The sequence below is a fragment of the Protopterus annectens genome, chromosome 13.part0, assembly GCF_019279795.1.
Source record: "Protopterus annectens isolate FY-2018-M chromosome 13.part0, PAN1.0, whole genome shotgun sequence".
Classification (NCBI taxonomy): Eukaryota; Metazoa; Chordata; order Ceratodontiformes; family Protopteridae; genus Protopterus; species Protopterus annectens.
In genome coordinates, this window is record NC_056747.1 from 1,276,715,902 (window position 1) to 1,276,785,016 (window position 69,115).

The window sequence follows — 69,115 nt, forward strand, 5'->3', positions numbered from 1 at the left end:
CACAAAAAAACAATGTATGCTACATATCCTGAAATTTGTTGTGTACCAAATAAGGGATTATTCCACAGACCTAAGAGCATATAATAGCTATTCTAATAATAAAAAATATGTTTGCATCACACTAGATTCAGTAATGCTGTGGCTCCTGATCATATATTAAAAATAGACCCTTGTATAACAGGAGTCCAATAACAGCCCTTACTGATGTGTGTGCCCACACAAAATGACCTATGAATGCTACGTAGCCCTTGGTCTGTATAAATGTACATATGACAATGATCTGAAGCCCAAAAAATATATCCTCATTCTATTGTTCAGATACCTGATCAAAATATATTAATGTTCCAATCAACATCCAACCAACTAAACATAGATCCACATTCAGTGCTTTGGTTCAACATTATTCAAGAAAAGCTGTTTATGAATACCCTCGGATCCACAGTGATCGCTGGTGAACATATAACATTCAAACAAAAAAGCAAAACTTTTGACCCAAAATGATCCCAATTATGATACAATAGCAGAATGTACATCCAGAATGTAAACCTGTGTCGCTGTAAATCCTGACCATTAAAAAATAATCATGAACTCCTAAAAGCAGAGTTAAACTATTTATTTATTTATTTTACATTTGTTGACAGGGAATGTCTGACTGAGCCAAAGCCCTTTTTCAGCAGAGACCCGGGGAGAAAAGCTCCAGTAAATAGATATAACAGTTTGTCATTATTAACAGGTATTATACAGATGGAATGAGGCAAATCAGTTAGCAGGCTACAGGAGAATTTTGAGAATATACAGATTACATTTTGTCATTAATACTCATATAATACATAGAATTATGTAATGGAGAAAACAGGTAGATAAAAGTCCGAGCACTTTTTGTAAGTAGTAGTTAGAATAGAAGAGCAACATAAGAGTTCAATGTTAAATTTTAGAATTAAACAAATCAGGAAGGAATAAAAGTTACAGAGAAAGGGGAAAAAGCTATTCATTAGTGGAGAGAGATAGAGAGTTTTCAGGGTGGATTTGAGCATTGGCAGATCCATTTCCTGTTAAAATATTTTTTTAGAGTTAGTTTAAACTGTTTGGGATGTGTGAGTGCTCGAATTTAGAAGGGAAGTTTGTTCCATTTGATAGAGGTATAATAGCTGTATAGGCTACACCCCGCTTCAGATTTTGGCTTATAGATTTTTAGGAGGTCTTGGGAGGAGCTTCGGAGGCTTCTTGTGGGAGTATAGTGAGAGATGATGGTGTGTAAGGCTGGACAGAAAGATGGTTGGTAGATAATTGCATGTATGGTTTGGAGCATGGAGAGAAGGAGCAGGTGAGGTAACTCAAGCCAGTTTAAATATCTTAGAGAGAGAGAGAGTGGTGAGATCTATAGTAAAGTCGAGTTGCAAATCTAGCTACTTTGTGGTATGTGGTCTCAAGTCTAGTGAGGAGAGAGGAGTTTAGGTTAGTAAGGATTTGTGAACAATATGTTAGGCAGGGAAGAAGGTAGGAATGAGTGAGGGTTATTCTAGCTTCCTGGGTGAGAAATTTTTTATTTCTATAAAGTAGGCCTAATTTAAAGTGAGTATTCCTTATAAAGTTGTTTATGTGACCAACTAATACAAAACACCAGGAATATTAATTGTCACAAATAACATCAAATAATGTTATCAAACTGTTGGGCCTTAACGACCAAAATATGAATGTAGATACACAAAAATTGTTAGGCCCCAAAAATCACCATTAGAATCCAGTCTAATATGCAAAGCATGTTTATAATTGAGTTCTGATGTAATTCCAAGATGTTATTTAGGAGTGTAATGTCCAAGTACAAAAATCAATGAAGGCAGACCATGCCCCAATTATCTGCAGCTGAGACGACATGCTGTATGTCTCTAAAGACTGAAAACACTCAAATGGTTGTGCCATCCATGTATAATCAAAGTTCAAATGAATCATTACATACATGAAAATACTGTCAAGCCCCCACATAACACCAGGTCAATCCACTCTATTCGAAATTTCAATAATAAGTGAAAAAACTCTTAATATAATCAAAATGTCATACTGTAGTAAGAAAAGCCAAAATCATAAAGTTATAAACAGCAAACCATGTCCAAATTGTCTGTAGCCTGACACGACATGCTGTATGTCTCTGAATGTTGGAAACACATACCAGTTGTAACACCAACCACATGTAGTCAAAAAAATGCCATGTATCCAAACGTTTTGTAGAGCCCCCCTCACAAAGTACACTAGGTCAAACCACTCTGTTCGCAATTTCAAAATTAGTAAAGAATCCAAGAGAGGAAATCAAGGGCACCCAACTGAGCGCAATTCCTGCAAACAATAACGTATTCCAGCCAGGGTCTGACGTAGTCCGCACGATAAATCCCTCACAACATGTATAAGAAAGAAAGTCTAAAATAGGGTCAGCACACCCAAGCAATGAATAAAGATTCCAAATCCCCCCAAAAAATAGTACAAGTGGTTTAAACAAAAACAAATTGGTGACAGAAAATCCAGTTCTTGCTTCAGTGCTAGAAACAGCACACACACATCATCTCACTCCTCAGCCAACAGCAGGAAACAGAAACCAGAACATACCAAATGGCAGAACCTGCAGGTACGGCAGTGCAAGGCAAAACCATGGAACATTTAAAAAATTGTAACCAGCACACCAGGGTGAGATAAACCAACGTACTTTTTAATAAAGTAAAAGCAAGACAAACCGGTTTCAGCTGCTGAACCAAAGCCTTCTTCAGTGTCAAATAAATTAATCACCAATACCACAATAAATATTAACCACAATTAGCAACCAGGCATCCCATAGGTTGATCATAATAGTCCATTGAGTCCAGGTGGGAATAATCCCCCCAGTCTAACTATCCACTTCTTCTCTTTATTTTCCAATATAGTGTGCAAACCAATAGGGTTATTCCTATTGCCTGAGATAATGTCTATAACAGTGAATCTATAAGCAGAGGAGAGGAATACCATGTGGGCTTTACATGACTTTACCTATTTCTGTGAGATTTTGAGAGTCATATATTTCAACTTCTTGCTATCAAGGCACTGACTGTTTCAATGGGCTTGTAATACATCAAGGACTACCAGGTGCTCTGTAATGAGAAAGAGCATTATTTATAATATGTCTATACCTCACCAAGGCAGTGCACATAATTCACACATTTGGCAGTCATCTGACTTACATCAAAGGATCCTGCAAGGATACTTTCTAGATGGTTATTTGGTTGCTAGGTGCAGATGTATTCCAGGTATGCAGATCTGCAAGCAGGGAGCATGCCACATACAGCATGTAGTGTGTTGTGTGTTGCACGCAATCTCAGATATGCCACAGAGATTTAGTTGAAAGAGCACATTATGCACATTATAACTCTCAGACTGTGCAGGAAATTGTCACTAGCATACCCCATGCAGAAGGCTGAAACATAGTGGATAATGTATTCAGACTAATAATGAAAGCCTCCAATGTTGAAGAACCTCAGAAGAAACATTGCAGTACAGTCTACAAATATTCAGCAAGATATTTATTGTGTATACCATGTTGCACAACATTATACAAAATATGTATGCCATGTTACACAACATTGTACAAACAGCTGCATCAGCAGGTGAACATTGTGGCATATCCTTCCATACTAGCCATAACAGCAGTAGAAAGGCAGGGTGAAGAGTCAGGGGAGAAACATGCAGAAACAGATGCAGCATATTGTGACAGTGACAGAGAAACAATGTCTGGCACAAGACTATGGGCCATGACACTGACAACACAGAATAAAATTATGCATGTTTTGTTACACCCAGGCTATGCAGGCCAATGCATGGACTGGCCATTCCATGCATTGGACATCATTGTACCAACAGAGGTTAGAGGTGGGCAAGACACAGCCATCATCATTTGCACAGGTGAAGGACCACAATGATAGGTGAGTGCAACACTATAATATGGAGTATGGTCATGGGTGGTGAACACAGTAGCCACACATGCTGGGAGGTTGAGGGAGTCAGAGATATATCATCTAGTGGTGGAAACAAGCTGCCACAACATGACTGCTTCTAGTGTCAACTGTGTTGGCTTGTGGTGGTGTGGCTCACTGTGGTCCATAGCAGGCACAGTGTATGTGCACCTTGATGGGGTATCCCATGTACTGACCCTGATAAGCTCATGTCCTGGACAACACATATGACTCAGGTAGCAGGCTGCGTGACAATAGCCGAAGTGAAAGAGAGCAAGCTATGTGACTCTGCATGTGGAGCTTGATAAGGCATCCCAGGTGCTAAGCCACAAAGCTGCTGTTGCTCATGACCTGGTTGATGCCCACAACTTGGGTGACAGGCTGTATGCCAACAGGTGACAATAATACTGTCTCAGTACTAATCTGTGTAGTCTGACTTTTAATGGTCTGTGACCTATCTTCTCTCATGTGGACCCTTCAGATGCCATATGCTTGCATAGCCTGTGGAGACAGACTGCTTGGTGCTTGCAATGTATCTCGTGAATTTACCTGTGGAGACATTTGTCACTAGTAACCTCCACAGCATTGTGTGCTCTGTGTCTCTGTACTCCATGTCATTGTGCAGTTGGTATACATCCACCTGCAAGCCACAGAGTACAGTCACCATATTCACAATGTTATGGGTAACAGATGAGTGCTGTAGCCATATCAGGGAGAGTCTTGAGTCATGGTGGTACTGCCTCTCCCTTGCATTTCTACCCCATGGTGCACCTCAGAGATGGTGTGAATTTGAGATGTATGAGCTGGGGACACAGATGGGATCCTTAAGGGACATGATTTCTGTCTTGCAGTGGTGAGGCTGTGTGGTCAGCCTGTACCTCTACAAGGGTCTTATAATGGTGGATGTGGGTGACTCTTCCCACTCTGGTGTTGCAAACAGTGAAACTGTGTCATCAGACCATGTCACTTACATGTTGTCATTATTGCCAGCCACAGATGCCCTGCAGATGTCAGCGTTAAAGTGTCCTGTTGTACTGGACCCTCCACCACTGAAACCTGTGAAAGCACGGACACACCTGAGACCACTGTCAGCCCACACACATATTTGGCTCTATGTCCCCCTATGACGTGCATATTAATACACATGAATACATCACTACAAAATACATTGACAGACATACTTTATTGTGAAGATTGCTATATCTGCAGATCAGAAGTGCCTGGATGGACAGATATGCAGGTGGGTCTTGGTCAAGCCTTCCTGTCAAACATACAGTAGAGTGTAATATACTATATTGTAATGGACATTGCTTCCCCAGCTGAAGCATGGATGATTGGTGTTAGACCAGCTTCCACATCCAAGTCACCCGCAGATATGAGGAGCCACCCCCCTTGGCCAGTATGTGACATTAATAATCCTCAGCCTCACTGAATATTTTCAGAGCTGCAGTTCACTCCCTGTAGTGGACCTGTGTGTTACAATATCTTGTGTCTTTTTATTTTCATGGGGTATCATATCAGTAACTCTTTGTTGCACCTTTTGTAGTGTCTAGTTAAAATGACCCTAAATATTTATATCCTGCACTAGTACCTGCCATATCTGGTCCCAGGAATGACTGTCTCTGGCACCTTTGCCCAAGAGATGCATTCCATATGTGTGTGCTACTGTAGCCTAGTAATCGTTTCAAGGTGCTGCCTTCCTCAGTGAACCATGCTAGTACCAGCACAAACATGTCAGTCAGTAGGTGTGTACGGTGTACTGTGGGATGCACATAACTATTGTATGGTGTACTGTGGGATGCACATAACTATTGTATGGTGTACTGTGGCATGCACATAACTATTGTATGGTGTACTGTGGCATGCACATAACTATTGTATGGTGTACTGTGGGATGCACATAACTATTGTATGGTGTACTGTGGCATGCACATAACTATTGTATGGTGTACTGTGGGATGTACATAACTATTGTATGGTGTACTGTGGGATGTACATAACTATGCATGGTGTACTGTAGGATGTACATAACTATTGTATGGTGTACTGTGGCATGTACATAACTATGTATGGTGTACTGTGAGATGTACACAACTATTGTATGGTGTACTGTGGGATGTACATAACTATGCATGGTGTACTGTGGGATGTACATAACTATTGTATGGTGTACTGTGGCATGCACATAACTATTGTATGGTGTACTGTGGGATGCACATAACTATTGTATGGTGTACTGTGGCATGCACATAACTATTGTATGGTGTACTGTGAGATGCACATAACTATTGTATGGTGTACTTTGGGATGCACATAACTATTGTATGGTGTACTGTGGCATGCACATAACTATTCTATGGTGTGCTATGGGATTTACATAACTATGGCCACCCTTGTTGTCAGTCAGTAGGTGTGTATGGTATACTGTGGGATGCACAAAACTATGGCCACCCTTGGCAGTCAGTAGGTGTGTATGGTATACTGCGGGATGCATATAACTATGGCCACCCTTGTTGTCAGTCAGTAGGTGTGTATGGTGTACTGTGGGATGCACATAACTATTGTATGGTGTACTGTGGAATGCACATAAATGTATGGAGTACTGTGGGATGTACACAACTATTGTATGGTGTACTGTGGATGCACATAACTATTGTATGGTGTACTGTGGAATGTACATAACTATATTTGGTGCACTGTGGAATATACATAACTATGTATGGTGTACTGTGAGATGTACACAACTATTGTATGGTGTACTATGGGATGCACATAACTATGTATGTTGTACTGTGGGATGTACATAACTATTGTATGGTGTACTGTGGGATGCACATAACTATGTCTGGTGTACTGTGGGATGTACATAACTATGTATGATGTACTGTGGGATGTACATAACTATTGTATGGTGTACTGTGGGATGTACATAACTATGCATGGTGTACTGTGGGATGTACATAACTATTGTATGGTGTACTGTGGCATGTACATAACTATGTATGGTGTACTGTGAGATGTACACAACTATTTATGGTGTACTGTGGGATGCACATAACTATGGTCACCCTTGTTTAGGTGTGCATGGTATACTGTGGGATGCACAAAACTATGACCACCCTTGTTGTCAGTCAGTAGGTGTGTATGGTATACTGTAAGATGCATATAACTATGGCCATCCTTGTTATCAGCTACAGTTAGTGTTATATACAACTTCTCCCATTTACTTACTGTAGCCATGGGTATCCATCTATGGTTAACACTAAGTACAGACCCACCCCAATTCATATATTATAGTTATACTTCCACACATGGTATTGGACCTCCCCACTCCTTGTAGCATGTTCTTTCCATGATTTCTTTTGATCATGGTTTGAAATTCTTCAGCCACAAACAGAAGATACATTGCCATGCCAATTCTATGGGTTCCCAGTTACACATACCCTATGACATCTGCCTCACTCTCACTGACATCCACCATAGTTTTTTTTGTAGCTGAGGTATTTTACCAGGTAATAAATTCTAGAAAGCTCCATATCAGACATGCTTGACTGAAATTCCTCTACTTCCAGAATGCAAAATTGTATGCAGTGCTATGCAAAATGGCACAGACACTTTATGTTGCACTAACAGCAGTCAGTGTGGTGGTTATGCCAGTAAAACAACTGTTAACACCACTGTCTGTGAATCACTGCCGAGGCATAATGCACTATCCATGCAGGCAGGATCCAGTGATTCACATCATGGTGTGCATAAAACATATGACCTGCATGCTTATGCACATGACGTGTGCACCATCATGGGTATACTGATATGAGATATTTGATTAACAAACATGCACCGATGTGCACAGGAATCCTGATTTCCTCCTCAAGTGGACCTGATTGCAATGGCTACCTCAAGCAGTGAGGAATATAGGTTTCCGGCTTGGAGTCCCAGGGAGAGCAGGATTTTCCCATGCTTCCTGCATAAGAATTTCAAGGAGAACCTGTTAGGCCATTATTATGATGGCCCATTGCCTAAAGAGAATCCCTGACATGAGTTGGCTGGAATGCTAATTGATACCACTGACATTGCCCATTCTGGTGAGCAGTTGTGGCATAGTCACAGTGACCTGCAATGGTGCTAACTTCAACTGCTTCATCTGTAGGAGGCAGAGATTCAGGTGATGGAACCTGGAATGTACTACAAGCATTTTTTTCAGTAAAATTGTCTTCTACTGTCCTTACCTTTTGTATCTGCACACGTAGTGATGCATACTTTGTTTCCCAGCAACAAAGAAGTGGCAGCTGAACATGGTTTTATGCCACAGAAGGTAGAAGCACTTTTCCTGGCAGTAGGCATGCATGACATCTGTGCCAGCCAACAGTAGAACTGCAATTATGTTTGTAGTGTGTGGTGTGTGTGTGTGTGTGTGTGTGTGTGTGTGTGTGTGTGTGTGTGTGTGTGTGTGTGTGTGTGTGTGTGTGTGTGTGTGTCTGTGTGTGTGTGTGTGTGTGTGTGTATGAGATCAGTTTTTCCTATTCTGTCATTCTTCTGCAGGCCCAGTTTTGGAAGACAAAGATGAGAGGCTATGATCACCTCAGTCTCCACCAGCTAATGCCTGTGGTGTTTGGTCGCTGGTGTCCATCAGGCCTTCCTCTCTGGACCTGGAAGGGTCACTGGTGTTCTCTATATGTGCTTCTCAAGAGGGGTAAAAGCTTCTCTCCTGAAAGTGGACCAGAGGAGTCTCCAGTGGTCTCCTGGCATCAGTTGCTAAGGCTGGTGGCTGAGAAGGTATGCTTGCAACTGGATGCTCACCTTAGCAGAATGCAGCACTTTCTGACTTAATTCATGGAGTCATGTGATGAGCTCTCCCAGACCATCAGGCTGTCATGGGAATAACTGGCCCATAATATCCACCAGTCAGATGAGTGGTGCCTGTGTGTGTTGCCTTCTTGACTGCCATAGCATCCAGCCATGGTGGGTCTCCACCCTAGCCTCATCATCGTACTTTTGTTGCCTGATGTGTCATTCCCCAAGCCTCCCCATCATAATTTTTTCTGCCCTCTGTATGCATCCATACACTGTCTGCCTACCTTCTATCAGAAGCATAGCTATGGTGAGACAAAGGGGGCAGCCTCTGTGGGTACAAGGTGTCAGTGGGAGAGGCATGATCAGCAGAACCATTTTTTTTTAATTTTTGCTCCCAGCATAAATGCAAGGACAGACAGTAGAGTGGGAGGCCATTTGGACCTGGCACTACTTCTCAGGAGGGAAGGGGCATCAGATTGGAGAATGGACCTTTTTTTTTTTTTTAATTTTCTCTCACATAGAAAGTGAGGGCATTAGGACCTGATGCTCCTTCTTTGGAGAGAAGGAAGGAGCATCTAATTGGAGAACAGACTTTTTTTATTTGCTCACATGCAGAGCATAAAGTCATATGGCATTAGGGCCTGGCAGAGTAGCTCTGGGTCCTAGAACACTAACTGTTTTTTTGGCTCCTCAATGTGGCAGTTAGGGGTGCTAGATCCGGGAATGATCCAGCTGCAGCTCTGCCTTTTATGTGTATACCAGTCCTCTGTGTCTGTATTATGGGTTCGGCAGTTAGGGGTGCTAGATCCGGGAATGATCCAGCTGCAGCTCTGCCTTTTATGTGTATACCAGTCCTCTGTGTCTGTATTATGGGTTCGCCTGTCTTTCCTTACTGTCTGCCCTTCTTTTTCTGTCCCATCCACATCCATCCCAGACTAGTTTTCTCCTCTACCTTTATTCACTTACGAAAAGAGCTCTTAACATCCCCCAAAATCTACCCTTTCTTCCTTCTATCACCCATACTTTATGGTTACTCTTCTTGGTTTCCTTCTGCTTGCTATCTTCTCAGAATCTGCTTTCCTGTCTCCCCAATTCTCTCTCCATTTATATGTTGAATAGAGATACCACTTTGATGTGCACACCCATGCTGATGCCTCAGATGTTATGCTGCCCTTCTTGTGATAAATGGCAAAGTATGGCATTACCTTGCATGCACAAATGTACACTACTCAGTATATTTCTCTTGCCTTGTCTGTGCTGTCCGTCACTACTGTAGCTACATCAACCTAGAGTTGTTTATCTTGTTACCTCTATACCTGTCTTTACTTTTGAGGTCCTTTGTTCATAATGCTTCTACTATTCAGTGCCTAAAACATGTCTGATTAGCATTGTGACCTCTTTGTAAATTAGTAGTGTACATCCACAGTGATTATTTATGAATACTTATATTAAAAAAAGACAGTGATAAATAAGTAAAATGTCAATTGACAGTTTAATTACACACTGCACTGCAAATTGCTAGCTAGCATGCCTCTCAACTTTCCCGGTTTTTGCAGAATGTCCAGATTTTTGCCTCATATTTTTGCTCTGTTCCTCATAAAAGTTGCGGTTTTCTGGTGAATCACTGAGGCTTGAAGACACTAAATAATGACATACATTTAAGTTTCAGACTTCATACCCTTCAGAAAATGCATGCTAACCATACCTCTCAACCTCTTAGAACAAGAAATCTGGATGAGACCATAAAAAATGGGGGACAAAGACCTAAAAATAGGGACAATTTTAAATACTGCTCTTACAAACAGAAAGTTGATAGAAAGGTTTTGCATTAGCATGAATTTTCTAATAGGTTTGAAGTCTGAAACTCAAATGTATGTCATTTTCTTGAGTCAATCCTCAATAATTAGCCAGTGATTTGCCAGAAAACCAAAATTTTATAAGGGACAGACAAAAAATATAAGTAAAAATCTGGATATTCTGTGAACATCTGGATGGTTGAGAACTATGACTAACACAAATCTTATTATTTGAGTAACTTTCTAAGTTTATAAGAGCAATATTTAAAATTTGTCCCTGTTTTTGTGCCTTTGTCCCCCAATTCTTTTAGGCTTTATCCAGATTTCTGGCTTTAACAAGTTGAAAGGTAGCCTAGGTAATATTTTAATTTATTTTTCGGTTTATGAGAAATTTTTGTAGTCATCATTTTTATGTCAAACAGCATTTTTCATAAAATTTTCAATTCTTTCAAATTGAATTAAGTATGAGCTGATAATTAATCTTTCACCACTAGGTGGCAGTGTTACATTTACAGAAAAATCATTCAATATCTAATACCAGCATCTCATACTGTTAAATTTAGATTCATTTAAGTCAAATGCATGTGAAGTAAATAATAATTACATTATTAAATATAAAAACTAGTAGCTGGGAACATTTTTCAATAAGCTGCCACTTTACAGTTCTTCAGTGCAAATAAATTATTCAAACTAAAAAAAAAAAATCTGAAAGCAATTATGATCTATTATACAATGAGTCCCTATTACTATTTGAAAATGTGCATGCTGATTGGCCTAGCCCAACCAGCGTACTCGATTTAAATCCCACAATATAGCAACGGAAAAAGGTCTGGTCGCCTGGACTTTTTTCCGTTGGTATAAAGTGCCCCAAAACCTTTTTTTTTTTACAATTAAAAAAAAGAGAGAGAAAACGGAGCAACTGAGACATTCTTTTCTCCGTTGCTTCCGTTTCAAAGCCTTGATGTACTGGGTATGTCTGGGAACTCAAGTCCCATACGCATGCACAGTACATCAAAAGGAACAAGCAGTATACCACAACCGGCGGAAGAACAGTAATCCGACGTTATGCAAAGACATTATTTAAGAAAAGTAAGTATTTTTTCTTAAATAATGTCATTGTATAAAAGCAATAACCAACTCCGTGGTTGTGGTATATTGAAAATTTATCCACGGTTGCCTTTGTTTAATCACTCGGGCTTCACACTCATGATTAAACCACACCAACCATGGGTAAATCTTCAATATACCACACCACGTCGTCGGTTATTGCTTTAATAATGCAGATAAAACTATCAAACCTTTATTAGAACAAATCAGTGAACAGAGAAAAAAGTCTACTTAAGTATTCAGAAACATAACCTGCTGGGATTCATGAATGCCTACATGTCATGCTAAGCCTGTTTGCTTGACAAGCAAGCTGTTTGGTATTTATTAAACAGTTCTGCACATTACCCTGAGCTGCAAATCAAGGGTAAGATGAATTACATGCTGATGAAGCAAACCATCATGGTGGAGCAATTCAAGAACATATTAAATGCATGTCTTCACTCCATGCTCCCTTTAGGCCTGAATTCCAAGACTTCTTGAAATAAAACCACAAAGACAGTAGAGGTTGCTACTCCTGATGTTATGATTAATCTGTTTCTACAACAGGCTTTAATACAAGGGGCTACTCCTGCTACCAAACCTCGTCCTAGAAGGCATAGTGTGTTTAGACCATGTTTGATCTACCATGGACTTCATGAGATAGAAATAGTAGACCACTACAGAGTCAACAAGGATACCACAGAACAAATAGTCAGCATCTGCAACCCTTACCTGACATCCTGTGGGAATCATGGACAACCAACTCCCAGTGGATACCAAGGTATGGGGTAGCATTACTTATAATTGCTACAAGCACGTTTCAGAGACCCACATGGGTCACAGTGGGGTATCACAGGCCTCAGCCTGAAGAATACTCCATCAATTTCTTAATGTAATGCTGCAACATGTGGGAGAGCATATTAAGTTTCCATGTACCCCAGGGGAGAGGGCTAGCATCATGCAAAATTGCTATGCCGTAGCACTTTTCCTAGAAGCTCTGAGGTCTATAGGCTGCAAATACATTGAAATAAAAGCCTTAGCTGGTGAACATAACTTCACGGCACCCATGCCAAAAGAAAATAGCTGCATGACTGCCGAACACCAATGCACTATACGAACATGTACATAAATGCATGGAACTAGCCATACCCAACAGAACCAAGACGCTCTCCTCCAAAAAAAGGAAGCCAATCTGGTGGTCATCTGCCATTAATAAACTCTAAAACAGTAGGAAGAAACTGTTGCAGAAAAAGGTGAAGTCCCAAGACTGGAAAAACTCCCTTATTAACCTCAACAAAAAGTTGAGATCCCTCATCAAATCCTCCAAAGCCAGCTATGAAGGCAGAATTGCAGCAGACACTAAAAACAATCACAAAGCCTTCTATAGTTATATCAAGAACCTCAACGGCAATACCAAGATTTGCTCTGAGTTACTGCACAATGGTACCTCCTATACTGAACCAACAAGATATTGCCAACATACTGGCCGACAGATTCAGTGCCAACTTTACCCCCCCTCCAAGGACCAATCACAATGCCAGAAGAATGCCAGGCACCCAGCATTACTGCAGCACAGGTTAAAGCTGCATTGTCTAAGGCCAAGAATACAGCTTCCATGGAACCTGATAATATCCCTGGCTGTGTTCTACATCAACTACAAAGTGAACTGGCATCACATCTATTTGCCCTGCTCAAACACAGCCTCACCTCAGGCTTTGTCCCTACCAAATGGCGCACTGCTACAGTCATCTCTCTCCATAAAGGGGAAGCGACTACAGACCCTGGGAATTATCGACTCATTAGCCTGATGAGTCTGATATGTAAAGCTATGGAGTGCATCATCATGGACCTCCAAACTCTAGACCCCACGCATTTGTGAAAGGGAGATCATGCCTGCTTAACCTGGTTGACTTCTTTGAGTCAGTCACCAGGGCTGTGGATGAAGGTAAGGCAGCGCATACAGCCTACCTCGATCTGGCCAAGGCCTTTGATACCATTCCTGACTCGGGAATTATTGATAAACTCACCAAACTAGGCATCAACCCCTATAACTATACTGCAGGGACTCTTCCCAATGACCTTAGTGACCACCTTATTACCTTTATCTTAAAACACAAATGTACAACATCAAACCATCACCAAACCAGGCTGGTCAGGAACAGTAAGAATTTTGTCCCACAACATTTTCTTGCTGATCTCAAAGCATGCAACTGGTCCTCCCTAAAAACGCTCTCCTTAGAGGACAGTGTCTCTTATTTTAATGACACTTTCCTTAAGATACTTGATGCTCACGCTCCTAAAAGACTGACCAGGACCAAGGAACGTATTGCTCCTTGGCTAACAAAAGACACCAAATCCAAAACTAAACTCCGGGATCAGGCCTGGAATAAATGGAGAGCTACCAAAAGCCCCCTGGACCGGATCAAGTTTCTTCAGCTTAGAAACTCAACCAAATTAGCCGTCTTGATGGACAAAAAACAATATTTTTGCCACCTCCAAGACAAACACCAGCATAATCCCAAAAAATTCTGGGCTGGCTTCAATCATCTCCTTCGTCCAGGAAAATCGACCACCCCCACCCCTGGTAAACTCATTGGTAAAGATCCAAGTGAAATAGCTAACACTTTCAATACATTTTTTACGGAGACCATCCAGTCTCTCGCCAATCAGCTTTCCAATACTCCCTCTTCCACAACCTCAACTAAAAACCCTACTCAGTCCTCCCTTAACTTACAACCCACACCTACCTCCTACATTCGTACCCTCTTGAAAAAACTCAAACCAACTACCTTAGCGGCTGACCTATTCCCAGCCAACTACCTACAAATAGCATCTGACGCCATTGCTTACCCTGTTTCAATCCTGATCAACCGATCTATATCTGAATCTTCTATCCCCTCAATCTGGAAAATCTCTTATATCATCCCTCTCCATAAAGGTGGATCCTCCACTGACACATCTAACTACAGGCCAATAGCTATACTGTCTCCTCTAGCCAAAATCCTGGAACGCTGCGTTCATAAACAGCTCATTACCCATCTTTCTTAAAACAACCTCCTGTCTAACACCCAGCATGGATTCCGCCCCCATCACAGCACAACCTCTGCTCTTCTCTCCTTTGTAGATTCAATCAACCAAAGCCGCAATAACAAACTTATTTCCTCTGCGCTTTTTCTTGACCTATCAAAAGCCTTTGACATGGTGAACCACCAACTACTAATACAAACACTGCAAACCTTTCATCTTAGTAAATCAACAATAAGTTGGTTTAACGACTACCTATCGAGTAGAAAGCAGGCGGTTCAGTGGCAAAACAGGCTATCAGACCTACTCCCCACTAATATCGGTGTTCCACAAGGATCTATACTTGGCCCCCTTCTCTTTTCCCTATTTATTAACAGTTTACATACGATCATTCCTAAAGCCACTTGCATTCAATACGCAGATGACTCCACCCTGATATGCTCGGACGTTTCTCTTGCTAAACTCCAAGTTGCTACCCAAAGTTGCTTCTCCTTAGTTGAAACATGGTTCTCAGATCTAAAGCTTCTACTAAATCCATCCAAAACTAAATTACTTCTATTTTTCCCCACACTAAATACCTCCCAAGTAAAAGAACCACCTAATGCCACTACCCCAACCTTCTGCGTGTCCTCCAACAATGGAATCATAATCGAACCCGTCTCCCACACCAAACTTCTTGGGGTGACCATAGATAACAAACTTAAATTTGATACACATGTCAGTCTGACCATTAAGTCTGTAAACAAAAAACTCGGGTCTTTGTATAGATTAAAAACTTTCTTAACTCCGCACACCAAACTTACCATTGCTAGGACCCACCTTCTGTCTACACTCCTCTACGCTTCGCCGGTATTCTCCTTCCTCAACAAGAAGGAACTCAACAAACTGTCTACTAGCTATAACCACATAGCCAGATTTATAACAGGGATGCCCTATCGGACCCATCACTGCCAAAATCTAAGGACCCTCGAGTGGTTAGAACTCTCCAATACTCTCAAACTTAACCAACTCTCCGAGGCATTCAAAATAATTAATCATCCAGAAAAAACTCCCTCACTGAACAAAATACTTACCCCTTACTCCAACCTCACATCCCTTAGGTCATCCAAAAGCCTACTAGTTCAAACCATCAAGTCTAACAACTTGGGAGGCGAAGCACTCTATGCAAATTCCATTGGCAAATCCTGGAATGCCCTCCCAAATAACCTAAGACACATGACCTCTCTCTGCCAATTCAAAAAACACCTCAAAGACCTATTAAAGTCCCAATGGCTCTGCCCCTGCTCTAATCCTGACTAATACTAAAACTTTCCTGGCCCACTAAAGTCCCTACAAAACCCACTAACCTAAGGTCTCAACTAATTCTAATGCTTGTTCATTATAGGTATTGTACTTCTTTTAAATAATTGTATAACATATATGTCTGATTCCTCTTTGAATGTAATAACTATAACTCTATACTTGAATGTTATGTTTAACTACCTCTTTATTGTGGAGCTTTTTTCCCCGGGCATCTACTGAAAATGGACACGTATCCAGCTAGACTAGCCCGGTCAACAAATGTAAAATAAAAAATAAATATAAATAAATATCACTAGGTGGGTTGCAAATTGGCTCACAGATAGAACCTACAGTGTGAAAGTAGTGGACTCCACGTCAGACTGCCGACCAGTCATGAGTGGATTCCCACAGGGATCGGTCCTGGGTCCTCTCCTGCTCAGCATCTACTTTTCAGACATCCAGGCCAACACAAAGGGACTTTGGCTGACCAAGTTCTCAGACAACTGCAAGTTGGGAGCCATTATTAACTCCCCAAGTAATGCAGACATCCTACAGAAAGGCCTCACTGAGACCAATGACTGCTGTCGAAACCATGACCTTAAGCTTAACGCCAAAAAATGTGTCGTCATCCCCATTGGTAAAAACTCAGTTCCCACTAATTACCACATCGATGGGAGACCACTGAACACTGAAGGTATTATAAGAGATCTGGGGGTGCACATTGCAACTGTGGTCAGAAAGTCCTTCTATGTGGCACATGTCATTACCAAGGGTTTTTCATACAGGAAGAAAGAGGTCATCGTCTCTCTCTACTCTTCCCTCATTAGACCAATCATTGAGTATAATGGCCCATTTAGCGTGTGCCTCACTAGACACCTGCAACAGCTGGAGAGCCCACAAAAGTACCTCACAAAGAGGATCCTAGGCATTAAACACATGTCCTACATTGACAGACTCAAAAGACTCCAGCTATTTTCTGTCTCATATCGCCTACTTAGAGGAGATCTCTGCTTGACTTACAAAGCCATGTCTGACCCAGCTCTGTTAGAAATGTTACACCTAAAGAAATCCCAATCCCTCTGCAGCACATGCTCCAGAGACCTCAACCTCAATACCACACTCAGCAGAGCATGCTGGAAGGACAGGTTCCTCACCCAGAGACTGCCCATGCTATGGAATAGACTTCCTGTACATGTCCCTCTTCAAGAGAAATCTTGATGAGTGGATGGGAAATAAAAAGTTCACCCTGGGGATCTCTCCAGTGGTTCTACATGATAGAGGCTCTGGGAATTAATCTTTGGGCTAAGCTTGTAAAGGCTAGAGGGCCATTGGCCTAGTACACACCTATGAACCTATGAACAGGGAAGGCGGTACATAAACAGAAAAGGTTATCACTCCATTAACTGTCAGGTGGCCTGTCATGCATAGGCCAGATTCATAAAGGTTACAACAAAGTGTGCACTCTGTGTACACTTTCTGAATTCAAGAACATGGCTACCACAATGATTGAGCTGTCTATTCACTCAGAAAGGTTACACTACTAAATGTCCACATAGTTTACACTTTGTGGTGACCTTTATAAATCCAGCCTAATCTGTAATGTGTGTGTAGGTAACTCCCACATATGGCACAACTCTGACCTGTATCTAAGGTTATCTAGGGGCAACTTTTCACAAGGATATCTAACTGAGGGATGCAGGTTAAACAATGGAACCTTGGCTCATGAGACCCATGAGAAAGCCACACAATCCTACTGAGCAAGGTCCAAAGATGCATACTTTCAGATTTGAAATCTCACAGAGCGTGTTTTTGGTCTGCTCAAGTCACATTTACAGTGTCTAGATACATCTGGAGGTGCCCTGCAAGTATGATCAGCCACTTCTGCCAAAATACAGACAGACTGTGTCACATTACATGACATTATTGTTACCAAGGAGTTGTAGGCACATTCACCATCACTTATACAGGGTGGGGGTGGGAGGTTACAGGAGGCTAAACTGAAACCAAAGAAGTGTGTATGTGTGTGTTCCTGAGAAATTAGGTTATCAGCAAGTATGCACTGTCAGGGCCAGTAGCACTAGATGTAAAGAAGTCAAATATTAAAAATACTAAGTGTGTGTGTGTGTGTGTGTGTGTGTGTGTGTGTGTGTGTGTGTGTGTGTGTGTGTGTGTGTGTGTGTTTGTGTATGTGTGTGTGTGTCATGGGCAATGTGAATTGTACTGTGTGCAGGTCTGCAGGAGTACAGACAAAACATGTGTGCTAGCACTACTCCCTGGCATCCTAGATAGGTGTGAGCTGTGTATGGTGGAGGATTCAGTTCCTACTGCCACCCCTGACTACATGCACTACCTTTGCCAGGAGTACCCCTTTTAATTCCATGGCCTTGGTCAGAAGTTGGGGTGTTACCTGAATGTGAACAATGTCTGTTGGACAAGCTCTTATTATGACTACATCCACAGCCATGATCATGTGGTCTACCACATCTGGTGTGGACACCTCAATCACAGATAGAGCAGTGAAAGAAGTAAGTGAGTGGGATCTGAAATGGCGACATTGGCTGTCATCATCATACTGATAATGTAGCAGCTGTTCAGCCATGTGAATGCTGACCCTCTCCAGCAGATGTTCCATAACAGAACCTGTATGATCCTTTGTGACATCCATCTGCTCCAAGGACTCACACACAGCTCATGCAGTCTCACATATTAGAATGCACAACATGTAGTACTCTCACTTTCTCTCCCAAGGCTGTGATAGAATTTTCTGTGCCTCCACAGTGACCATGCACTTACTTTGGATGGTACTCACTGACATACCACCATTATAGGGATGGTGGAATGTACACCTCTTCTGAGCATCTTTACTGATACCCCTGTCTGGTACTTCAACATTATGATGGCTGCAGGGAGATTCCATCAACTCTGTAGCTGGGATAAGCACACTATCCTGATCAACCGTGTCACCCCTCAACATGTCTATTCTCAGGTGGTTCTGTGTCAAGTGTATGCGTAGGCATACTGACTGTATAGAAACTCTGGGAATGGATGTAGGAGCCACATTCTCTGTGTCAGACATATCCACTGCAACCACAGACCGTGGCTGTTCATCACTGCCATCATTATCAGAGGTGACAGATCCTCTGAAGTCCGACAGTAGGGACTCTAGTGCTGGTGGCAGGCTCACCTGTGAGTATACCAATAAAACAGAAAACCATGAGCAATACAAGAACAAATGATCAGACATGCTAAGTAAACTTGAATAAAGCAATAACAGATGCAAGAGCAAGTAAACATTTTACTAAAGTAGATATAAAGATGAATATGCAAATTAAGAAAAATAAAAAGGTCTGCCCACATCACTGCTAGATGTGTCTAGACAAACAAAATGGAGACGGATAGAAGTATGATAAGTATTAAACAGAAGACGACCACTTAAACGTGGCTGTTCTAACTTTAACCTATTTTTATACCACAGATGGACATATATATATATATATATATATATATATGTGTGTATAAAATCAATAGCATACCTGGAGCATCAGCAGTTGACACCCTGTGGCTGTCTGCCCCAATGTCCGTTACTGCAATGGGCAACTCCTCTGACCTGTCTGGACTCTGGATCCCTTACATTCAACTGGAATGCCTCCATCTCAGTAAGTGGTAGTTTGGTAGCAGGCCCACCTTTACTATCTCTCTGTTCTTTTTGCTAAGATGCATGAGCCATGTAGGTGAGGGGATGGACTATTACCTCATTCTCAACAACTGAAAATGCAGGTTTACATGGCATGCATGGTTTGTGGATATCCATGTAGTGGTTTAAAAAAATTAAAAAAAAATGTTATCATACAAATAACAGGGGCTGTGTGCTTAAAAGCTGATCTGCACTGGGCAGAAAACAAGTAATTATACAGATGTCATTATTAAAAAAAATGTTAATAATGATTATATATAAACATGGACATCTAACAAATACCTATAAACCCCCCATACCCCCCCACATGCCAATAACACAACTTCATAAGGGAAAAAAAAACTTTAGGTAATGTTTGGGATATAGAATAGCATTAACAATGAAGCAATTTATTAAATGACAGTTTACCCTAATAAGATTCTCAAGTTAGACATGTCAACAATCCTCAAAAATCTTTTGCATTTAATACAAGTCAATGATCAATGTAATAGCAACTGTTAAACGTTTGCTACAAAAAGAACATTTCAAAGTGTAGACAGCAACCACAATAGCAATAACTCAACTTTCATAATCAAATAAAATATGTCTGACATATATAACACTATTACCATTGGACATTTTCTAACATACATAAGCTTCTTAAGTAGAAATGTGATGACTTCCAATATGGCTGCATATTGAATAACAGCTTAATTTGAGCTCTCCCAGTGTGAAAAAAGAAACTCAGAAGACAGAGCCACTAAACTCATATTTTTGGGTAAATTTTAGTAACTGGCTAGTAAGTACACTGCCTGGATACCAACAAAGAAGATATTCAGAGAACCTGAAAGAAAGTCAATCACAAAAGGTGAGGAAAAAACACTGACTGGGAAGAATTCTGCAGCTGTTCAGCAGAAAGCAGTGCAAACTCCAGCTTTGCAGCAAGACATAACTTCCAGTAACCTAGAGGAAAAAATAAATCAAATGTACTCATAGCTGATGGAGGAAGCTTTAAAAAATATTCAGATGAGGTGATAAAACTGCAAACATTAGAGGTTGAATGGAGGAAAGGGCTGACTGAATATGAAACTGCTCAAGAAGAGATATTTCATAATATAATAGAATTAGAGGACAGAGCACATAGGGAAAACCTGACATTTCCAGCTGTACTAGAGGAGCTGCAAGGAACAGACTATTAATTTTATGAAAGCACAACTAAGCAACTGGACTGGTATTCCACAGCAGGAATTGTTTATTGAAAGGACACATCATGTGTATGCTCCAAACCTGGCCATGAGAAAGCAACCTAGACCTTTAATAGTAAAGATGCAATCCTATCAGCAGAAGGAGTTGATTCTGACAACAGTGGCAGAAGGGCAAAGTAGTAAAAGTGGGGACAGTAGAGTTTTTGTGGAAAATGATTAGTCATTGTGCACCAGGCAGAAGAGGAGCAAATTTATTCCACTAATTAGGGAATGTCGAGAAGCAGGTATGAGATTTAAGCTGCTGTACCCAGCTATTTACATTCTTTCCTGGAGGGACAAAATCTTTTTTGATCCAGAGCATGCTAAGGAGAAAATACAAAAGTTTGTCCAACAAAAAGTGAGTTATAAACCAAGAGATTTTGCTTCTTGTTCTTCTGGTAATAAAGATCACAGAGGGACTGTGCCAGTGAAACCTTTTCCGATGTTTAATAAAATGATTGACAGAAAAAAAATCATAAGAGTTTACTAGAAGAACCAGGAGTACATTGGAAATGAAGCAGAGACTGGATTTGGGAGATGGCGATCAACAGGACTAGCATCATCAAATCAGAAATTGACAAATAAATGTTGGATTACAAAGCATTACTTATAATTGTAAAATGTGACAGAACAAGAAAACCTGGAAATATTGGACTTGACTTTGTTAAACTTGTAGGGGACTCTAAAGCACATGCCCTACTTCATGCCATTAATGTTCAGAAAAAACATTTAGGGGGAAAGGAAGGAAAGCATTTATTGCAAGTAAAACAAAATTTAGTTTTTAATAGCAGTGTTTTTATAATGCATAGCATAATCTGCATTCTATGAAGTAAAAAATTTTCTCAGTTAATTTTGAGTGTAATGGGATACCAAAGTAATCAGTTAATAAATGTTGGCACTGTAATGTAAAAAAATTGTCAAAAGAGCAGGATAGAAGAACATTGATGTGCTTTTTTATCTTGCATAGGGAAATGACTGGATAAAGGCCCTTAGCTTGATCTAGTAACAAGCTTTAAGAGAAATCAAATAAATGAAAAATAACATTGTTTAGCAAATAAATGAGTGCTTGTAGAAGCAACTCTGTTTCTGGTCCTCATGTCTGCATAGAGACAATCTAATAAAGAGCAATAAAAACAGAATACTTATTTTATTCAATGGCTAGGACATAGTTTTTTAAAGCATTGAAATGTTTCCCAATATGGGAGATTAATAAAGATAAGCCAAAAACAAACAGCACTTGATAGAAGCATAGGTTGTACCATGCATCTTAGCATGGGTAACCTTTCTTTTAGGTTAACCCAAGTCTCTGAGTGTGGCAGTCAGTCTGGGACAACTGCTCCTATTAGGAAGGTAAAACTTCAATATTTGAAGATGTACAAGGTTTTGTGTGATAGTATTAAGTTAATAGGTTGTAGGGGTGTATTGGGGGTGTTTTTTGAGAGCTTTCAATAAAACAAAACATTTTGTAAGATGTGACATAGACTCAAGTGGATATGACAAGAAACAACTGTATGAAAGATCACCTGCCAAACATTAGTGTATTCATTAACACAAAAGCTGGAACTAGACACTTAACAAAAAAGGTGTTACACATAAAAAGTGGGAATAATAACTTATTAACATAATGACACTTTCTGTATTATCTTCAAATGTGAATGGTATTACAGATATATATATATATATATATATATATATATATATATATATATATATATATATATATATATATATATAAAGAAATAGTAGTGAACTATATTAAATGTAGAGTTCAAATAGCTATGCTACAGGAGATACATTTGAAAAAACTGAACATGTGAATTTGATAAAGAAATGTTTTCAGGGTGGTTATTCAGTGAAATACTGGAGAAAAAAGGAAACAAAGAATACTTACATTAATTGCAACAGGAGTTCCTATAGTGATAGAAGAGGATAAAATAGATAATAGTAGATTTGTAGTACTAATGGGCTACCTACAAGGGAAGAGGATTACCCTGGCATGTATTATATTCCACCATAAACTGCCATAATGGAGCTTAAGAAAATTCTGGGAGAAATAATCAGCTTTTGGCAGGGAATATTACCTAATGGGGGGAATGGAATTTGATTTGCCACAGTGAAGCTGTATCTAGGGGACCCAGAATGGAAAATATAACAAAGGAGAGCAGATGTTTGAAGAAATTTATGAAAATATTTGGCATGGAAGGTGTGAATTCAGTTGTAGGAATTTAGACCAGATTTACATATTATTCCCTAAGATATAAAAGCTGGACTACACTAGACAGAACAGATATTTCACAGGAACGTGCATTTTATTGAAAATGTTGATACACATCCAATAACTATTTTAGATCATGTGCCAATAACAACTAAAATAAAAATGCAGAGTAATGAAATAAAAATGAGACACTGACATTGTCTCACAAATTTAAGGAATGGCTAGTGGAAAATTACTTGGGAGTTATTAGATAAGATAGAAATTTCTTCTAAAAATATAGCTAGGGATTGGGATAAAATTAAAGTGAAGTTTAAAAATAGAGCAGAAATGAAAAAAAGAGAGATATAGTTAAGAAGTAACAATAATTATTTAGAGGAACTGACAAATCTTAAAGCAGACTAGGGGGAAACTCACAGAACAAGAAAAGGAGCAACTGCAGAATGATAAACAGAAAATAAGGGATTACCTCAATAATACGCATGAGTTTAGAAAGATTGCTACTAAGCAACTGTTTTTTGATAATAACTCCAGAGGATAAAACCTTTTCGAACAATGACTCAGGCAACAGAAAGTAGAAAGGGATGTTGCTAAGCTTAGACAGCCTAAAACAAGGAAGATAACAAGAGATTCTGTAGATGTACTACAAACATTTTGAACATTTTATGAAAGTCTGTATAAAGCAGAGAAATATGGAAATAAAAAAAACATACAAATGGAAGAGTTTATGGAAGAATTAAATATGTCAAGGTCAGAGGTAGATGAGGTTCAATTACTAACAGTTAGGATAGGCAGGGATGAGATAAAAATGATGATACATAACCCATGGAAGTTTGGAAGTTGCATGCATGTATGTATCTCCCAAATATGCAACAAAGTCTAGAAGATTTAGGATCTTTGCGTGGAAGTGTTTACACAGGTATTTTATATCCCAAGTAGACTCCAAAGAATTTTTCATCAGGTAGACAGAAATGTTGGAGATGTGTTGAGGAAAAAATGGTAATTAGGAACATATTTTCTGGGAGTGTAATGTGCAGACTTTAAAAATTCCCCGCAGAGTACTGTATCAGAAATACTGGGTGAGCAAATTGATATGACTAAGGAATTTACAGAATCAGAATTGCCTAGAGATAGTAAGGCCTTGCTGAGTCTAATTATGGTGGTGGCCAAAAAAAAAGCAATTACTAGAAAATGGAAATCAAAGTCTAAACTGACTGTACTAGAAGAAGTGAATATAGTAAGACAGATAAAATGACTGAAAATGGTGTTTTAAAAAAATGGTAGGAGCAAATTACATAGAAAAAAATTGGACACTGGGAATAATACATGCAGATGAGCAACAAGGATTAAAAAAAGGTAGGATTTGAATGAACTGTGTAATGTTTGACTGCTGACTGGATAGATAAGTAATATATAACATTTGCAACTAAAATTATGTTAATATGGTTTGTTTTCCTTTTATAAATGTATGATTGCCTAATCCTTAACTGATAATTTAATAAAGATGCTTCTTGTTTAATAATAATAAAAAAGGTGATACCTTACTTCAGAGAATCTGAAATCACTGAACCCATGTTTGCTAGTTCGTAACAGCAAAACATCCTCTGTGTGAACACATTTCTTCTAATCTTATTTAGAACAGGTGGCAGTGTTTAAAAGTAGAGATTGATAGCAAGACTAGACTAATTTCTTTTGGCCAGTTTACATACAACCTGTGCTAGAAAGGTCTCTCTGTCTTCAAGCCACCAGCAAGTTTGTAAGCTTGTCCACTGATTTGTGTACAGAACCATGATTTTGTGTATAGTCAAATGGCTCAGTGATAGAGTCATGTGATCTTCTGAATCAGGCTATCATTACACATCCTCCATGTTAGTTATTCATTGGCTTTTCTACAGATAATTGTAATGGCTAATTTGATATTTCTTTATTGTGCATTCCTACATTGTAGTACATCTATCCTCATGATAAGGCACAGTTCGTGAGTTGGGGAAAAAGGCGGAAAATGGCAAGACCTGTTAATATCATTTGGCCAGATCTGTGAAAATGTAGGGTTTTTTATATCAAAGTATGAAGCAAGAAGAGTGCAGCTGAGAAAAAATAAGAAATCTAAAGAGACACCTAAAATGTGGGATCAGTTTAGTACAGGAAAAGGAGTTATTTATTATCAAGAAATAGCAGGCAGGGAAAGAGAGATAGACAGATTGAGTACCAGTGAAGAGAGACATTATAGGGTTAGATGGGAGGAAGGGGATGGGGGGGGGGAATTTTAGTTGAAAGGTAGAGCATTTAATTATAAATGAGAGGGTACAGAGTTCTGTTCTCAACTACCATCATTGAAAATGTAGAAGGAGCTGCCTTCCACAGTGTAATTTGTGGCCCTACATCAGAGTCCTTAATATGGATATTTAAATACAAATGCACAGTTCATTTGGCATTATTTGGAGAGGGAAATTAACTCTGACTTCATAGTGTGTCATTGAGGAAGCAGTAAGGACAGGAGAAACAGAACATGGCCAAAAGTAAGTCTACCTTGTGACATTGAGACAGCAGGCCCTTTTTCTAAGTTAGTAGAGAAGTTTTAGCTAGGAAAACAGCACAAAGTAGTCGATTGGTCAAGGCTAACTGACAGAAAAAGTGTCAGTCTTATTTGTTTTCATCAAATAGTAGTCAATCTGTAATAATCTACACTCAGCAAATAGGTGCAGGAGCAAATTTCAGAAGGGGTCGTCAAACTATTTTGAACAGTATGATTCTACTAAGCATAAGAAACACTGCTTCAGTTTTCAAGATAGAGATGTTTCCTCTAGGAACTTATCTCAGAATATGTACTGTTCTAAAGAACTCTGACCCTACTGAATGGACAATGATGAATGGCAGTGTGACATCATATATTGCATTTCAGTCAGAAGAACCACCTGACTTTTAAAACCTGTATTATGAATGTTATTGTTAAATAAAAACAAAGATAACAACACAGGAGGCTCAGATGCAAAAGTTTACTAGTGTACACCAGGAGGCAAAAAACGTACAAGTACAGAATTTTGTCTGACATGATGCAGGAAGTACACAATTTTATATAGGTTTAACATTCAAGCTGTGCCCACCTTACTGACGTGGTTAGTCACAGGGCACCTACATCACTATGGTTTACAATATTCTATTCATAAGAAAAGCTGATGTTATACATTTTAAAAGTTTTCCCATGGGAATAATACAGCCTTGCAAAGCACCTGGTCAGTTATAATGTCTTTCTGTAAATGTTACTCCTTCAAGGTTTCAGGCCTGCTCGAATACAATAGTTGGTTCAGTCTTGTAATACACTTCTTTGTTCTTCTTGCAACATTACTTTTAGCAGCTGTGTCTTATCTTGGTAACATTCACAAGGCCAATTGTCCCAGAGGAAGGAAGAAGATTTTCAATGCTTTATACATTTATTTCCCTGACCCAGCAGATAATCATTAGTGAAAAACATAAGCTTGCTGAGCTGGCTACTGCCAGGGCCAGAGTTCAAATACACTGCAGCTCCAAAGCTTCAAGCAATTACATGTAAAATCATTCTTATTGCCATATTATAAATAGAATAAAATGCATTATATACTTTTTGCTTTTTAACTAACACTTCATATGTGTTCAAATACATATTTTTCTAACATTTTCCTCCCTTTTAATACTTTTTATTCTATTCTGAAATATAAACAATGTTATATTGTCCCCTAGCCTTCTCCCTTAAGGACTTTCAACTAGGCAAGTCATTTAGTTTATACTTCGGAAAGAGTTTCATCTGAAATTAATTGTTCCAATTCAATGTCTTGGTACAAAGTTTCAGTTACAGATATATCAATAAAATCTTTGATTAATCTTTTCATGCAGGGGATCCCACAACAGACACATGCTCCCAATAGGAGCAGACCAACACAAATAGCAATCAAGATGTTCATTAGGATAGAACCCCCACCCACCAAACAGACTCTGGAAAAAGTTCATCAGTGGGTTTGGGCCTGGTTCAGTCATGGCCGATACCTGCTATATTACCTCTAGGTGGTCATTAATTTCATGTCGATTGTCTGGTATAAACGCACAGCATTCTTCTTTGATAAGCGTGCATGTACCACCTCTCGCCGCTAGGGTGAAGTCAAGAGCCATTCGATTTTGTAGCACAACAGTTCTCATCACATTCAGTTCATCAGTCACTAGTTCGAGAGCAGAAAAAGTTGCGTTACTCATTACTTCGAGAAGTTTCGACAGCTTTCTCAACTCCCAGATCAATTTGACTGCTCCATATGCTGGAAGTATTCCAGCCCAGGATATAACACTGTCACTCAAGTCCATATGAGTCAATTTTTCTTTATCTTTTATGGAATGATGGTCTTTCCAACCAGCTTCGATTTTTCCCACTGGGTTCACAGGTTTTCCGATTGGACCTTCAGGTTTCTGGGCTACATCTCTCACATTTTGTATATTACCTAGAGGTAATTCTGCAGTATGCCTTATGGCCGGAACCAGATAACCCAAAAAACAACTGCCGGACCAATTCTCAGGTAGCCATTTGTATGCCTTTTTCCCACAAACAAAATAACAGTTTTCTACTTTAGTACTGATGTGGGTTAATTCTGAATGAAACATTTTCTTGTCTATAACAGACAGTTGTTTATGTAAAACAGGATTTCTCTGCACATCACTTAATGTTGTTTTCATTAAACTCAAATATGAATAATAATTTGTGTTACAAACAGTGCCTTTATCTTTAGCTTTAATATAGCATTTGTAAGATATGGTTATATTACAGTTACTCTAACCCACTTGAAGTGTATCATTCTTGTAAAAACATACAATTCCCTTCTGTGTAATAGGCAAATACAATGCAATTTTGTCCTGTGATCTTACAGATCCTGTATCAAAACGTAAATTCTCCCAAGTCTCATTTATCCCCAAGGGGACAGCGGACATTAACAGTCCTCCATATGCTGTTGGTATAGCAGTACAAACCCAGCAATTTGAAATGTTCATAGTCTCTACATATACACGCTTCATAGCTAGGTATGTGTTAAAGTTTGGATGCCAGTCTATAGACAGTTCATCACGTCTCTCCACTTTCACTTGTGTGGTTACATGTAGGAAAAACCACAACAAAAGGAAGGTCATCACAATCATAGTCAATAAATGCATAGTCAACAAGATGATTAAACAACATCTTTGTGGTTGATCTGTATTTTTACTCGTTTTGCTCTTGGCCATCCTGCCTTTGTTGTGTATCAGTCACAAAATGTTTATCAAGTGGAAAATTCTTTACCGGTTTACAGTGCGTCAGATGGACCCAGGATGACCTCTCAGCAACTTTGACTGCAGTAGGCGTCGCCAACAGTACCTGGTACGGTCCTTCCCACTTTGGACTCGCCCAATTCTTCCTCTTTGTAACCTTCAACCACACCCAGGACCCCGGAGTCAGCACTGCTTCCAATGGTCTGGTCTGTCTTTTATCTGAAAAAGAGTTCAACTGCAAAACAGTTTTATTTGTTAACAGTTTCCTCATATAGCTAGCTAATGAGCTGTCAGCCTCTAGTTCTGCAGGCATGAGAGCTTTTCACTGTGGCACATAATATGCCCTTCCAAATATCACTTCAAAGGGGGTCAAACCCTTTACGTTTGGAACTGTTCTCATGTTCAGCAGTGCCAAAGGCAAACAGCAAATCCAGTTCTTCTGTGTTTTGCTCACTAACTTTCTCAACTTGCTTTTTAAGATTCCATTGTACCTTTCCACCAGTCCTGCAGACTGTGGGTGGTAAGCACAATGATTCTTCAAGGAGATCCCAAAGAATCTCCCAAGCTGGTGAATTGTCTGAATAACAAAATGTGTCCCATTGTCACTATAGATTCTTTCCGGTATGCCAAATCTAGGAATTATTTCTTTTATTAGGGTTTTTGCCACTGTTGCTGCATCCAGATTTTTAGTTGGAAAAGCTTCTACCCATTTAGAAAACATATATATAATTACTAAACAGTATTTTTTCCCTTCACATTTATTCAATTCTATGAAATCCATACAAACAGTATGGAATGGATATGGTGGTATAGGAAAACTCCCTTGCTTGGGTTTGAATGCCCCTTGTGCATGATGTTTGTTACAGATATGACATGCTGCACAAAATTTTTGTGTATAGTTTGTGAATCCATATGTTTGGAATATTCGATTTACTAACTGTACCATCCCCCCTGTTGAGACATGGCACTGCCCATGGCTCAACAAAGCTGCATATTTAAATAAATTAGACGGCAATATTGATTTTTTCTATTTGGAGACATACAGTCCATTTTCGAGGATTGCACCTCGTTTCTCCCATTTTTGTTTCTCTGCTTTCGTAGTTAGTGTCTGCATTGTTTTTAACATTTCTAGATCTAAAATCTCAGAGGGCTGTAATTCTTCGGTTAAAAGTAAAGTTTCTGAGTCTGAGGCTGCTTGCTTTGCAGCTGCATCAGCTTTTGCATTTCCTTTTGAAATTGTATCCTGTTGTTTTGTATGAGCTAAACATTTACAAATAGCTACTTTAGTAGGTAACTGAATGGAATCTAATAAGTTCAAAATAAGTTGCGCATGATTAATCGGTTTGCCATTAGATGTTATCATTCCCCTATTTTTCCATTGTTGTGCAAAAACATGCACTGTAGAGAAAGCATACTGACTGTCAGTATATATGTTCACACATTTATCTTTCGCTAGAGTGCAAGCCCGTGTTAAGGCTATCAGTTCTGCTGCTTGAGCAGACAGGTTATGCTGTAAGGGTTGGGCTTCTAAGATGTCTGTATCTGTGACTACTGCATATCCTACTACATTTTTCCCTGTAGGACCCTTTCTGCATGAGCCATCCACGTAAAATGTCACCTTGGCATCATCCAAGGGCATATCTGTGAGGTCTTGTCTGGGCAAAGTTATTTGCTCAATTTCCTGCAGGCAGCTGTGCGGTGTGCCATCCACAGGAGTCAGAAGTAACGTTGATGGGTTTAATGTTGTGCAACGTTCAATTACCATATGAGGTTGGCTCAGCAGTATGGTCATACATGAAAGATGTCTAGCAGGAGATAGATATGCTATTTTTTCTTGCAGTAAAATTATCGCGACTGCATGAAGCACTCTCAATGTGAGAGGGTGGAATAATACCACTGAGGCCGAAGCCTGTACTGCCATTGCAGCTGCGACTACTGCTTGCACACAGTGAGGCAACGATTGTGCCACTGGGTCTAACTGTGATGAATAGTAAGATATGGGGCGTTGCTTATCCCCATGCTGTTGCGTCAGAACTGACGTCATGTATCCCTGTTTACAATCTATGGTCTGAAAAAATCTTTTGTGGTAATTTGGAAGTCCTAAAACTAATGATGAAGCTATCAATTGTTTTAGTCTGCAGAAAGCTGTTTCTGCTTCAGGTGTCCATTGTAATATATCTTGTGCTGCCATTGGTGTTTTATATATTAAATCAGCCAGTGGAGCAGATTCTAAAGCATAGTTTGATATCCAGCTTCGACAAAAATTAGTCGTCCCCAAGAAAGACATCATTTCCTTCTTGGTTGCTGGTTTAGGTGCCTGTAAAATTGCTGTTTTTCTGTCTTCGTCTAATATTCTACCTTCATTGGATATTACATATCCTAGGTATCTAACCTGTTTTCTCCAAAGTTGTAACTTACTTTTGTTTACTTTGTGTCCCTGTGCTGCTAAAAATTTCAGTAATGCTATCGTATCCTTCCTGCATTGATGCTGGGTAGGGGCTGCTAGCAAAATGTCATCTACATAAAGTAGAATCTGACTACCTCCTGGTGGGGTAAACCCTGCCAGGTTGCTAGCCATTTCTTGTGCAAATATCGTTGGACTTTCACAATATCCCTGTGGTAGCCGTGTATAGGTATATCTTTTACCCTGAAATGCCAATGCAAACCAATACTGGCTATCAGGATGTATAGGTATTGAAAAGAAAGCATTGCTTATATCTACCACAGTGAAATATTTTTGTTGTGGCTTCAAATCATTCAACAAGGTGTGTGGGTCTGGCACCGTAGGTGCTCTAGGTATTATTGCATTGTTTACAGCTTGTAAATCCTGTACCATCCACCATTCCCCATTTGCTTTTTTAACAGGAAATAGAGGGGTGTTACATGGTGAATCAAGAGATTCTACCAGTACTCCTTCCTTGAGTAATGCTGCTATTATAGGCTTGATTCCTTGCTCTGCATCTTTCCTCAAGGGGTATTGTCTTTTCTGTGGTCTAAATGCTGATTTTGGTGTAATAGTTACTGGTCCTGCTGTTTGAATAAGTCCTACATCTGATTTGCCTGTTGACCAAAGAATGTTTGGTATGTCACACAAGGCTTTTTCTTCTTCTTCTAATAAGAATGCTAATCAGCTGTCTTCACTAGTTTGTAAGTGTACAGCTGGATGTGTCTGTGTTAGCCAATTCAATTTCTGTTTTTGTATTCCCTGCTCTGATAATTCTAAATCAGTTTGTTTTTCCCATCTTGTTACTTTTTCTCCTAAGTCCGCCCATTTCATATCCTTATTTTTTGTCAAGCTGACATGTGGTAGTCGATTAGATTTGTACAGTGTCATGAATTCCTGAGGTAATGAACAGCTTACCACACTGTTTCCCTCAGTATCCCAGTACAAGGTTCGTAATACTAATCTGTTAGCAGGATTTTTGAATAATTCTTGCTCATATTCTTTATCAGGACCTGGCATGTTACAGTAGTATAGAGTACAGTGTAACAAATGCTGTTGGTCAGTGTCAAGGGAGGGGGCCTTACTGATGGCTACATTCATCAGTTCCACGGTTACTGCCCCTGGACCAGTTGTAACTAGGTCCTAGCTGTACCAGTAAAAAGTTTCACCCTCCGGTCGCACCACAAAAGTATCCATTTGTCTTTGTGCCTCCATACCCTGCATAGTGGGAACTACTGCTATGCCAAATATCTGCATAAGATCTCTTCCCAGTAAGTTTACTGGACATTTTGCAGAAACTACAATTTTACTTTTCTGAGTCATACCCGAAACAGGGTCAGTTATTGCTATATCATGGGAGAGTGGCTCCCTATATAGCTGTCCATTTGTTGCTTTCACTAATATATAATCAGGTGATTCGGAATATTCTGGTAACTTTGAGGGGTGTATCAAAGTCCGTGACGCTCCTGAGTCACACAGGAATTTAACTTCCCTTCCTTCCACCAGAAGTGTAACTTCCGGTTTTGTGTCTGCCAGATAGAGCTCCAAGCTCAGTAATGCCAAATCTAAAATTTCACTTTCTTCATCCTCTACATCTGCTTGCACTTCCTCTGTTCCTTCCACTACATTTACATTTGTCCTTTGTTTGTTTGCCTTTCCTGATGATTTTTGACTTTCATCACTATCATATAGTCAGTCCTCATCACCCTTGCTTTCTGCAGTCACCTTTTTATTTAGCCTGCAATCCCTTGCTAAATGTCCTTTCTTTCCGCACTTAAAGCACTCACCTTTCATTTTTCTCTCTTCAACATCTTCTGACCGTTTGTCAGATTGTCTATTTCCCTGGGCATTTTTCTTACCCTTTTTACCTGACTGTACTACAAAGACCTCACCTCCGTCTTCAGCAGTGAAGACTTGTGTCTTCTTTTTCTTTTTACTATTAAAGTGTCTTTCAGCATGTCTAGCATATTCAAGTAAGGCTTGTAGCCTACTCGTTCGATGATCTATCATATGCTTTGTAATAAAGCTACTGATAGGTGCAATGCAACCTTTCAAAAATGCATTTTTTAGTTGCTGTTCATACGAGGTATCATGTGTCTGATTTTCAGTAATAGCCATACCACTATGGTTATTGAAACATTCCAATAATCTACCATAGTACCCATCTACAGTTTCATTATCTTGTATGCATTGGTTAATGCAAGTCCAATCTGCTCTAGGTTTCCATTTTTCCGAAATTCGGTCTGTAAGACCTTTTACTCTGTTGTCTAGTTCTGCGTCACTGTGTGGGAGTGGTTTAAGCTCTGCATTACGAGGATTCCAGGTGCCACAAATCATGTGCCAGTCTGGACCCACAATTTGTCTAACTACCTTTTCTACTTCTTCCCCATTATAGTGGTAACTTAGTTTCATACCTTGTAAATCTTGTAAAAACTTTGTGTAATTAACTTTTGGATGAGGGATTCCCTCTGTAGCTTTCCGAATATCTTCCGGTGTCCATGGTCTGTATACTAGAAGAGTTGGGTCCTGCCCTTCCTGTCCTGCCTGGTACCTCGATTAGTGGACAGATTTCTTCCTCACTCTCGTCTAGTGTGTTTCTCCCTACTTGGTATAAGTCTGTGTCCCCAAGTGTTTTACGTGTCCGGGACCTAGTTTCAATAGGATCTCTAACAAATGGTTTTAGTGTTCTTGTGACTTCAGGATAACGTGGAGGTGGACCAGCTTGTCCTCCTGCTTCATATCCTGAAAAAGGCATCTGAGGGGGTGGGGGAGGAGGAGCCATCGCTATTACTGTATTATTATCCTCTTTATCTAAAAATAACGTCTTAGCATTTTTAGTTTTTTGTTCCCTTCGGTTTACTTCCTCAATCCACCTGTGTGCCTGAGGAATGCCTAATCGCTGTTGTTTTTTTGCCTGACCTTCTGCGTCAGATTTAAGTTGTTTTAAAAGTTTAACTAATGAAATTTTATTTAATTTACCATCAAATCCGTATTTGTTAACCCATTTTATATAATACCTTACATTATCAGCCCGTTGTAATTGCATATATTTTGCTTCTTCAGTTAGGGGCGGATCTCGCGATGTTTTAGTGCACTGATTTCCCATTCTAAAGGAAAATGTTACGTAACCCTTTTCACCATGTGGTATTTCAGTTCCTTACAAAGTTTGTCTAGAATAACTGTCTACCTTATTCTGTTTCCCTGATCCCTGACAAAATATACAGTAATTTCCTTTTGTCCCTGATCTGTATAACAAATCTTGTGACAATAGTATTTACTGCAACCTAGTCCTTGATCTAAAACAGAAAAAAGGCAAATATCTTCCTACCTGAGCCTCTTGAGTCGACCAGTTCGAGACCACTCTTCGGCCGCAGATCAGAAAGTGGCCAGCCTCTCAAAATGACAATTCAGTCGGAAGTCTTTCGTATTTCAAGAAGAACCGTTTCGGTAGCTTCTCCTGCGCAGTGTTCGACCACTGGTACACTCTGATCTGTAGCTGTCTGAGGGTTTCCGGTCTGAAGGACCAAACTGTTAAATAAAAACAAAGATAACAACACAGGAGGCTCAGATGCAAAAGTTTACTAGTGTACACCAGGAGGCAAAAAACGTACAAGTACAGAATTTTTTCTGACATGATGCAGGAAGTACACAATTTTATATAGGTTTAACATTCAAGCTGTGCCCACCTTACTGACATGATTAGTCACAGGGCACCTACATCACTATGGTTTACAATATTCTATTCATAAGAAAAGCTGATGTTATACGTTTTAAAAGTTTTCCCATGGGAATAATACAGCCTTGCAAAGCACCTGGTCAGTTATAATGTCTTTCTGTAAATGTTACTCCTTCAAGGTTTCAGGCCTGCTCGAATACAATAGTTGGTTCAGTCTTGTAATACACTTCTTTGTTCTTCTTGCAACATTACTTTTAGCAGCTGTGTCTTATCTTGGTAACATTCACAAGGCCAGTTGTCCCAGAGGAAGGAAGAAGATTTTCAATGCTTTATACATTTATTTTCCTGACCCAGCAGATAATCATTAGTGAAAAACAAAGCTTGCTGAGCTGGCTACTGCCAGGGTCAGAGTTCAAATACACTGCAGCTCCAAAGCTTCAAGCAATTACATGTAAAATCATTCTTATTGCCATATTGTAAATATAATAAAATGCATTATATACTTTTTGCTTTTTAACTAACACTTTATATGTGTTCAAATACATATTTTTCTAACAGTTATAACCATCATGTGACTAGCTTCACCTGAGGCTGATGGGTAGAAGGGTAAAGTAATAGGCAACTCTTATGATGAAGAGAGTTTGGGCACCTTGACTTTCCTACCTTCATGTGATCTTATTTCCACAGTCTACTGTGGTAACATCAGAGTGTCATTTGTGAGGCAGAGAATACATACAGAAAAACTTTAGAGGAGTGTCATGAACAGCTTCTTTTGTAGCACTTGAGTGAAGAAGTCAAATTCGATTGGAACTGAGAGAACAAAATGGCTGAGAATTTGATATGGAAAAAGGTGAAGATGAGCAGGTAGTCAGAAGGTGGTGATACACAGGGAGGATGCCGCACGGGTTGTATATAGTATCTGTAATTGTCATATTGCATGACCTGCACCTTCTGCGATCCTGGCAATTAGTCAAGCGGAGAGTCAGGGAACACTGGCATTTTATGGTGTGGCAGCTATCTGGCTTAACTTTGGCCTATGTGTGGAAAAAGCCACACTTGCAAGTGGCACCTGGAACTGAACCAGTAATCATTTAATTTAAAGTCAAATACTCTACAACTGAACTATACCCCCATTCTACACTAAAAAGGCTCTCTTCTCTGCTGAAGTAACTCAGTAAGAGTTTCTAGTTCCTGATAATCTGTTTACAGATGTTGATGGGAACAACTTACAGTAGCATTATGAACAGTCAGCACAGAAGTCATGTGTGTACATTTTCTTTCTCCGTACATTTACGAAATTACCATGCAGATATCTTTTTGCCAAGCATGCAGCAGAGATGGCTCATGTTTTCTGTTACAAATTCCAGTGACATTGTAAAGAGAAACAGCTTTTAGACTCGTTATTTTTTCAGTAAATAACATAGGTTCTTTTGCACAAGAAGCTCCCTTACTTCAGAGAACCTGAGGCCACTGCACCCATGTTCGCCGGTTCTTAACAGCAAAACAGACTCTGTGTGAGCACATTTCTTTTATTATTATTTAGAACAGGTGGCAGTGTTTAAAAGTAGAGATTGAAAAAAGAATGGACCAATTTCTTTTGGCCTGTTTACATGCAACCCATGCTAGAAAGGTCTGTCTGCCTTCAAGGCACCACCAAGTTTGTAAGCTTGTCCACAGTTTTGTGTAGAGAACCAAGATTTTGCATATAGTGAAATGGCTCAGTGATAGAGACCTGTGATCTTCTGAATCAGGCTATCATTACATATACTCCATGTTAGAAATTAATTGGCCTTTCTCCGGGTAAATGTAAGGGTTAATTTTATATTTCCTTATTGTGCATGTGTACACAGTAGTACATCTATCCCAGTGACAAGGCGCAGGTCGTGATGTAGCACATAGGGCAGTTAGGGAGAAAGGGTGGAAAAAGTCAAGACCTGTCAATGTGGTTTGGGGTAGCCCTGTGAGAGAGAAGATTTTTTTACATCAAAGAATGAAGCAAGAAGAGTGTAGCTGGGAAGAAAAAACAACTTTAAAGAGACACCTAAAAAGTGAGATCAGTTAAGTGCAAGAAAAGGAGTTATTTATTATCAAGAAATAGCAGGCAGGGAAAGAGAGATAGATTGAGGACCGGTGTGTGTGTGTGTGTGTGGGGGGGGAATGGAGAGAGAGAGAGAGAGAGAGATTGAGTACCGGAGAGAGAGAGAGAGAGAGAGAGAGAGAGAGAGAGAGAGAGAGAGAGAGAGAGAAGTTTAGTTGAAAGGGCTACAGAGTTCTTTTGTCAACTACCATCATTGAAAATGTAGAAGGAGCTGCCTTCCACGGTGTAATTTGTGGCCCTACATCAGAGTCCTTAATTTGAATATTTTAATGCAAATGTACAGTTCAATCAGCATTACTTGGAGAGCGAAATGAACTTTGGGGTCATAGTGTGTCACTGAGGAAGCATTAAGGACTGGAGAAACAGAACATTCCCAAAAGTAGGTCTGTCTTGTGACATTGAGACAGGAGGCCCTTTTTCCAAGTTAGTGGAGACGTTTTAGTGGTGAAAACTTCAGAAAGTAGTCGTTACGTCAAGACTAACTGACAGAAAAAGTGTCAGTCTTATTTGTTTTCTTCGAATAGTAGTCAATCTGATTGTAGTAATCTACACTCAGCAAATAGTTGCAGGACCAAATTTCAGAAGGGGTCGTCAAACTATTTTGAGCAGCATGATTCTACTAAGCATAAGAAACACTGCCTCAGTTTTCAAGATAGAGATGTTCCAGGTGTTTCCTCTAGGAACTTATCTAAGAATATGTACTTTTCTAAAGAACTCTGTCCCACTGACAGGACAGTTATGAATGGCAGTGTGACATCATATATTGCAAATCAGTCAGAAGAGCCACCTGAGCTTCAAAACCTGAATTACGAATGTTATACCCCTCATCTGACTAGCTTCATCTGAGGCTGATGGGAAGAAGTTTAAAGTAACAGACAACTCTTTTGATGAAGAGGGTCAGGGCACCTTGGCTTTCTTACCTTCATGTGATCTTGTTTCCACAATCTATTGTCATAATTTCAGGGTGTCATTTGCAAGGCAGAGAATACGTAGAGAAAAACTTTAGAGGAGTGTCTTGGACAGCTTCTTTTGTAGCACTTGAGTGAAGAAGTCAAATTCGATTGGAACTGAGAGAACAAAATGGCTGAGAATTCGGCATGGAAAAAGGTGAAGATGAGCAGGGAGTATGCCACACGGGTTGTATATAGTATCTGCAATAGTCGCATTGCATGACCTGCACCTTCTGAGATCCTGGCAATTAATCAAGCGGAGATTGAGGGAACACTGGCATTTTATGGTGTGGCAGCTACCTGGCTTAACTTTCTTTGAAAGCATAGCCAGTGAAAACAAGGCCTATGTGTGGAAAAAGCCACCCTTTTAGGGGGCATCCGGCTTTGAACCGGGGACCTCTTGATCTGCAGTCAAATGCTCTACCACTGAGCTATACCTCCATTTGACACAAAGGTGACTCTCTGCTCTGCTGAAGTAACTCAGTAAGAGTTCCTACTTCCTGATGATCTGTTTACAGATGTTGACAGGAACAACTTACAGTAGCATAATGAACAGTCAGCACAGAAGTCATGTGTGTACATTTTCTTTCTCCGTACATTTACGAAATTACCATGCAGATATCTTTTTGCCAAGCATGCAGCATTGACGGCTCATGTTTTTTGTTACAAATTCCAGTGACATTGTAAAGAGAAACAGCTTTTAGACTCATTATTTTTTCAGTAAATAACATAGGTTCTTTTGCACAAGAAGCTCCCTTACTTCAGAGAACCTGAGGCCACTGCACCCATGTTCGCCGGTTCTTAACAGCAAAACAGACTCTGTTTGAGCACATTTCTTTTATTATTATTTAGAACAGGTGGCAGTGTTTAAAAGTAGAAATTGATAGCAAGACTGGACCAATTTCTTTCGGCCAGTTTACATGCGACCCATCCTAGACAGATTTCTCTGTCTTCAAGCCACCAGCAAGTTTGAAAGTTTGTCCACTGTTTTGTGTACAGAACTGTTTTTGTGTATAGACAAATGGCACAGTGATAGAGTCATGTGATCTTCTGAATCAGACTCTCATTACACATCTTGCATGTTAGTTATTTAATGACTTTTCTACAGGCAAGTGCAATGGCTATTGTGATATTTCCTTATTGTTCATGCTTACACAGCGGTACATCTATCACCATGATAAGGCACCGTTCATGCTGTAGCACAAAGGCAGTTAAGGAGCAAGGGTGGAATGAAATAAGACCTGTCAATGTGGTTTGGGGCAGACCTGTGAGAGAGCAGGTTTTTTGCATCATACTTTGAAGCAAGGAGAGTGTAGATGGGAAGGAACAACAACTTTAAAGAGACATCTAAAAAGTGAGATCATTTTAGTACAGACAAAGGAGTTCTTTTTTATCAAGAAACAGCAGGCAGGGAGAGAGAGAGACAGACAGATTATAAGGACAGGTGGAGAGAGACATTATAGTGTTAGAAGAACATGGAAGGGAGGAAGAGAAAGAGAGAGAGAGGGAGAGAGAGAGAGAGATTTTGTTGAAATGTAGTGCTTTTAACTGCAGATGAGAAGCTACAGAGTTCTTTTCTGGACTACCATCATTGCAAATGTAGAGTAAGCTGCCTTCCACAGTGTAAGTTGTGGTCCTACATCAGAGTGCTTAATTTAAATGTCTGCTCTTCAATTTTTCCCTTAGATCTGCTAGTTCTCTTCTCTCCTGCACTTTTACTAGCTTATTAGTCTAGCAATTTACCAGATTTCTTGCAGCAATTATTGCAGCACACAAAAAGTACTACCATATCTAAACGTTCTACAAGGTAACAGCTCCAGTACTTATTATAAATGTCCACCCCTTCAGGCATGTCTAAAGGTCAGTTCCCTGTGATTTCTCCTATTAACTGGTGAACTTGGGCATCCTGAGGGAATGTAGCAACTGCCCAATGTACACTGACAACTCTCTCCTCTTACCTCCCAACACTCAGACTTGCTAGAGATGCACTTATATATCCAAATTGGAAGCCACTCACTCTCCAGCCAACACTGGAATAGCTGTTCAAGCAGAGAAGGTCAACACTTGGACCACACCACATAGAACACATAGCCCTCCAGAACACACACCAGCACTGCCTTCACATAAAAACACAAACCACACACCCACCTTCACAGAGGCTTTCAACAAAAATCTACCCAAACAGTAGAGACCTCCAAGGCAGAAATGCACTCAACCACCACAACACAACACTAATCATGAGACACATAACTCTCTTAAACAGTGTGCCACCCAACCAAAGTCCTAAGGCAAAACAGCATGCCCAACACACTAGTCATAGGTGACTCGATAGTGAGGCACACTGATGTCCCACTCACAAGGTTGAATAAGGAGAAAGTAACAGTCAGCTGCCTGTCAGGTGCCAGGATCTGCCACTTAACGCACGCACAGAGGTCCCTCAACAACAGGTACAAATATGACTCTGTCATTGTACATGTGGGTGTGAATAACCTGAGATGTACTTCCCTGGACTACATGAAAGGAGACTTGGAGGAGCTGTCGGATTGTGTAGCCCAGGCGGTTATGACCTTAGCCCTGAGCAGCTTCCTACCATCACCCAGAATGATACCTCAGTACAAGCAGAAAATTATTGATTTCAACAATTGGCTAAGTTTCTGGTGTCATTCTAAGGGGATCACGTATCTGTCTACCTGGCATGACATGATTGACAGACCTCAATGCTTTGCCAGAGATGGCCTGCATTTGTCACCCCTGGGCTTCTGTTTACTGGCCAAGGCTCTTGCCACCCCTATAGTGCCTTTTTTAAGCTGTGTTCCAAATACCAAATTACCACCATAACAGCTACAAACAAATGCAATCTGAGGGTCATGCTGCTCAATGCTAGAAGTCTAAATCTCAAAATGCACTCCTTTGAAGCACTTCTTAGAATGGAGAACATCGACATTTGTGCTGTAACACAGACCTGGATCAAAGCAGCAGAAAGCACCCCTGCAATACCAGGCTATAACTCATTCCACACCTTTTGGCCCCAGAACTTGGCCCAAAGCTCCAAAGGCAGTAGTGTTTCCATATTCATAAAGGATGCACACACCTCCAGACTGGTAGCCCAACATAATGCATCAGAGATACTTCAGGTGCAGCTAACATTGGGTAAGATAGCAATTTAGGTCATAGCCTGCTATAGGTCCCCAACCATGTCCCAAGACTCACACTCCATGTTCCTAAGCACCCTGGAGAATATTAGGGTCCAACCTAACACTCTCATACTGGGCAACTTCAACTACCCCTGCATTAACTGGGAAAACTACTCATGTACCAATACACCTGCCCAACGTTTCCTGAAATTCATTAATTCCATTGCCCTGGTCCAGCTCATTCTTACCCACACTAGAAGTAGGAAAATCCTTGGCCTGGTCATTACTAACATGGGTGACTGTTGCTCTACACCAATAGTCAACTTCTCCCTGGTTAGATCCAACCTTAAACTAATCACGTTGGAAATCCACATCACTCCAACCCCCTCCACAAAGGTAACCACCATGAAAAACTCCTCCAAAGCTAACTTTGGGCTCCTAAAAACAGGTGGCTAACTTCATGGCACCCATGCAAATGGAGAAATGGAGAAGAGTTTCATGACCTCCAAATCATACACCAATGCACTGTACGAACACCTACAGAAATGCATGGATCTCACCATACCGAATAGAACCAAGATGCTCTCCTCCAAAAAAAAGGAAGCCAATCTGGTGGTCCACTGCCATAAACAACCTCTACAACAGAAGGAGGAAACTGATGCAGAATAAGGTGAAGTCCCAAGACTGGAAAAACTCCCTTATCAACCTCAACAAAAAGTTGAGATCCCTCTCATCAAACCCCCTAAAGCTAGCTATGAAAACAGAATTGCAGCAGATAGTAAATACAACCACAAGGCCTTCTATAGTTATGTAAAGAATCTCCATGGCAATACCCAGATTTGCTCTGAGCTACTGCACAATGGTACCTCCTATACCAAGCCAACAGATATTGCCAATGTACTGGCCAACAGATTCAGTGCCAACTTTACCCCCCCCAAAGGTACAATTACAATGCCAGCAGATTTCCAGGCACCCAGTATTACTGCTGCACAGGTTACAACAGCGCTGTCCAAGGCCAAGAATACAGCTTCTATGGGACCTGGCAATATCCCTGGCTATGTTCTACATGAACTACAGAGTGAACTGGCACCTCACCTGTGTGCCCTATTCAATCACAGCCTCACCTCTGCTAAATGGAGCACTACTACAGTCATCCTTCTCCACAAAGGAGGATCGAATACAGACCCTGAGAACTTTCACCACATTAGCCTGATGAGTCTGATATGCAAAGCCATGGAACGCATCATCATGGGCCTAATAAACAAGGATATAGGGAATCTCCAAATTCTGGATCCCACACAGTTTGGTTTTGTGAAAGGTGGATCGTGCCTCCTCAACCTGGTTGACTTCTTGGAGTCAGTCACCAGAGCTGTGGATGAAGGCAAGGTGGTTCATACAGACTACCTTGATCTGGCCAAGGCCTTTGATACAATTCCCCACTCAGGAATCATAGAAAATCTCACTAAGCTAGGCATCAACCCATATATCACTAAGTGAGTTGCAAACTGGCTCACAGAAAGAACCCACAGTGTGAAAGTAGCTGACTCCAAGTCAGACTGCTGACAAGTCATGAGTGGAGTCCCACAGGATTCGGTCCTGGGACCTCTCCTGTTTGGTATCTACTTCTCTGAAGTCCAGGCCAACACGAAGGGACTCTGGCTGGCAAAGTTCACAGCTAATTGCAAGCTGGGAGCTATTATTATATCCCCAAGTGATGTTGACATCCTACAGAAAGGCCTCAGTGAGACCAATGACTATTGTTAGAACCATGGCTTTAACCTCAATGTATGTGTCGCCATCCCCTTTGGGAAAAACCCAGTTCCCATGAATTACCACATCAATGGTAGTCCACTGAACACAGAAGGCATTATAAGAGATCTGGGAACACAGGTTTACAGCAACCTCACATTTGACCACCATATTGCCACTGTGGTCAGAAAGTCCTTCTATGTGGCACATCTCATTACCAAGGGTTTTGAATTCAGGATGAAAGAGGTCATTGTCTCCCTATACTCTCCCCTTATTAGGCCAATCATCATGTACAATGCCCCATTTGGCATGTACCTCACTAGACACCTGCAACACTGGAGAGGCCAAAAAAGTACCTCACAAAGAGGATCCTAGGCTTTAAACACTTCTGCTATATGGACAGACTCAAAAAACTCCAACTATTCCCTGTCTCATATCACCTACTTAAAGGCGATCTCTGCTTGACTTATAAAGGCATGTCTCACCCAGCTCTGTTAGAAATTCTGCATCTAAAGAAATCCCAATCCCTCCACAGGAGCACTCCAGAGACCTCAACCTCATTTCCACAATTAACAGAACATGCCGGAGGGACAGGTTCATAATCTAGAGACTGCCCATGCTATGGACTAGACTTCCCATACATGTCAAACAGAGCACCTTACTGGCCCACATCAAGAGAAATCTTGATGAGTGGATGGGAAATAGAAAAATCACCCGGAGCTGACCCAAGTGGCTCTACTTGATGGAGGCACTGTGAACTAAGGTCAGGGACATGATGCCAGGGTAATCCTATGCGTTAGGCTTGTAAAGGCTCCAGGGCCATTAGCCTAGTACACACCTATGAACCTACGAAATGCAAACACACAGTTCAATCAGCATTACTTGGAGAGCGAAATGAACTTTGGGGTCATTGTGTGTCACTGAGGAAGCATTAAGGACTGGAGAAACAGAACATTAACAAAAGTAGGTCTGTCTTGTGACATTGATACAGGGGGCCATTTTTCCAAGTTAGTGGAGATGTTTTATTGGTGAAAACTTCAGAAAGTAGTCGTTACGTCAAGACTAACTGACAGAAAAAGTGTCAGTCTTATTTGTTTTCTTCGAATAGTAGTCAATCTGATTGTAGTAATCTACACTCAGCAAATAGTTGCAGGACCAAACTTCAGAAGGGTCGTCAAACTATTTTGAGCAGCATGATTCTACTAAGCATAAGAAACACTGCCTCAGTTTTCAAGATAAAGATGTTCCAGGTGTTTCCTCTAGGAACTTATCTAAGAATATGTACTTTTCTAAAGAACTCTGTCCCACTGACAGGACAGTTATGAATGGCAGTGTGACATCATATATTGCAATTCAGTCAGAAGAGCCACCTGAGCTTCAAAACCTGAATTACGAATGTTATACCCCTCATGTGACTAGCTTCATCTGAGGCTGATGGGAAAAAGTTTAAAGTAGCAGACAACTCTTTTGATGAAGAGGGTCAGGGCACCTTGGCTTTCTTACCTTCATGTGATCTTGTTTCCACAATCTATTGTCAGAATTTCAGGGTGTCATTTGCAAGGCAGGGAATACGTAGAGAAAAACTTTAGAAGAGTGTCTTGGACAGCTTCTTTTGTAGCACTTGAGTGAAGAAGTCAAATAAGATTGGAACTGAGAGAACAAAATGGCTGAGAATTCTTCATGGAAAAAGGTGAAGGTGAGCAGGGAGCATGCCACAGGGGTTGTATATAGCATCTGCAATTGTTGTATTGCATGACCTGCACCTTCTGAGATCCTGGCAATTAATCAAGCGGAGAGTGAGGGAACACTGGCATTTTATGGTGTGGCAGCTATCTGGCTTAACTTTCTTTGAAAGCATAGCCAGTGAAAACAAGGCCTATGTGTGGAAAAAGCCACCCTTTCAGGGGGCACCCGGATTTGAACCAGGGACCTCTTGATCTGCAGTCAAATGCTCTACCACTGAGCTATACCCTCATTTGACACATAAAGGTGACTCTCTGCTCTGCTGAAGTAACTCAGTAAGAGTTCCTACTTCCTGATGATCTGTTTACAGATGTTGACAGGAACAACTTACAGTAGCATAATGAACAGTCAGCACAGAAGTCATGTGTGTACATTTTCTTTCTCCGTACATTTACGAAATTACCATGCAGATATCTTTTTGCCAAGCATGCAGCAGAGACGGCTCATGTTTTCTGTTACAAATTCCAGTGACATTGTAAAGAGAAACAGCTTTTAGACTCGTTATTTTTTCAGTAAATAACATAGGTTCTTTTGCACAAGAAGCTCCCTTACTTCAGAGAACCTGAGGCCACTGCACCCATGTTCGCCGGTTCTTAACAGCAAAACAGACTCTGTGTGAGCACATTTCTTTTATTATTATTTAGAACAGGTGGCAGTGTTTAAAAGTAGAGATTGAAAAAAGAATGGACCAATTTCTTTTGGCCTGTTTACATGCAACCCATGCTAGAAAGGTCTGTCTGCCTTCAAGGCACCACCAAGTTTGTAAGCTTGTCCACAGTTTTGTGTACAGAACCATGATTTTGCATATAGTGAAATGGCTCAGTGATAGAGACCTGTGATCTTCTGAATCAGGCTATCAATACATATACTCCATGTTAGAAATTAATTGGCCTTTGTCCGGGTAAATGTAAGGGTTAATTTTATATTTCCTTACTGTGGATGTGTACACAGTAGTACATGTATCCCAGTGACAAGGCGCAGGTCGTGATGTAGCACATAGGGCAGTTAGGGAGAAAGGGTGGAAAAAGTCAAGACCTGTCAATGTGGTTTGGGGTAGCCCTGTGAGAGAGAAAGTTTTTTTACATCAAAGAACGAAGCAAGAAGAGTGTAGCTGGGAAGAAAAAAAACTTTAAAGAGACACCTAAAAAGTGAGATCAGTTAAGTGCAAGAAAAGGAGTTATTTATTATCAAGAAATAGCAGGCAGGGAAAGAGAGATAATGAGAGAGAGAGAGAGAGAGAGAGAGAGAGAGAGAGAGAGAGAGAGAGAGAGAGAGAGAGAGAGAGAGAGAGAGAGAGAGAGAGAGAGAGAGAGAGAGAGAGAAGTTTAGTTGAAAGGGCTACAGAGTTCTTTTGTCAACTACCATCAATGAAAATGTAGAAGGAGCTGCCTTCCACGGTGTAATTTGTGGCCCTACATCAGAGTCCTTAATTTGAATATTTTAATGCAAATATACAGTTCAATCAGCATTACTTGGAGAGCGAAATGAACTTTGGGGTCATTGTGTGTCACTGAGGAAGCATTAAGGACTGGAGAAACAGAACATTAACAAAAGTAGGTCTGTCTTGTGACATTGATACAGGGGGCCATTTTTCCAAGTTAGTGGAGATGTTTTATTGGTGAAAACTTCAGAAAGTAGTCGTTACGTCAAGACTAACTGACAGAAAAAGTGTCAGTCTTATTTGTTTTCTTCGAATAGTAGTCAATCTGATTGTAGTAATCTACACTCAGCAAATAGTTGCAGGACCAAATTTCAGAAGGGGTCGTCAAACTATTTTGAGCAGCATGATTCTACTAAGCATAAGAAACACTGCCTCAGTTTTCAAGATAAAGATGTTCCATGTGTTTCCTCTAGGAACTTATCTAAGAATATGTACTTTTCTAAAGAACTCTGTCCCACTGACAGGACAGTTATGAATGCCAGTGTGACATCATATATTGCAAATCAGTCAGAAGAGCCACCTGAGCTTCAAAACCTGAATTACGAATGTTATACCCCTCATGTGACTAGCTTCATCTGAGGCTGATGGGAAGAAGTTTAAAGTAGCAGACAACTCTTTTGATGAAGAGGGTCAGGGCATCTTGGCTTTCTTACCTTCATGTGATCTTGTTTCCACAATCTACTGTCGTAATTTCAGGGTGTCATTTGCAAGGCAGAGAATACGTAGAGAAGAACTTTAGAAGAGTGTCTTGGACAGCTTCTTTTGTAGCACTTGAGTGAAGAAGTCAAATAAGATTGGAACTGAGAGAACAAAATGTCTGAGAATTCTTCATGGAAAAAGGTGAAGATGAGCAGGGAGCATGCCACATGGGTTGTATATAGTATCTGCAATTGTCGTATTGCATGACCTGCACCTTCTGAGATCCTGGCAATTAATCAAGCGGAGAGTGAGGGAACACTGGCATTTTATGGTGTGGCAGCTATCTGGCTTAACTTTCTTTGAAAGCATAGCCAGTGAAAACAAGGCCTATGTGTGGAAAAAGCCACCCTTTCAGGGGGCACCCGGATTTGAACCAGGGACCTCTTGATCTGCAGTCAAATGCTCTACCACTGAGCTATACCCTCATTTGACACATAAAGGTGACTCTCTGCTCTGCTGAAGTAACTCAGTAAGAGTTCCTACTTCCTGATGATCTGTTTACAGATGTTGACAGGAACAACTTACAGTAGCATAATGAACAGTCAGCACAGAAGTCATGTGTGTACATTTTCTTTCTCCGTACATTTACGAAATTACCATGCAGATATCTTTTTGCCAAGCATGCAGCAGAGACGGCTCATGTTTTCTGTTACAAATTCCAGTGACATTGTAAAGAGAAACAGCTTTTAGACTCGTTATTTTTTCAGTAAATAACATAGGTTCTTTTGCACAAGAAGCTCCCTTACTTCAGAGAACCTGAGGCCACTGCACCCATGTTCGCCGGTTCTTAACAGCAAAACAGACTCTGTGTGAGCACATTTCTTTTATTATTATTTAGAACAGGTGGCAGTGTTTAAAAGTAGAGATTGAAAAAAGAATGGACCAATTTCTTTTGGCCTGTTTACATGCAACCCATGCTAGAAAGGTCTGTCTGCCTTCAAGGCACCACCAAGTTTGTAAGCTTGTCCACAGTTTTGTGTACAGAACCATGATTTTGCATATAGTGAAATGGCTCAGTGATAGAGACCTGTGATCTTCTGAATCAGGCTATCAATACATATACTCCATGTTAGAAATTAATTGGCCTTTGTCCGGGTAAATGTAAGGGTTAATTTTATATTTCCTTATTGTGCATGTGTACACAGTAGTACATCTATCCCAGTGACAAGGGGCAGGTCGTGATGTAGCACATAGGGCAGTTAGGGAGAAAGGGTGGAAAAAGTCAAGACCTGTCAATGTGGTTTGGGGTAGCCCTGTGAGAGAGAAAGTTTTTTTACATCAAAGAACGAAGCAAGAAGAGTGTAGCTGGGAAGAAAAAAAACTTTAAAGAGACACCTAAAAAGTGAGATCAGTTAAGTGCAAGAAAAGGAGTTATTTATTATCAAGAAATAGCAGGCAGGGAAAGAGAGATAGATTGAGTACCGGTGGGGGGGGTGGAGAGAGAGAGAGAGAGAGAGAGAGAGAGAGAGAGAGAGAGAGAGAGAGAGAGAGAGAGAGAGAGAGAGAGAGAGAGAGAGAGAGAGAGAGAGAGAGAGAGAGAGAGAGAGAGAGAGAAGTTTAGTTGAAAGTGCTACAGAGTTCTTTTGTCAACTACCATCATTGAAAATGTAGAAGGAGCTGCCTTCCACGGTGTAATTTGTGGCCCTACATCAGAGTCCTTAATTTGAATATTTTAATGCAAATGTGCAGTTCAATCAGCATTACTTGGAGAGCGAAATGAACTTTGGGGTCATTGTGTGTCACTGAGGAAGCATTAAGGACTGGAGAAACAGAACATTAACAAAAGTAGGTCTGTCTTGTGACATTGATACAGGGGGCCATTTTTCCAAGTTAGTGGAGATGTTTTATTGGTGAAAACTTCAGAAAGTAGTCGTTACGTCAAGACTAACTGACAGAAAAAGTGTCAGTCTTATTTGTTTTCTTCGAATAGTAGTCAATCTGATTGTAGTAATCTACACTCAGCAAATAGTTGCAGGACCAAATTTCAGAAGGGGTCGTCAAACTATTTTGAGCAGCATGATTCTACTAAGCATAAGAAACACTGCCTCAGTTTTCAAGATAAAGATGTTCCATGTGTTTCCTCTAGGAACTTATCTAAGAATATGTACTTTTCTAAAGAACTCTGTCCCACTGACAGGACAGTTATGAATGCCAGTGTGACATCATATATTGCAAATCAGTCAGAAGAGCCACCTGAGCTTCAAAACCTGAATTACGAATGTTATACCCCTCATGTGACTAGCTTCATCTGAGGCTGATGGGAAGAAGTTTAAAGTAGCAGACAACTCTTTTGATGAAGAGGGTCAGGGCATCTTGGCTTTCTTACCTTCATGTGATCTTGTTTCCACAATCTACTGTCGTAATTTCAGGGTGTCATTTGCAAGGCAGAGAATACGTAGAGAAGAACTTTAGAAGAGTGTCTTGGACAGCTTCTTTTGTAGCACTTGAGTGAAGAAGTCAAATAAGATTGGAACTGAGAGAACAAAATGTCTGAGAATTCTTCATGGAAAAAGGTGAAGATGAGCAGGGAGCATGCCACACGGGTTGTATATAGCATCTGCAATTGTCGTATTGCATGACCTGCACCTTCTGAGATCCTGGCAATTAATCAAGCGGAGAGTGAGGGAACACTGGCATTTTATGGTGTGGCAGCTATCTGGCTTAACTTTCTTTGAAAGCATAGCCAGTGAAAACAAGGCCTATGTGTGGAAAAAGCCACCCTTTCAGGGGGCACCCGGATTTGAACCAGGGACCTCTTGATCTGCAGTCAAATGCTCTACCACTGAGCTATACCCCCATTTGACACAAAGGTGACTCTCTGCTCTGCTGAAGTAACTCAGTAAGAGTTCCTACTTCCTGATGATCTGTTTACAGATGTTGACAGGAACAACTTACAGTAGCATAATGAACAGTCAGCACAGAAGTCATGTGTGTACATTTTCTTTCTCCGTACATTTACGAAATTACCATGCAGATATCTTTTTGCCAAGCATGCAGCAGAGACGGCTCATGTTTTCTGTTACAAATTCCAGTGACATTGTAAAGAGAAACAGCTTTTAGACTCGTTATTTTTTCAGTAAATAACATAGGTTCTTTTGCACAAGAAGCTCCCTTACTTCAGAGAACCTGAGGCCACTGCACCCATGTTCGCCGGTTCTTAACAGCAAAACAGACTCTGTGTGAGCACATTTCTTTTATTATTATTTAGAACAGGTGGCAGTGTTTAAAAGTAGAGATTGAAAAAAGAATGGACCAATTTCTTTTGGCCTGTTTACATGCAACCCATGCTAGAAAGGTCTGTCTGCCTTCAAGGCACCACCAAGTTTATATGCTTGTCCCCAGTTTTGTGTACAGAACCATGATTTTGCATATAGTGAAATGGCTCAGTGATAGAGACCTGTGATCTTCTGAATCAGGCTATCAATACATATACTCCATGTTAGAAATTAATTGGCCTTTGTCCGGGTAAATGTAAGGGTTAATTTTATATTTCCTTACTGTGGATGTGTACACAGTAGTACATGTATCCCAGTGACAAGGCGCAGGTCGTGATGTAGCACATAGGGCAGTTAGGGAGAAAGGGTGGAAAAAGACCTGTCAATGTGGTTTAGGGTAGGCCTGTGAGAGAGAAGATTTTTTTACATCAAAGAATGAAGCAAGAAGAGTGTAGCTGGGAAGAAAAAACATCTTTAAAGAGACACCTAAAAAGTGAGATCAGTTAAGTGCAAGAAAAGGAGTTATTTATTATCAAGAAATAGCAGGCAGGGAAAGAGAGATAGATTGAGTACGGGGGGGGGGTGGAGAGAGAGAGAGAGAGAGAGAGAGAGAGAGAGAGAGAGAGAGAGAGAGAGAGAGAGAGAGAGAGAGAGAGAGAGAGAGAGAGAGAGAGAGAGAGAGAGAGAGAGAGAGAGAGAGAGAGAGAGAGAGAGAAGTTTAGTTGAAAGGGCTACAGAGTTCTTTTGTCAACTACCATCAATGAAAATGTAGAAGGAGCTGCCTTCCACGGTGTAATTTGTGGCCCTACATCAGAGTCCTTAATTTGAATATTTTAATGCAAATATACAGTTCAATCAGCATTACTTGGAAAGCGAAATGAACTTTGGGGTCATTGTGTGTCACTGAGGAAGCATTAAGGACTGGAGAAACAGAACATTAACAAAAGTAGGTCTGTCTTGTGACATTGATACAGGGGGCCATTTTTCCAAGTTAGTGGAGATGTTTTATTGGTGAAAACTTCAGAAAGTAGTCGTAGTCGTTACGTCAAGACTAACTGACAGAAAAAGTGTCAGTCTTATTTGTTTTCTTCGAATAGTAGTCAATCTGATTGTAGTAATCTACACTCAGCAAATAGTTGCAGGACCAAACTTCAGAAGGGTCGTCAAACTATTTTGAGCAGCATGATTCTACTAAGCATAAGAAACACTGCCTCAGTTTTCAAGATAAAGATGTTCCAGGTGTTTCCTCTAGGAACTTATCTAAGAATATGTACTTTTCTAAAGAACTCTGTCCCACTGACAGGACAGTTATGAATGGCAGTGTGACATCATATATTGCAATTCAGTCAGAAGAGCCACCTGAGCTTCAAAACCTGAATTACGAATGTTATACCCCTCATGTGACTAGCTTCATCTGAGGCTGATGGGAAGAAGTTTAAAGTAGCAGACAACTCTTTTGATGAAGAGGGTCAGGGCACCTTGGCTTTCTTACCTTCATGTGATCTTGTTTCCACAATCTATTGTCAGAATTTCAGGGTGTCATTTGCAAGGCAGAGAATACGTAGAGAAGAACTTTAGAAGAGTGTCTTGGACAGCTTCTTTTGTAGCACTTGAGTGAAGAAGTCAAATAAGATTGGAACTGAGAGAACAAAATGTCTGAGAATTCTTCATGGAAAAAGGTGAAGATGAGCAGGGAGCATGCCACAGGGGTTGTATATAGCATCTGCAATTGTTGTATTGCATGACCTGCACCTTCTGAGATCCTGGCAATTAATCAAGCGGAGAGTGAGGGAACACTGGCATTTTATGGTGTGGCAGCTATCTGGCTTAACTTTCTTTGAAAGCATAGCCAGTGAAAACAAGGCCTATGTGTGGAAAAAGCCACCCTTTCAGGGGGCACCCGGATTTGAACCAGGGACCTCTTGATCTGCAGTCAAATGCTCTACCACTGAGCTATACCCCATTTGACACAGAAAGGTGACTCTCTGCTCTGCTGAAGTAACTCAGTAAGAGTTCCTACTTCCTGATGATCTGTTTACAGATGTTGACAGGAACAACTTACAGTAGCATAATGAACAGTCAGCACAGAAGTCATGTGTGTACATTTTCTTTCTCCGTACATTTACGAAATTACCATGCAGATATCTTTTTGCCAAGCATGCAGCAGAGACGGCTCATGTTTTCTGTTACAAATTCCAGTGACATTGTAAAGAGAAACAGCTTTTAGACTCGTTATTTTTTCAGTAAATAACATAGGTTCTTTTGCACAAGAAGCTCCCTTACTTCAGAGAACCTGAGGCCACTGCACCCATGTTCGCCGGTTCTTAACAGCAAAACAGACTCTGTGTGAGCACATTTCTTTTATTATTATTTAGAACAGGTGGCAGTGTTTAAAAGTAGAGATTGAAAAAAGAATGGACCAATTTCTTTTGGCCTGTTTACATGCAACCCATGCTAGAAAGGTCTGTCTGCCTTCAAGGCACCACCAAGTTTGTAAGCTTGTCCACAGTTTTGTGTACAGAACCATGATTTTGCATATAGTGAAATGGCTCAGTGATAGAGACCTGTGATCTTCTGAATCAGGCTATCAATACATATACTCCATGTTAGAAATTAATTGGCCTTTGTCCGGGTAAATGTAAGGGTTAATTTTATATTTCCTTACTGTGGATGTGTACACAGTAGTACATGTATCCCAGTGACAAGGCGCAGGTCGTGATGTAGCACATAGGGCAGTTAGGGAGAAAGGGTGGAAAAAGTCAAGACCTGTCAATGTGGTTTGGGGTAGCCCTGTGAGAGAGAAAGTTTTTTTACATCAAAGAACGAAGCAAGAAGAGTGTAGCTGGGAAGAAAAAAAACTTTAAAGAGACACCTAAAAAGTGAGATCAGTTAAGTGCAAGAAAAGGAGTTATTTATTATCAAGAAATAGCAGGCAGGGAAAGAGAGATAGATTGAGTACCGGTGGGGCGGGTGGAGAGAGAGAGAGAGAGAGAGAGAGAGAGAGAGAGAGAGAGAGAGAGAGAGAGAGAGAGAGAGAGAGAGAGAGAGAGAGAGAGAGAGAGAGAGAGAGAGAGAGAGAGAGAGAGAGAGAGAGAGAGAGAAGTTTAGTTGAAAGGGCTACAGAGTTCTTTTGTCAACTACCATCAATGAAAATGTAGAAGGAGCTGCCTTCCACGGTGTAATTTGTGGCCCTACATCAGAGTCCTTAATTTGAATATTTTAATGCAAATATACAGTTCAATCAGCATTACTTGGAGAGCGAAATGAACTTTGGGGTCATTGTGTGTCACTGAGGAAGCATTAAGGACTGGAGAAACAGAACATTAACAAAAGTAGGTCTGTCTTGTGACATTGATACAGGGGGCCATTTTTCCAAGTTATTGGAGATGTTTTAGTGGTGAAAACTTCAGAAAGTAGTCGTTACGTCAAGACTAACTGACAGAAAAAGTGTCAGTCTTATTTGTTTTCTTCGAATAGTAGTCAATCTGATTGTAGTAATCTACACTCAGCAAATAGTTGCAGGACCAAACTTCAGAAGGGGTCGTCAAACTATTTTGAGCAGCATGATTCTACTAAGCATAAGAAACACTGCCTCAGTTTTCAAGATAAAGATGTTCCAGGTGTTTCCTCTAGGAACTTATCTAAGAATATGTACTTTTCTAAAGAACTCTGTCCCACTGACAGGACAGTTATGAATGGCAGTGTGACATCATATATTGCAATTCAGTCAGAAGAGCCACCTGAGCTTCAAAACCTGAATTACGAATGTTATACCCCTCATGTGACTAGCTTCATCTGAGGCTGATGGGAAAAAGTTTAAAGTAGCAGACAACTCTTTTGATGAAGAGGGTCAGGGCACCTTGGCTTTCTTACCTTCATGTGATCTTGTTTCCACAATCTATTGTCAGAATTTCAGGGTGTCATTTGCAAGGCAGGGAATACGTAGAGAAAAACTTTAGAAGAGTGTCTTGGACAGCTTCTTTTGTAGCACTTGAGTGAAGAAGTCAAATAAGATTGGAACTGAGAGAACAAAATGGCTGAGAATTCTTCATGGAAAAAGGTGAAGATGAGCAGGGAGCATGCCACACGGGTTGTATATAGTATCTGCAATTGTCGTATTGCATGACCTGCACCTTCTGAGATCCTGGCAATTAATCAAGCGGAGAGTGAGGGAACACTGGCATTTTATGGTGTGGCAGCTATCTGGCTTAACTTTCTTTGAAAGCATAGCCAGTGAAAACAAGGCCTATGTGTGGAAAAAGCCACCCTTTCAGGGGGCACCCGGATTTGAACCAGGGACCTCTTGATCTGCAGTCAAATGCTCTACCACTGAGCTATACCCCCATTACACATAAAGGTGACTCTCTGCTCTGCTGAAGTAACTCAGTAATAGTTCCTACTTCCTGATGATCTGTTTACAGATGTTGACAGGAACAACTTACAGTAGCATAATGAACAGTCAGCACAAAAGTCATGTGTGTACATTTTCTTTCTCCGTACATTTACGAAATTACCATGCAGATATCTTTTTGCCAAGCATGCAGCAGAGACGGCTCATGTTTTCTGTTACAAATTCCAGTGACATTGTAAAGAGAAACAGCTTTTAGACTCGTTATTTTTTCAGTAAATAACATAGGTTCTTTTGCACAAGAAGCTCCCTTACTTCAGAGAACCTGAGGCCACTGCACCCATGTTCGCCGGTTCTTAACAGCAAAACAGACTCTGTGTGAGCACATTTCTTTTATTATTATTTAGAACAGGTGGCAGTGTTTAAAAGTAGAGATTGAAAAAAGAATGGACCAATTTCTTTTGGCCTGTTTACATGCAACCCATGCTAGAAAGGTGTTAGAAAAATATGTATTTGAACATATATAAAGTGCTAGTTTAAAAGCAAATAGTATATAATGCATTTTATTCTATTTACAATATGGCAATAAGAATGATTTTACATGTAATTGCTTGAAGCTTTGGAGCTGCAGTGTATTTGAACTCTGTCTCTGGCAGTAGCCAGCTCAGCAAGCTTATGTTTTTCACTAATGATTATCTGCTGGGTCAGTAAATTAAATGTATAAAGCATTGAAAATCTTCTTCCTTCCTCTGGGATAATTGGCGTTGTGAATGTTACCAAGATAAGACACAGCTGCTAAAGTAATGTTGCAATAAGAACAAAGAAGTATATTACAAGACTGAACCAACTATTGTATTCGAGCAGGCCTGAAACCTTGAAGGAGTAACATTTACAGAAAGACATTATAACTGACCAGGTGCTTTGCAAGGCTGTATTATTCCCATGGGAAAACTCTTAAAATGTATAATATCAGCTTTTTCTTATGAATAGAATATTGTAGACCATAGTGATGTAGGTGCCCTGTGACTAACCACGTCAGTAAGGTGGGCACAGCTTGAGTGTTAAACCTATATAAAATTGTGTATTTCCTGCATCATGTCAGACAAAACTCTGTACTTGTATGGTTTTTTGCCTCCTGGTGTACACTAGTAAACTTTTGCATCTGAGCCTCCTGTGTTGTTATCATTTTTTTTATTTAACAGTTTGGTCCTTCGGTAAACGGAAGCCCTCAGACAGCTACAGATCAGAGTGTACCGGTGGTCGAATACTGCGCAGGAGAAGCTACTGAAACGGTTCTTCTTGAAATACAAAGACCTCCGACTGAATTGTCGTTTTGAGAGGCTGGCCACTTTCTGATCTGCGGCCGAAGAGCGGTCTCGAACTGGTCGACCCAGGAGGCTCAGGTAGGAAGATATTTGCTTTTTTTCTGTTTTAGATCAGGGACTAGGTTACAGTAAATGTCATTGTCAGAAATTTGTTATACAGATCAGGGACAAAAGGAAATTACTCTATATTTTGTCAGAGATCAGGGAAACAGAATAAGGTAGGCAGTTATTCTAGATAAACTGTGTAAGGAACTGAAATACCACGTGGTGAAAAGGGTTACATAACATTTTCTTTTAGAATGGGAAATCAGTGCACTAAAAACTCACGAGATCCGCCCCTAACTGAAGACGCAAAATATATGCAATTACAACGGGCTGATAATGTAAGGCATTATACAAAATGGGTTAACAGATACGGATTTGACGGTAAATTAAATAAGATTTCATTAGTTAAACTTTTAAAACAGCTTAAATCTGACGCAGAAGGTTAGGCAAAAAAATAACAGCGATTAGGCTTTCCTCAGGCACACAGGTGGATTGAGGAAGTAAACCGAAGGGAATAAAAAACTAAAAATGCTAAAACGTCATTTTTAGACAAAGAGGATAATAATACAGTAATAGCAACGGCCCCTCCTCCTCCGCCCCCTCCGATGCCTTTTTCAGGATATGAAGCAGGAGGACAAGCTGGTCCACCTCCACGTTATCCTGAAGTCACAAGAACACTAAAACCATTTGTTAGAGATCCTATTGAAACTAGGTCCCGGACATGTAAAACACTTGGGGACACAGACATATCAAGTAGGGAGAAACACACTAGAAGAGAGTGAGGAAGAAATCTGTCCACTAATCGAGGTACCAAATCCTCAGGCAGGACAGGAAGGGCAGGACCCAACTCTTCTAGTATACAGACCAAGGACACCGGAAGATATTCGGAAAGCTACAGAGGGAATCCCTTATCCAAAAGTTAATTACACAAAGTTTTTACAAGATTTACAAGGTATGAGACTAAGTTACCACTTGAATGGGGAAGAAGTAGAAAAGGTAGTTAGACAAATTGTGGGTCCAGACTGGCACATGATTTGTGGCACCTGGAATCCTCGTAATGCAGAGCTTAAACCACTCCCACATAGTGACGCAGAACTAGACAACAGAGTGAAAGGTCTTACAGACCGAATTTCTGAAAAATGGAAACCTAGAGCAGATTGGACTTGCATTAATCAATGCATACAACAGGAGAATGAAACTGTAGATGGATACAATGGTAGATTATTGGAATGTTTCAATAACCATAGTGGTATGGCCATTCCTGAAAATCAGACACATGATACCTCGTATGAACAGCAACTGAAAAATGCGTTTTTGAAAGGTTGCATTGCACCTATCAGCAGCTTTATTACAAAGCATATGATAGATCATCGAACAAGTAGGCTACAAGCCTTACTTGAATATGCTAGACATGCTGAAAGACACTTTAATAGTAAAAAGAAAAAGAAGACACAGGTCTTCACAGTTGAAGACGGAGCTGAAGTCTTTGTAGTACAGTCAGGTAAAAAGGGTAAGAAAAATACCCAGGGAAATAGACAATCTGACAAAAGGTCAGAAGATTTTGAAGAGAGGAAAAAGAAAGGTGAGTGCTTTAAGTGCGGAAAGAAAAGACATTTAGCAAGGGATTGCAGGCTGAATAAAAAGGTGACTACAAAAAATAAAGGTGATGAGGACTGACTATATGATAGTGATGAAAGTCAGAAATCATCAGGAAAGGCAAACAAACAAAGGGCAAATGTAAATGTAGTGGAAGGAACAGAGGAAGTGCAAGCAGATGTAGAGGATGAAGAAAGTGAAATTTTAGATTTGGCATTACTGAGCCTGGAGCTCTATCTGACAGACACAAAACCGGAAGTTACACTTCTGGTGGAAGGAAGGGAAGTAAAATTCTTGTGTGACTCAGGAGTGTCACGAACTTTGATACACCCCTCAAAGTTACCAGAATATTCCGAATCACCTGATTATATATTAGTGAAAGCAACAAATGGACAGCTATATAGGGAGCCACTCTCCCATGATATAGCAATAACTGACCCTGTTTCAGGCATGACTCAGAAAAGTAAAATTGTAGTTTCTGCAAAATGTCCAGTAAACTTACTGGGAAGAGATCTTATGCAGATATTTGGCATAGCGGTGGTTCCCACTATGCAGGGTATGGAGGCACAAAGACAAATGGATACTTTTGTGGTGCGACCGGAGGGTGAAACTTTTTACTGGTACAGCCAGGACCTAGTTACAACTGGTCCAGGGGCAGTAACCGAGGAACTGATGAATGTAGCCATCAGTAAGGCCCCCTCCCTTGACACTGATCAACAGCATTTGTTACATTGTACTCTATACTACTGCAGCATGCCAGGACCTGATAAAGAATATGAGCAAGAGTTATTAAAAAATCCTGCTAACAGATTAGTATTATGAACCTTGTATTGGGATACTGTGGGAAACAGTGTGGTAAGCTGTTCATTACCTCAGGAATTCATGACACTGTACAAATCTAATAGGCTACCACATGTCAGCTTGACAAAGAATAAGGATGTGAAATGGGCAGACTTAGGAGAAAAAGTAACAAGATGGGAAAAACAAACTGATTTAGAATTATCAGAACAGGGAATACAAAAACAGAAATTGAATTGGCTAACGCAGACACATCCGGCTGTACACTTACAAACAGGTGAAGACAGCTGATTAGCATTCTTATTAGAAGAAGAAGAAAAAGCCTTGTGTGACATACCAAACATTCTTTGGTCAACAGGTAAATCAGATGTAGGACTTATTCAAACAGCAGGACCAGTAACTATTACACCAAAATCAGCGTTTAGACCACAGAAAAGACAATACCCCTTGAGGAAAGATGCAGAGCAAGGAATCAAGCCTATAATAGCAGCATTACTCAAGGAAGGAGTGCTGGTAGAATCTCTTGATTCACCATGTAACACCCCTCTAATTCCTGGTAAAAAAGCAAACGGGGAATGGCGGATGGTACAGGATTTACAAGCTGTAAACAATGCAATAATACCCAGAGCACCTACGGTGCCAGACCCACACACCTTGTTGAATGATTTGAAACCACAACAGAAATATTTTACTGTGGCAGATATAAGCAATGCTTTCTTTTCAATACCTATACATCCTGATAGCCAGTATTGGTTTGCATTTACATTTCAAGGTAAAAGATATACCTATACTCGGCTACCACAGGGATATTGTGAAAGTCCAACGATATTTGCACAAGAAATGGCAAGCAACCTGGCAGGGTTTACCCCACCAGGAGGTAGTCAGATTCTACTTTATGTAGATGACATCTTGCTAGCAGCCCCTACCCAACAACAATGCAGGGAAGATACGATAGCATTATTGAAATTTTTAGCAGCACAGGGACACAAAGTAAACAAAAGTAAGTTACAACTTTGGAGAAAACAGGTTAGATACCTAGGATATGTAATATCCAATGAAGGTAGAATATTAGACGAAGACAGAAAAACAGCGATTTTACAGGCACCCAAACCAGCAACCAAGAAGGAAATGATGTCCTTCTTGGGAGCGATAATTTTGTCGAGCTGGATATCAAACTATGCTTTAGAATCCGCTCCACTGGCTGATTTAATATATAAAACACCAATGGCAGCACAAGATGTATTACAATGGACACCTGAAGCAGAAACAGCTTTCTGCAGACTAAAATAATTGATAGCTTCATCATTAGTTTTAGGACTTCCAAATTACCACAAAAGATTTTTTCAGACCGTAGATTGTAAACAGGGATACATGACGTCAGTTTTGACGCAACAGCATGGGGATAAGCAACGCCCCATAGCTTACTATTCATCACAGTTAGACCCAGTAGCACAATCATTGCCTCACTGTGTGCAAGCAGTAGTCGCAGCTGCAATGGCAGTACAGGCTTCGGCCTCAGTGGTGTTGTTCCACCCTCTCACATTGAGAGTGCCTCATGCAGTCACGATAATTTTACTGCAAGAAAAAATAGCATATCTATCTCCTGCTAGACATCTTTCATGTATGACCATACTGCTGAGCCAACCTCATATGGTAATTGAACGTTGTACAACATTAAATCCATCAACGTTACTTCCAACTCCTGTGGATGGCATACCGCACAGTTGCCTGCAGGAAATTGAGCAAATAACTTTGCCCAGACAAGACCTCACTGATGTGCCCTTGGATGATGCCGAGGTGACATTTTATGTGGATGGCTCATGCAGAAAGGGTCCTACAGGGAAAAATCTACTAGGATATGCAGTAGTCACAGATACAGAGATTTTAGAAGCCCAACCCTTACAGCATAACTTGTCTGCTCAAGCAGCAGAACTGATAGCCTTGACACGGGCTTGCACTCTAGCGAAAGATAAATGTGTGAACATATATACTGACAGTCAGTATGCTTTCTCTACAGTGCATGTTTTTGCGCAACAATGGAAAAATAGGGGAATGATAACATCTAATGGTAAACCGATTAATCATGCGCAACTTATTTTGAACTTGTTAGATTCCATTCAGCTACCTACCAAAGTAGCTATTTGTAAATGTTTGGCTCATACAAAACAACGGGATGCAATTTCAAAAGGAAATGCAAAAGATGATGCAGCTGCAAAGCAAGAAGCCTTAGACTCAGAAACTTTACTTTTAACCAAGGCATTACAACCCTCTGAGATTTTAGATCTAGAAATGTTAAAAACAATGCAGACACTAACTACGAAAGCAGAGAAACAGAAATGGGAGAAACGAGGTGCAATCCTCGAAAATGGACTGTATATCTCCAAAGAGAAAAAAAACAATATTGCCGTCTAATTTATTTAGATATGCAGCATTGTTGAGCCATGGGCAGTGCCATGTCTCAACAGGGGGGATGGTACAGTTAGTAAATCGAATATTCCAAACATATGGATTCACAAACTTTATACAAAACTTTTGTGCAGCATGTCATATCTGTAACAAACATCATGCACAAGGGGCATTCAAACCCAAGCAAGGGAGTTTTCCTATACCACCATATCCGTTCCATACTATTTGTATGGATTTCATAGAACTGAACAAATGTGAAGGGAAAAAATACTGTTTAGTAATTATAGACATGTTTTCCAAATGGGTAGAAGCTTTTCCAACTAAAAATCTGGATGCAGCAACAGTGGCAAAGGCCCTAATAAAAGAAATAATTCCTAGAGTTGGCATACCAGAAAGAATCTATAGTGACAATGGGACACATTTTGTTAATCAGACGATTCACCAACTTGGGAGATTCTTTGGGATCTCCTTGAAGAATCATTGTGCTTACCACCCACAGTTTGCAGGACTGGTGGAAAGGTACAATGGAATTTTAAAAAGCAAGTTGAGGAAGTTAGTAAATGAGACACAGAAGAATTGGATTTGCTGTTTGCCTTTGGCACTGCTGAGCATGAGAACAGTTCCAAATGTAAAGGGCTTGATCCCCTTTGAAGTGATATTTGGAAGGGCATATTATGTGCCACAGTGGAAAGCTCTCATGCCTGCAGAACTAGAGGCTGACAGCTCATTAGCTAGCTATATGAGGAAACTGTTAACAAATAAAACTGTTTTGCAGTTGAACTCTTTTTCAGATAAAAGGCAGACCAGACCGTTGGAAGCAGTGCTGACTCCGGGGTCCTGGGTGTGTTTGAAGGTCACGAAGAGGAAGAATTTGGCGAGTCCAAAGTGGGAAGGACCGTACCAGGTGCTGTTGGCGACGCCTACTGCAGTCAAAGTTGCTGAGAGGTCGTCCTGGCACTGTAAACCGGTAAAGAATTTTCAGCTTGATAAACATTTTGTGACTGACACACAACAAAGGCAGGATGGCCAAGAGCAAAACGAGTAAAAACACAGATCAACCCCAAAGATGTTGTTTAATCATCTTGCTGACTATGCATTTATTGACTATGATTGTGATGACTTTCCTTTTGTTGTGGTTCTTCCTACATATAACCACACAAGTGAAAGTGGAGAGACGTGATGAACTGTCTATAGACTGGCATCCAAACTTTAACACATACCTAGCTATGAAGCGTGGATATGTAGAGACTATGAACATTTCAAATTGCTGGGTTTGTACTGCTATACCAACAGCATATGGAGGACTGTTGATGTCCGCTGTCCCCTTGGGGATAAATGAGACTTGGGAAAATTTACTTTTTGATACAGGTTCTGTAAGATCACAGGACAAAATTGCATTGTTTTTGCCTATTACACAGAAGGGAATTGTATGTTTTTACAAGAATGACACACTCCAAGTGGATTGGAGTAACTGTAACATAACTATTTCTTATAAATGCTATATTAAAGCTGAAGATAAAGGCACTGTTTGTAACACAAATTATGATTCATATTTGAGCTTAATGAAAACAACATTAAAAGATGTGCAGAGAAATCCTGTTTTACATAAACAATTGTCTGTTATAGATAAGAAAATGTTTCATTCAGAATTAACCCGCATCAGTGCTAAAGTAGAAAACTGTTATTTTGTTTGTGGGAAAAAGGCATACAAATGGCTACCTGAGAATTGGTCCGGCAGTTGTTTTTTGGGTTATCTGGTTCCGGCCATAAGGCATACTGCAGAATTACCTCTAGGTAAGATCTGAACGTAAGAGATGTAGCCGAAACCTGAAGATCCAATCGGAAAACCTGTAAATCCAGTGGGAAAAATCGAAGCTGGTTGGAAGGACCATCATTCCGTAAAAGATAAAGAAAAATTGACTCATATGGACTTGAGTGACAGTGTTATATCCTGGGCTGGAATACTTCCAGCATATGGATCAGTCAAATCGATCTGGGAGTTGAGAAAGCTGTCAAAACTTCTCGAAGTAATGAGTAACACAACTTTTCTGCTCGAACTAGTGACTGATGAACTGAATGCAATGAGAACTGTTGTGCTACAAAATCGAATGGCTCTTGACTTCACCCTAGCGGCGAGAGGTGGTACGTGCGCGCTTATCAAAGAAGAATGCTGTGCGTTCATACCAGACAATCGACATGAGATTAATGACCACCTAGAGGTAATACAGCAGGTATCGGCCATGACTGAACCAGACCCAAACCCACTGACAAACTTTTTCCAGAGTCTGTTTGGTGGGTGGGGATCTATCCTAATGAATATTTTGATTGCTATTTGTGTTGGTCTGCTCCTATTGGGAGCATGTGTCTGTTGCGGGATCCCCTGCATGAAAAGATTAGTCAAAGATTTTGTTGATATATCTGTAACTGAAACTTTGTACCAAGACATTGAATTGGAACTATTAATTCCAGAGGAAACTCTTTCCGAAATATAAACTAAATGACTTGCCTAGTTGAAAGTCCTTAAGGGAGAAGACTAGGGGATGATAAAACATTGTTTATATTTCTGAATAGAATAAAAAGTATTAAAAGGGAGGAAAATGTTAGAAAAATATGTATTTGAACATGTATAAAGTGCTAGTTTAAAAGCAAATAGTATATAATGCATTTTATTCTATTTACAATATGGCAATAAGAATGATTTTACATGTAATTGCTTGAAGCTTTGGAGCTGCAGTGTATTTGAACTCTGACCCTGGCAGTAGCCAGCTCAGCAAGCTTATGTTTTTCACTAATGATTATCTGCTGGGTCAGGAAATTAAATGCATAAAGCATTGAAAATCTTCTTCCTTCCTCTGGGATAATTGGCCTTGTGAATGTTACCAAGATAAGACACAGCTGCTAAAGTAATGTTGCAAGAACAAAGAAGTATATTACAAGACTGAACCAACTATTGTATTCGAGCAGGCCTGGAACCTTGAAGGAGTAACATTTACAGAAAGACATTATAACTGACCAGGTGCTTTGCAAGGCTGTATTATTCCCATGGGAAAACTTTTAAAATGTATAACATCAGCTTTTTCGTATGAATAGAATATTGTAGACCATAGTGATGTAGGTGCCCTGTGACTAACCACGTCAGTAAGGTGGGCACAGCTTGAGTGTTAAACCTATATAAAATTGTGTATTTCCTGCATCATGTCAGACAAAACTCTGTACTTGTATGGTTTTTTGCCTCCTGGTGTACACTAGTAAACTTTTGCATCTGAGCCTCCTGTGTTGTTATCATTGTTTTTATTTAACAAAAGGTCTGTCTGCCTTCAAGGCACCACCAAGTTTGTAAACATGTCCACAGTTTTGTGTACAGAACCATGATTTTGCATATAGTGAAATGGCTCAGTGATAGAGCCCTGTGATCTTCTGAAACAGGCTATCATTACATATACGCCATGTTAGAAATTAATTGGCCTTTCTCCGGGTAAATGTAAGGGTTAATTTTATATTTCCTTATTGTGCATGCGTACACAGTTGTACATCTATCCCAGTGACAAGGCGCAGGTCGTGATGTAGCACATAGGCAGTTAGGGAGAAAGGGTGGAAAAAGTCAAGACCTGTCAATGTGGTTTGGGGTAGCCCTATGAGAGAGAAGATTTTTTTTTACATCAAAGAATGAAGCAAGAAGAGTGTAGCTGGGAAGAAAAAACTTTAAAGAGACACCTAAAAAGTGAGATCAGTTAAGTACAGGAAAAGGAGTTATTTATTATCAAGAAATAGCAGGCAGGGAAAGAGAGATAGATTGAGTACCGGTGAGAGAGAGAGAGAGAGAGAGAGAGAGAGAGAGAGAGAGAGAGAGAGAGAGAGAGAGAGAGAGAGAGAGAGAGAGAGAGAGAGAAGTTTAGTTGAAAGTGCTACAGAGTTCTTTTGTCAACTACCATCATTGAAAATGTAGAAGGAGCTGCCTTCCACGGTGTAATTTGTGGCCCTACATCAGAGTCCTTAATTTGAATATTTTAATGCAAATGTGCAGTTCAATCAGCATTACTTGGAGAGCGAAATGAACTTTGGGGTCATTGTGTGTCACTGAGGAAGCATTAAGGACTGGAGAAACAGAACATTAACAAAAGTAGGTCTGTCTTGTGACATTGATACAGGGGGCCATTTTTCCAAGTTAGTGGAGATGTTTTATTGGTGAAAACTTCAGAAAGTAGTCGTTACGTCAAGACTAACTGACAGAAAAAGTGTCAGTCTTATTTGTTTTCTTCGAATAGTAGTCAATCTGATTGTAGTAATCTACACTCAGCAAATAGTTGCAGGACCAAATTTCAGAAGGGGTCGTCAAACTATTTTGAGCAGCATGATTCTACTAAGCATAAGAAACACTGCCTCAGTTTTCAAGATAAAGATGTTCCATGTGTTTCCTCTAGGAACTTATCTAAGAATATGTACTTTTCTAAAGAACTCTGTCCCACTGACAGGACAGTTATGAATGCCAGTGTGACATCATATATTGCAAATCAGTCAGAAGAGCCACCTGAGCTTCAAAACCTGAATTACGAATGTTATACCCCTGATGTGACTAGCTTCATCTGAGGCTGATGGGAAGAAGTTTAAAGTAGCAGACAACTCTTTTGATGAAGAGGGTCAGGGCATCTTGGCTTTCTTACCTTCATGTGATCTTGTTTCCACAATCTACTGTCGTAATTTCAGGGTGTCATTTGCAAGGCAGAGAATACGTAGAGAAGAACTTTAGAAGAGTGTCTTGGACAGCTTCTTTTGTAGCACTTGAGTGAAGAAGTCAAATAAGATTGGAACTGAGAGAACAAAATGTCTGAGAATTCTTCATGGAAAAAGGTGAAGATGAGCAGGGAGCATGCCACACGGGTTGTATATAGTATCTGCAATTGTCGTATTGCATGACCTGCACCTTCTGAGATCCTGGCAATTAATCAAGCGGAGAGTGAGGGAACACTGGCATTTTATGGTGTGGCAGCTATCTGGCTTAACTTTCTTTGAAAGCATAGCCAGTGAAAACAAGGCCTATGTGTGGAAAAAGCCACCCTTTCAGGGGGCACCGGATTTGAACCAGGGACCTCTTGATCTGCAGTCAAATGCTCTACCACTGAGCTATACCCCCATTACACATAAAGGTGACTCTCTGCTCTGCTGAAGTAACTCAGTAATAGTTCCTACTTCCCGATGATCTGTTTACAGATGTTGACAGGAACAACTTACAGTAGCATAATGAACAGTCAGCACAAAAGTCATGTGTGTACATTTTCTTTCTCCGTACATTTACGAAATTACCATGCAGATATCTTTTTGCCAAGCATGCAGCAGAGACGGCTCATGTTTTCTGTTACAAATTCCAGTGACATTGTAAAGAGAAACAGCTTTTAGACTCGTTATTTTTTCAGTAAATAACATAGGTTCTTTTGCACAAGAAGCTCCCTTACTTCACAGAACCTGAGGCCACTGCACCCATGTTCGCCGGTTCTTAACAGCAAAACAGACTCTGTGTGAGCACATTTCTTTTATTATTATTTAGAACAGGTGGCAGTGTTTAAAAGTAGAGATTGAAAAAAGAATGGACCAATTTCTTTTGGCCTGTTTACATGCAACCCATGCTAGAAAGGTCTGTCTGCCTTCAAGGCACCACCAAGTTTGTAAGCTTGTCCACAGTTTTGAGAACCAAGATTTTGCATATAGTGAAATGGCTCAGTGATAGAGACCTGTGATCTTCTGAATCAGGCTATCATTACATATACTCCATGTTAGAAATTAATTGGCCTTTCTCCAGGTAAATGTAAGGGTTAATTTTATATTTCCTTATTGTGCATGTGTACACAGTAGTACATCTATCCCAGTGACAAGGGGCAGGTCGTGATGTAGCACATAGGGCAGTTAGGGAGAAAGGGTGGAAAAGTCAAGACCTGTCAATGTGGTTTGGGGTAGCCCTGTGAGAGAGAAAGTTTTTTTACATCAAAGAACGAAGCAAGAAGAGTGTAGCTGGGAAGAAAAAAAACTTTAAAGAGACACCTAAAAAGTGAGATCAGTTAAGTGCAAGAAAAGGAGTTATTTATTATCAAGAAATAGCAGGCAGGGAAAGAGAGATAGATTGAGTACCGGTGGGGGTGGAGAGAGAGAGAGAGAGAGATTCAGTACTGGTGGGGGGGAGAGAGAGAGAGAGAGAGATTGAGTACTGGTGGGGGGGTGGAGAGAGAGAGAGAGAGAGAGAGAGAGAGAGAGATTGAGTACCGGTGGGGGGGGTTGGAGAGAGAGAGAGAGAGAGAGAGAGAGAGAGAGAGAGAGAGAGAGAGAGAGAGAGAGAGAGAGAGAGAGAGAGAGAGAGAGAGAGAGAGAGAGAGAGAGAGAGAGAGAGAAGTTTAGTTGAAAGTGCTACAGAGTTCTTTTGTCAACTACCATCATTGAAAATGTAGAAGGAGCTGCCTTCCACGGTGTAATTTGTGGCCCTACATCAGAGTCCTTAATTTGAATATTTTAATGCAAATGTGCAGTTCAATCAGCATTACTTGGAGAGCGAAATGAACTTTGGGGTCATTGTGTGTCACTGAGGAAGCATTAAGGACTGGAGAAACAGAACATTAACAAAAGTAGGTCTGTCTTGTGACATTGATACAGGGGGCCATTTTTCCAAGTTAGTGGAGATGTTTTATTGGTGAAAACTTCAGAAAGTAGTCGTTACGTCAAGACTAACTGACAGAAAAAGTGTCAGTCTTATTTGTTTTCTTCGAATAGTAGTCAATCTGATTGTAGTAATCTACACTCAGCAAATAGTTGCAGGACCAAATTTCAGAAGGGGTCGTCAAACTATTTTGAGCAGCATGATTCTACTAAGCATAAGAAACACTGCCTCAGTTTTCAAGATAAAGATGTTCCATGTGTTTCCTCTAGGAACTTATCTAAGAATATGTACTTTTCTAAAGAACTCTGTCCCACTGACAGGACAGTTATGAATGCCAGTGTGACATCATATATTGCAAATCAGTCAGAAGAGCCACCTGAGCTTCAAAACCTGAATTACGAATGTTATACCCCTGATGTGACTAGCTTCATCTGAGGCTGATGGGAAGAAGTTTAAAGTAGCAGACAACTCTTTTGATGAAGAGGGTCAGGGCATCTTGGCTTTCTTACCTTCATGTGATCTTGTTTCCACAATCTACTGTCGTAATTTCAGGGTGTCATTTGCAAGGCAGAGAATACGTAGAGAAGAACTTTAGAAGAGTGTCTTGGACAGCTTCTTTTGTAGCACTTGAGTGAAGAAGTCAAATAAGATTGGAACTGAGAGAACAAAATGTCTGAGAATTCTTCATGGAAAAAGGTGAAGATGAGCAGGGAGCATGCCACACGGGTTGTATATAGTATCTGCAATTGTCGTATTGCATGACCTGCACCTTCTGAGATCCTGGCAATTAATCAAGCGGAGAGTGAGGGAACACTGGCATTTTATGGTGTGGCAGCTATCTGGCTTAACTTTCTTTGAAAGCATAGCCAGTGAAAACAAGGCCTATGTGTGGAAAAAGCCACCCTTTCAGGGGGCACCCGGATTTGAACCAGGGACCTCTTGATCTGCAGTCAAATGCTCTACCACTGAGCTATACCCCCATTACACATAAAGGTGACTCTCTGCTCTGCTGAAGTAACTCAGTAATAGTTCCTACTTCCCGATGATCTGTTTACAGATGTTGACAGGAACAACTTACAGTAGCATAATGAACAGTCAGCACAAAAGTCATGTGTGTACATTTTCTTTCTCCGTACATTTACGAAATTACCATGCAGATATCTTTTTGCCAAGCATGCAGCAGAGACGGCTCATGTTTTCTGTTACAAATTCCAGTGACATTGTAAAGAGAAACAGCTTTTAGACTCGTTATTTTTTCAGTAAATAACATAGGTTCTTTTGCACAAGAAGCTCCCTTACTTCACAGAACCTGAGGCCACTGCACCCATGTTCGCCGGTTCTTAACAGCAAAACAGACTCTGTGTGAGCACATTTCTTTTATTATTATTTAGAACAGGTGGCAGTGTTTAAAAGTAGAGATTGAAAAAAGAATGGACCAATTTCTTTTGGCCTGTTTACATGCAACCCATGCTAGAAAGGTCTGTCTGCCTTCAAGGCACCACCAAGTTTGTAAGCTTGTCCACAGTTTTGAGAACCAAGATTTTGCATATAGTGAAATGGCTCAGTGATAGAGACCTGTGATCTTCTGAATCAGGCTATCATTACATATACTCCATGTTAGAAATTAATTGGCCTTTCTCCGGGTAAATGTAAGGGTTAATTTTATATTTCCTTATTGTGCATGTGTACACAGTAGTACATCTATCCCAGTGACAAGGGGCAGGTCGTGATGTAGCACATAGGGCAGTTAGGGAGAAAGGGTGGAAAAAGTCAAGACCTGTCAATGTGGTTTGGGGTAGCCCTGTGAGAGAGAAAGTTTTTTTACATCAAAGAACGAAGCAAGAAGAGTGTAGCTGGGAAGAAAAAAAACTTTAAAGAGACACCTAAAAAGTGAGATCAGTTAAGTGCAAGAAAAGGAGTTATTTATTATCAAGAAATAGCAGGCAGGGAAAGAGAGATAGATTGAGTACCGGTGGGGGGGGGGGTGGAGAGAGAGAGAGAGAGAGAGCGATTGAGTACTGGTGGGGGGGTGAAGAGAGAGAGAGAGAGAGAGAGAGAGAGAGAGAGAGAGAGAGAGAGAGAGAGAGAGAGAGAGAGAGAGAGAGAGAGAGAGAGAGAGAGAGAGAGAGAGAAGTTTAGTTGAAAGTGCTACAGAGTTCTTTTGTCAACTACCATCATTGAAAATGTAGAAGGAGCTGCCTTCCACGGTGTAATTTGTGGCCCTACATCAGAGTCCTTAATTTGAATATTTTAATGCAAATGTGCAGTTCAATCAGCATTACTTGGAGAGCGAAATGAACTTTGGGGTCATTGTGTGTCACTGAGGAAGCATTAAGGACTGGAGAAACAGAACATTAACAAAAGTAGGTCTGTCTTGTGACATTGATACAGGGGGCCATTTTTCCAAGTTAGTGGAGATGTTTTATTGGTGAAAACTTCAGAAAGTAGTCGTTACGTCAAGACTAACTG

The 69,115-nt window shown here is 40.4% G+C and overlaps 8 non-coding genes across 8 annotated transcripts; all 8 read right to left on the minus strand.

The window, feature by feature from the left end:
• Positions 1-37,876: 37,876 nt before the first annotated feature.
• TRNAC-GCA lies at positions 37,877-37,948 on the minus strand. Its single transcript has one exon. It is a non-coding gene; the product is annotated as a tRNA-Cys (tRNA).
• Positions 37,949-44,292: 6,344 nt separating this feature from the next.
• TRNAC-GCA lies at positions 44,293-44,364 on the minus strand. The gene has a single exon. It is a non-coding gene; the product is annotated as a tRNA-Cys (tRNA).
• A 2,262-nt stretch (positions 44,365-46,626) lies between these two features.
• On the minus strand, positions 46,627-46,698 carry TRNAC-GCA. Its single transcript has one exon. It is a non-coding gene; the product is annotated as a tRNA-Cys (tRNA).
• Positions 46,699-48,998: 2,300 nt separating this feature from the next.
• Positions 48,999-49,070, minus strand: TRNAC-GCA. The gene has a single exon. It is a non-coding gene; the product is annotated as a tRNA-Cys (tRNA).
• Positions 49,071-51,379: 2,309 nt separating this feature from the next.
• Positions 51,380-51,451, minus strand: TRNAC-GCA. The gene has a single exon. It is a non-coding gene; the product is annotated as a tRNA-Cys (tRNA).
• A 2,309-nt stretch (positions 51,452-53,760) lies between these two features.
• TRNAC-GCA lies at positions 53,761-53,832 on the minus strand. The gene has a single exon. It is a non-coding gene; the product is annotated as a tRNA-Cys (tRNA).
• Positions 53,833-65,066: 11,234 nt separating this feature from the next.
• TRNAC-GCA lies at positions 65,067-65,137 on the minus strand. The gene has a single exon. It is a non-coding gene; the product is annotated as a tRNA-Cys (tRNA).
• A 2,417-nt stretch (positions 65,138-67,554) lies between these two features.
• TRNAC-GCA lies at positions 67,555-67,626 on the minus strand. The gene has a single exon. It is a non-coding gene; the product is annotated as a tRNA-Cys (tRNA).
• Positions 67,627-69,115: the final 1,489 nt, after the last annotated feature.